At 44.0% G+C, this 72,089-nt stretch overlaps 1 protein-coding gene across 1 annotated transcript; it reads left to right on the top strand.

Annotated features, from left to right (window-relative positions):
* The first annotated feature begins 25,643 nt into the window (after positions 1–25,643).
* On the top strand, positions 25,644–71,221 carry NDUFA12 (NADH:ubiquinone oxidoreductase subunit A12). Its single transcript, XM_088453832.1, has 4 exons — positions 25,644–25,845; positions 27,761–27,843; positions 32,193–32,280; positions 71,001–71,221. Exons 1-4 carry the CDS (start codon positions 25,757–25,759, stop codon positions 71,179–71,181), a joined length of 441 nt encoding a protein of 146 aa, XP_088309958.1. The 5' UTR covers positions 25,644–25,756; the 3' UTR covers positions 71,182–71,221.
* The last annotated feature ends 868 nt before the right edge of the window (positions 71,222–72,089 follow it).

Genomic DNA, 72,089 nt, shown 5'->3' with positions numbered 1-72,089 from the left:
CACTCACGAGCGGCTGTCCGCTCGCAAGTGGGTCGATGTTATGGACTGAGCATGCGCACGACGGAGGGAGCTCCGTCGTGCGCATGCGCCAGACACGACGAGCGAAGGAAAGTCCTTCGCTCGTTGTGTCCGATCAAAGGAGGCGTGCTGTCAATGTTGATTGACAGCACGCCCCCTTTGGTGGGCGTGCCGGGGGCGTGCCTCCCTGACGGGGGCGTTCCCACGGGAACGCCTCCCGTCAGAAGCCGGCCCACTGGCATCACTAGTGATGTCAGTGGGAGTGATTTTGGCTCTGATAGAGCCAAAATCACTCCGGAGCTTGCGGTTGAAAACCTCAACCGCAGGCTCCGGCTCGCAAATTCGATGGTCTCGACCATCGCGACCATCACAATGCACGCTCGTATAGCCTGTGGGTGGTGACCCACAGCTATACGAGCGTCCAGGAGGACGCTCCATGAAAATGGAGCCCGGCCCTCATTCAGAGCGTGCGCTCTGCTCAGAGCGTACGGCTCTGAATGAGGGCCCATATCCGTTAAAATAATATTAATGACAGCCTATAAGATTACCGGCGGATACATTACAGTATAATACTGTTGAATTGTATGACCTACTAAAGTATATATTTTACATCTTGCAGCAGTCACTGTTATTGGTTGACTTTGTATACTTTAGAATTTTATTATAAAACTCCTTAGTTTTACTTATTATATATTAAAAGTTAAGTTTTAACCAGTCATTCTTCCCATCAGTTTTCCCCCACACAGCATCCTATTTTTCTTTTCCTTTTGAGAAACCACAGTGACTATGTATGGCTTAGGGGAGCACCACTGACTAACCAGCATAACTTCCAACGTATCCACATAGGGTAGTTTGGAAATATATATTTTGCATCTTACTATAGGTCAGATTTGGGAGAATTGACTTACACTCACATTAAATATTGTATAAACCCCTTGTTTTTCCTCTGTGCGGATTTGCCACTAACATGCTTTTTTTGATCCTAGAAGTGTGTCAGGTAGGGCCTAGAGCTGATCTAAGCTATAACCATCTGTAACTGCTGCCTGTATGAATGCATTGTGATGTCACAATGCAGGTCAAAGCCCTACATAAAGGATGCCCAACTGCTGACAGCCATTTTGAGGTGACTTAGCTCCCGCAGCTATTCAATACACCGTGCTGTTTGGGCGAGCTAAGGATTTTTTTTCACACTCCCCTGTGGATGCGAGGAGAAATCCGACCAAAGTGCCGGGCGAGCAGCACTTTTTCTGCTTGGCGCGGTGCTAACAGCCGCGCTCCCGGAACTTTGGTCAGAGAATGCCGGTTAACGCGCCTTACAGCATTCTCTGACCACACAGCGCACAGAATTGAACTATTCAAGCAATGGTCTCGTCGCAGTCGCGATGGTCGCGACCATCATCTGGCCGCTCACAAAAGCTGTGGGTGGTCACCCACAGCTTAGCGAACGGCCAGGAGGCCGGCTCCAAAAAAAAACAAAAACGTCCTGATTCAGAGCTCCTCTACTGGTTGTATGATACAGATCTAGGATTCCTGTTTCTCATGAGCAGCAACAACTGCAGTCAATAAGAAAGAACGTGGGATGGAATGAGTTAATTCAGTTGCTAGGCTTTGACAGTGGCCTATAGGAGATAGACAAGGATTTCCGGGGAGGAGCTAGTTAGTTTTATTACAAAGCCATTTTGGGTATATGTCTCTTTGTCTGGAAAATTTCGGCCTGTCAAGTACTGTTACATGCATTGTGTGTTACTCTCTTGCTATCTATTTTTATGTTCTTTACCTTGCTCTCCCCTTCTATTTCTACCTTTTCTCCAATTTCTTTAATTCTATCATTGCATTTTTAGCTCTACCTTCCCTCTTGTTCTTAAATCTATAATTTTGTTTTCATTTCCTATCAGTGTGTCTTGTCTGTTTGTTTGCCCACGCAGAGCTGCTCTTTACATCGGGTTCATTGTCATACCGGTTGCACCCTGCTGGTTTATATTCAGAGCAGCGTTTGGTTAGTCAATTCCCTGCTGGTGGGTCCTCAATCAGGCTGTATTTGTTCATGGCTTAAGCTACTAACAGGGGTCATGATGTCCGCGAGGCGCCGGGGCTCAGACAGGGCCCCATCATCCATTTTATGACACTATCAGAGCAGCCCCCACACCATTTCCTCATAGTGGCACCTCCCCCCCCTTGCGGACGGGCCCCCCATTTGTACTTTTCCAGTACCAGCTCATTTGGCTAGTCAATTCCCTGTGGCGTGCTCCTGACAGGGCTGTACATTTTCATTGCTTAAGTTACTTACAGTTTATGGCGTCCACACGGCGCAGGGGCTTAGGCGGGACCCTGTCATCCATCTTATGACACTATCAGGTTTATCCCTGTGGGCTTAGTGCTCCACGGGCTACACCTGCTCGTAGCTTTTCCCTGTCGTTAGTTGGTTTGTTACACTATAGTAGTGCAAATTATAGACTGGGGTGCACTTTGTTATTTATTGTATCCTTTGGTCACAGTACATGCTAATGGTGATTTTCCTCTTATACAGCGGCAATATCAACGCTATTATAGGCAGCAGTTCTTTATTGCATAACTGACAATAGAGTTAGGGTGCTGGTAGTTTCATGTCTGTTCCTCACACACACAGTGCTTACAGTCAGGAGTTTTTCGTTATGTTTCCGCCTTGATATTAATGGGTTATGGTGAGCGGCTCCATCCTCAGGTTGTGACGCGTTGCAGGGTTAAAAATTTGCTTTACTTCTACCATAGGCTGAGGTTGTCAATTTTAAATGTCAGGTGTTGCAGTACTGTATTTACTTAGGCTCATGGCTTTGACGTGCGCTATTCAGGGTTGTGCCGTAGCTGCGCTACCCCGGGGCAAGTGGCCATGCTCCCCTCCCTGCTTCAGTCCTGTTTCTTTTGGGCGGATCCCTTGCAGGGTTCAAAATTCGCTGCAGTGTTGTAACAGTTTTCCCTTATGCCACTTACAGGCGCTATTAGTTATAGCTTGTTGCCGGTCCGCAGGGAAATGCAAGGTCATACTATCCGCGGACACCGGGCTGCCAGGTTGGTGGGTTAGTGTTGTTTACTTGTGATGGCGTTGTTTACTTTGTTCCAGTCCTCTCCATATGGTTGCGCGATGGCGACTGTTATTTGCTTAAATGTGTCTTAATGAATTTAGGGGTTTAGCTTTTGCAGTAATGGGTAGGTATCTGCGGATCTCCGCTCACGCGTCAACATGTTTAGTGTTCACAGTATTGGTTAGTATTCTTGTGGTGCTCCCCCTCCCCCACCCTTGTATAGATCTGCCCCTGTTCTGCCACTTATGTTTACTATTGGCTTGTGTTTTTTAACTTTAGTATGTTACTAGTCTTGTGTAGTATATTACTGGGCAGGGTGGCTGCAATGTAATTAGCCATTGTCACTCAGCTTAGTATGTTATGGATATTTTTGCATGTTAATGCTATGTCGGGCAGGCACTGAGCCAGTTTCGCCTCATGATTATACCCAGTTTTTGTTTTATTTTGTTGGAATCGGTATGAATTACCTTGTGTCCGGCGGTTCAAATCCCGACACCGGCTGGCTGACATGGCTGAAAATCCCGATCGTCCCAAGGTAAGTATTAACTAACCTAACCTCCCCCCTAACCCTAACCCTCCTTAGGGGTGCCTAACCCTAACCTTCCCCCCACTGCCTAACCCTAATCCCCCCTCTAAGTGCCTAAACCTAACCCCCCCTTCCACGCCGCCTAACCCTAAGTCCCCCAGGGGGGGTGCCTAACCCTAAGTCCCCCAGGGGGGGTACCTAACCCTAACCCTCCCTTCCCCAAGCCTAACCCTAACCTCCCAGGGGGGTGCCTAACCCTGTCCACCCCGGGACCCCTAAACCTAAACCCCCCCCCCCTGCGGCTGTCCGCAGCGGCGCCCGGCATCACTTCGATTAGGATGCCGAGCGCCGGTCTCCCGGCATCGGTAAAATGACAGGCGTCTAGATTTAGACACCTGTCATTTAAATCTCGCCGGGATAAAGCAGTCGGGAAGCCGGGTGTCGGGATTATGTCTACCGGCTTCCCGACTGCATACCGTTTTGTTGGTCTGTCCCTTGGTGTAGGTTGGAGCAGATTACCCATTAACAGATATTTATTTTTATGTGGTATGGTTTTGTTTGCCGTTTTCTTGGCATAGGCTGGGATCTGATTGCCCATTTCGTAGTTTTTCCTCTTTGATGTTTCGTTTGGTTTTTCACCCCTATTTTCCTTCGCATCTGTTACCTGGGGTGGATTTGTCACTTAATTTATGTTTTAAGTTAGACAATTATGTGTGTGTGTGGGGGGGTATAGGGCTGTTTTCCCTAGGGTTGCGTGCACTCGGGCAAGCTCAGGCCTTTGCTGCTCGTGTTAATCCTTGGTTCATTCCCGGGTTACATCAGACTTTTAAGTCAATTGATGTCCAGTGGGTGTTTGTAATGGGGAAAGGGGGTGGTGGGGGGGTTTGTGGCACTCATGGATCTGCTTATTGAAGACTATTGAAGATTTTCAACTGCTTATTATTACCTTATTTTGTTTGTGTACAGGGTTAATTGGGGTTGAGCTGCTAATGTATTGAGGGCCTGATTCAGAGCTGCTCGTAAGCGGCCGCTCGTTCGCTCCGAGCGGTGTTCCCACAACTGCGCATGCATATGGGTCGTAATGCGCATGCGCCAACCAGTCAGTGCGATCGGAAATCGAGCGCTCGCCAAATAGCGAGTGCCTGCTAATTTGAGTGACAGGATGAGGCGTTTGTGGGTGGTAACAGGGGAAGGTGCTTGAAAACGGGGAGCGAAGATCTGAACGCAGGCATGCCAAATGGTCAAAACGGGAGTTTTAAGGGTGTGCATAATTAACAAAGCAGCGTCATCGACCACGTCACTTGGTTGTTCCTTAGCCTGAACTGTTCGCATGATTGCGGTAGGAAAATCCAACCACAAGCACTGCGAGCAGTTCAGACGCCTTTCGATGTACTCGATTAATCAAATAAATAGCGGAGATGACGTAGGATGCGAGCGGCCAGGGGGCGCATGTTTCGTTCGCTCGCTCAGACATAGAGGCGTCAACAAACCGCAAAGAGCAAGCGCTCAATTTAAATAGCCAGCCCCTTTTTCTGAACGAGCGAGCGCAAATAGCGTCCGGCTCTGAATCAGGCCCTGAGTTTGTTGTTCTAGCTGGGTTGGAGTTTAACTATGGACAGAGGAATGTGTAGGGTAAACAGTACCCTCTTCTGCCTTGCAGGTAATTCGTCAAGCGGTGCGAACCTGGTCATGCGGTCGCTTACTCCATCCACTTTCAGGGCATATTCCTAGTCTCTGTGGGACTGGGAAAGATTTGCCAGTGGTTGTTATGGTCTCTAGCTATACCTTTAAGGTAGCCGTTAGAGTCCAGATATACAGAAAGTAGATGTCAGAACTGGAGTTCCTAAGAAGGCCAGTGGTGGAACAAATGATGCGGGGAGAGATGAGAATCTGGTTGTTGCAGTCTTTAAGAACCGATAATGCGGCTAATGCCGATGGTGCGCCCACTGGGCCGATGGTGTGGCTAATGAGCCTAGGTTGCGGCTGGTGAGCCGATGTTGTGACTGGTGGGTCAAAGTTGCGGCCAATGGGCCGATGATGCGGCGAATAAGCCGATGATGAAGACCAACATGCCTAAGTTGCGGCTGGTGAGCCAGTGTTGTGACCAGTGGGTCGATGTTGCTGCCAATGGGCCGATGATGCGGCTAATAAGCTGATGATGACTGCCACTGGACCGATGGTACGGCTGATGGTGCTGGAAACCGATGGGTACTGCAGTTTGAGGAGCCGATGACAGCACGAGGATGCAGGAGCTGTGATGATAGCCGATGTCCTGGAGGCACTACTGGTACTGCGGCGGCTGAGTGCCGATGATAGAACCGGGTTCAGATGGAGGCTGGAATGGCAACGCTGCAGGAGTTATCAGTGGAGCCGGTCAGGAAGCTGAGTACTCTCTCAGTGTCAGCCGACAGCAGACAACAACTGGTGCTGCGGCTAGGAGAGCTGGAGGCAGCACGAGGATGGCCGAAAGGAAGAGTATGTCCTGGAGCGGCCAAGCAGTCGGAGGAGATATGGAGGACTTTTAGCAAGTAAGTAATGCTGACCATGCAGCAGAGCCGAGCGCTGAAGTAAACGCTAAAGCCGGCCAGGCAGCAAGTTTAAATAGAGGAAGGACTCATCAGGTGACATGGGAGGAACCCAACCCCCAGATCTCCAGGGGGCAGGTCCAGTGGGAACAGGAGCAGGAGAATCTTGAGCCATGTACAAGTCCTGGACTGGACTTGTAACAGTACCCCCCCTTGACGCTGGGTTGAAGAACCCTTAGAGCCTGGTTTAAATGGGAAGTCCCGGAAGAGTGCCTTCTTCAGCCTGGGAGCATGTAAGGCATCTTCTGCCACCCATGACCGCTCTTCAGGTCCATAACCCTTCCAGTGCAGCAGAAACTGTAGGTGACCCCTAGAAACTCTAGAATCCAGGATTCTTTCAACAATGAATTCTTGTTGGCCTCGAACCTCCACTGGTACAGGTCTGGATACCTGAGGACTCCCAAACTTGGCAGAGTTGGCAACAGCCTTGAGAAGGGAGCAGTGGAAGGAGTTGTTAATCCTGAGAGAAGCTGGTAACTGAAGTCTGAAAGTCACTGGGTTGACCTGTGTGATGATCCGAAAAGGACCAATGAACTTGGGGCTGAGCTTCTTAGTGGGTTGACGAGGTCTGATGTCCCTGGTAGAAAGCCAGACCAGATCTCCTCTCTGAATGGTACATGGCCTTCTATGTTTGTCCATGATCCTCTTGGCCCGGGCTGAGGCTTTGGTCAAATTCGCATGGACCTTACACCAAATGTGCTGTAATTTGGAGACCACCGGTGGGTCCGTGGATGAAGAGAAGCTGACATCAAATGAATTAGCCGTAGGATGTTGACCCATAACGCAGAAGAATGGTGACACCGCGGAAGCAGAATGGCATGAGTTGTTATAGGCAAATTCAGCTAAAGGCAAATGTGACACCCAGTCATTTTGGCACTTGGAGATGTGGCACCACAGATATTGCTCTAGGGTCTGATTGGCTCTCTCTGTTTGCCCGTTGGATTGTGGGTGATATCCAGATGACAGGCTAAGATGTATCCCCAGGGCAGAACAGAAATGTTTACAGAAAACTGCAATGAATTGCGACCCTCGGTTGGAAACCACATCGACTGGTAACCCGTGCAATCGGAAGACATGTATGAACAAGCTCGCCAGTTCTTTAACAGATGGAAGCTTTCGGCAGCGGAATACAATGAACCATCTTGTTGAACCTGTCTACCACCGTCCAAATCACGGAACAACCTGCCGAAATGGGAAGATCCACAATAAAGTCCATGGCAGTGTGGGTCCAAGGTCTACTAGGTATAGAAAGTGGAAGTAACAGGCCTTAAGGAGCTGTTCGAGGAGTCTTATTCCGTGCGCAGACCTCGCATGCCAGGATGAATTCCCGCACATCCTGGGTCAACGACAGCCACCAAACAGAGCGAGAGAGCAATTCACATGTTTTATTGATGCCAGGGTGTCCAGAAGTTCTACTAGTATGGAAATTTAGTAAAACAGCTCTTCTGAACCTCTCTGGAACAAATAATTGATTAGAAGGCTTCTTCAAAGGTGATTCAGATTGGTAGGCTTGAATCAGGTCCACCAGATCTCGATTAAAGGCACAATGGAAGGAAGAATCTGGAAGGATAGCCTCATTGATCCCAACAGTCTGTTGAATAGGTTCAAAACTTCTGGACAGAGCATCAGCTTTGATGTTCTTTGACCCCGGCCAAAAGGAAATGAGAAAATTGAAGCGGGTAATAAATAATGCCCAACGTGCTTGTTGTGAGTTCAACCTCTTAGCGGATTGGATATAGGACAGATTTTTGTGGTCCGTAAGAACAGAAATCCGATGCTTGGCCCCCTCTGGCCAATGTCTCCAGTCCTCGAAAGCCCACTTGATTGCTAGCTACTCCCGATTACCCACATCATAGTTGCGTTCCGCAGAAGAAAATTTTGGGGAAAAAAAGCACATGGGTGTAGTTTATCATCAGAAGGTTTTCTTTGTGACAACACCGCTCCAGCTCCCACTTCAGAAGCATCAACCTCTACGACAAACGGAAGATCTGGATCGGGATGTCGAAGTACTGGTGCCTGGGTAAATGCAACGTTGAGGGTTTTGAAAGATTGGACTGCCTTGTCTGACCAGTTAAAGGTGTCTGCTCCTTTTTTAGTCAGGTCCACAATGGGTGCCACAATATCCGAAAATTATCTAATGAATCGATGGTAATAGTACGAAAAGCCAAGGAACCGCTGGATGGCTTTAAGAGAGGTATCCCTGAGACGAGATGGTATATCCCAAGAAGGAAACCTGCGAGACGTCGAAGTCACACTTTTCTAATTTGGCGTACAGATGATTCTCTCGCAGCTTTTGAAGAATCTGCTGTACGTGCTGATGATGCTGAACTGGTGATTGAGAAAAAATTAAAATGTCGTCCAGATATACAAAAACAAAGACCCCCAGGAACTCACAAAGGATGTCATTGATCAGGTCCTGAAAAACAGCCGGAGCATTGGATAATCCAAAGGGTATAACCAGGTAATCGTAATGCCCAGAATGAGTACTGAAAGACGTTTTCCATTCATCCCCTTCTTTGATACGAATTAGGTTGTACGCTCCATGAAGATTAATCTTGGAGAAGATACTAGCTTGACGTAGCTGATCAAATAGCACCGGAATCAGAGGTAAAGGATATTAATTTTTTACTGTGATATTATTGAGTCCTCAATAGTCAATGCAGGGATGTAGAGATCCATCTTTTTTCCTTACAAAGAAGAACCCAGCTCCTACAGATGATCTGGAAGGGCGTATAAAACCTTTAGCCAAAGTGTCTTCGATGTATTCTCTCATCGCTTTCTCCTCGGGTACTGAAAGGGAGTACAACCATCCTTTGGGTAGTTTAGTATTTGGCACGAAGTTGATCGCACAGTCATAGGACCTATGTGGAGTAAGAACGTCTGCAAGTTTTTTGGAAAAGACATCAGCATAATCTTGGTATTGAGACAGAATAGCTGGATGATCTTCCGTAACTGTAGAAAGAACAGACTGAAATGGAATGGTCAAGCAGCGATTCTGACAGGTCTGATTCCATTTAATAATTTCCCCGGATTGCCAATCATTAGTAGGATTGTGATCCCTTAGCCATGGGAACCCAAGCAGAACTGGAGCTTAAGGGACAATGGAGGAGGTAAAATGACAAAGTCTCGGAGTGCAAAATCCCAACAGAAAAACGGAGAGGGGGTGTTTTAAATTTGACATGTCTTGGAGAGATTAAACCTCCATCTAAACCGCAGATAGAAATCTTTTGTTCCAGAGGAATAGCTGGAACACCCAAAGTGCGGAAGAAGAGAATATCCATGAAATTTCCGGCTGCCCCGCTATCCAGAAAAGCCGAAGTAGTGAGGATGGAATCAGCAAGTTGAATGGTAGCTGGAACTAAAATTGAATGTTTGGAGGAAATGGACGCTAGGCCTAAGTGCAGATTCTCCCGAACACCTAGGCCTTGTTTTTTACTGGTTTGAGTGGACAACAGTTAACCGAGTGCTTCTTGTCACCGCAGTACATACAAAGGCCTAAGGACATTCTTCTGCGTCTCTCTTCTGATGACAGGCAAGAAGCCCCGATCTGCATGGGTTCTTCTGTATCTGAAGGTGGAATCCACGAAAGAGCACGAGGTGACTTGGTCGGAAGGTTCTGTTCACGCCTACGTTCCCGTAGATGCCGATCAATCCTAATGGCTTGCTGCATTAGATCGTCCAAAGATTCAGAAGGTGAATGTTGGACAAGGATGTCCTTGATGGCGTCCGAAAGACCAAGGCGGTATTGGCTGCATAGAGCTGGATCGTTCCAGCCTGAGTCGGTGGCCCATCTGCAGAATTCTGAGGAATAATCCTCCGCTGCTTTCTCACCCTGTTTGAGGGCACGCAATTTAGACTCCGCCAAAGCAGGGCGGTCCGGGTCATCATATCATAGGCCTAAAGCCGTTAAACCATCCATGGTCTTTAATGCAGCATGTGTTGAGGGCAATCCGAAAGCCCAAGTCTGTGGATCCCCCTGAAGGAGAGAGATGACTAATCCCACTCGTTATAACTGCATGCCAGAAAGTTTAAAAATTGCCAACGATCACCAGAAAATCGATCCGGTAAATTCATCTTTGGTTCTTGAGGAGGAACCAGATGTACTGGTGAACGATTCTCTTCAAACCGTATTGTAAGTTCCTGCACCTTCTGGTTAAGAATTTGGATTTGTGCAGCCAGCATTTGGGTAGGATTCTGTCCTTGCTCCATAGTGAAGGATGGGTACGGCCGATGACAAGCCCCAGGTTCTTCCTACAATGTATTTAGGGCTGGCTATAATGTTACGGTCTCTAGCTATACCTTTAAGGTAGCCGTTAGAGTCCAGATAGACAGAAAGTAGATGTCAGAACTGGAGTTCCTAAGAAGGCCGGTGGTGGAACAAATGATGCGGGGAGAGATGAGAATCTGGTTGTTGCAGTCTTTAAGAACCGATAATGCGGCTAATGCCGATGGTGTGGCCACTGGGCCGATGGTGTGGCTAATGAGCCAATGAAAGTGGCCAATTGGCTGATGGTGTGGCCAATGAGCCTAGGTTGCAGCTGGTGAGCCGATCTGGTAACCGGTGGGTCGATGTTGCGGCCAATGGGCCGATGATGCAGCTAATAAGCCGATGATGAAGGCCAATGGGCCTATGTTGCGGCTGGTGAGCCGATGTTGTGACCAGTGGGTCGATGTTGTGGCCAGTGGGCCGATGATGCGGCTAACAAGCCGATGATGAAGGCCAACGGGCCTAAGTTGCAGCTGGTGAGCCGATGTTGTGACTAGTCGGTCGATGGTGCAGCCAATGGGCCGATGATGCGGCTAATAAGCCGATGATGACTGCCACTGGACCGATAGTATGGCTGATGGTGCTGGAAAGTGATGGGTGCTGCAGTTTGAGGAGCCAATGACAGCACGAGGATGCAGGAGCTGTGATGATAGCCGATGTCCTGGAGGCGCTGCTGGTACTGCGGCAGCTAAGTGCCGATGATAGAACCGGGTTCAGATGGAGGTTGGAATGGCAGCGCTGCAGAAGTTGCTGGGGGAGCCGGTCAGGAAGCTGAGTACTCCCTCAGTGTCAGCCGACAGCAGACAACAGCTGGTGCTGCGGCTAGGAGAGCCGGAGGCAGCACGAGGACGGCCGAGAGGAAGTATGTCCTGGAGGGGCCGAGCAGTCGGAGGAGATATGGAGGACTTGTAGCAGGTAAGTAATGCTGACCATGCAGCAGAGTCGAGCGCTGAAGTAAACGCTATAGCCGGCGAGGCAGCAAAAGTTCAGTGTGTTTAAATAGAGGAAGGACTCATCAGGTGACATGGGAGGAACCCAGCCCAGGTCTCAGACGTCCGGATCTCCTGGGGGCAGGTCCAGTGGGAACAGGATCAGGAGAATCTTGAGCCATGTACAAGTCCTGGACTGCACTTGTAACAGTGGCAGAGTCAGCCAAGGTAAGGGTCAGATCGCCCCTTCTCAAATATATAAATATAGAATTTAATGACGTTTATTGACATGGAAGGTGCAGCATTCAAGGATGGATTTGGCAGGTGTAAAGGGTGGGTTGACTTTACCAGCTGCCCTGGCGTGGGTGTGTTAGTGGGAGCTCTCTGTTATTTGTGAGTTATCCCAGTTTTGTGCTTGGAGGCTGGGGATTCATTTTGAGTGGATCTCCGGTCCCCAGGTAAATGCATTAATTCCTTGTTGAACGTTGCATCTTCTATCGGGTTGGTCATTGGCAGATTTTGGACACTTGTTCTAAATCGACCTGACCTAGGCGGCGTTCGAGTATGGGGGTTAGGTTCGGTATTTGCGCTTTGGTTAGCCGGAGTTGCGGTGTATAAGTTGGTACATTGCATCTCTGTTTGTTCTTTGTTCTCTTTTGCACTCCTGACTTGAGGATTACCTACTCACCATCTTTGATGGGGGTCTTAAGCAATGTTTGTTTCCTGGCGAGTGCTTTAAGCCACGGTTTTATACCCGCCTGGCCAGGTTTTTGTGTTTTTACCTCTCATCAAGTCTGGATTCACTTACATTTTCACAGGACATTATGTGCACGCTCTCATCTGCATGCATCATTTTGTCTGTGGTATTGTTTTTTATCTGTCTTAAGGGCTTGTCTTATGGGTTATGGTTTGTATATTTCTAGGGCCTTCTGTTGACTCAAGCTTTATATGTTATTGGGCATTCGTTTGTTCATTGGGCATGGATCAATCCCAGGTCGGCAGACTTCACGGTGTACCCAGAGTTTTGTTTTGTTTGATGAATTGGAATTCGAGGCATGCGCTGGGAGTCCTTTTTGGAATACAGTGGGTTCATATGGGAACCCCCCTCTTTGTGATAGTGCACTTGGGGGGGCAATGACTTGACCTCAATGACCTGTTTAGATCTCAGGATGGCCATAAGTGGGGATCTGGTCCAGCTGGCTCGAGGGCTCCCCTTCTGCTGGCTGGGTTGGTCTTACATATTACCTCGTCTTTATTGGGAGGGGCCTTAAGCCCGTCTGCAATTGAGGCCTCCAGAAGGAGTGTTAATTCAGTTGCAGGGAAGGCCCTCCTTCGGGAAAGGGCTTTTATTATATAGCATAGGTCAATTGTTTTTCAGATTAGTGATTTATACAGAGCAGACGGGGTTCATTTGAACGAGGCTGGCATGAATCTGTTCATAGCCGACTTCGTGCAAGCCATTAGAATGCTGGATGTGGTTCACGGGGGTCATGACGATTTTTAGATTGAGTTAAGGGTTCAGGTTGGTTAGTTTTTTGATGAGTATGGTGGCGGTAGTTTTGAGGAACCATTTGGCAGTGGGATGGGCTTCTTTTCTGGGTAAGATTTTGGTGGATGCTCCCGGGGTGTGGCTGATGTAGTGGGGATTGGGGAGGAGGTGAGGTGCCTTCTGTGGGAGGAGGAGTACCGTCAATCCAGTGGGCTCCCTTTCTCATGGGGGGTTACCTCAGAAGGCTGCATCCTGGGAGGTTATTGGGATGGGGTTGGTAGAAGGCCTCCATCCTGGGAGGTGATTGGGATGGGGTAGGCAGAAGGCCACCATCCTTGGAATGGTTGTCCCCGAAAGGGGGGGTGTTAGTTGATCCTCCCCCATTTTTAGTTGCATTGGGGAATGGGCTGAGGTTGGGCCAATTCCTTTCGTGGTTTGAATTTCTGGTTTGAGTTTTTATGTTTCATTGTACATTTAAATTTGTTTCACAAACACAGTATTCACATTCAGGCTGTCCCATTGGCCTCCATCCTCATATTTCAGTAATTTGATTGAATAAAAGCTGACCATTATTTAGTGGCAATCTTGGTGTCTGTGTCATTATTTTATATAAGAATACAGTAAGAGTTGTGGGTGACCAGGATGACGTGTGGACGATAGAAGTTTTAAGCACCATCTTCACAAACATTTACTGATGTTATAAATGTAGGGCCCAGAGCTGATCTAAGCTACAACCATGTCTAACTGCTGTCTGCGTGCATGCATTGTGATGTCACAATGCAGGCCAAAGCCCTACATGAAGGATGCCCAGCTGCTGGCAGCCATTTTGAGGTGACATTTTGTCCTACATTGATAATATCTAAATAGTTCCTGATTTATTAAAGCAACTTTGGATAACAATTGCTAAAAATAAATTTGTATTACATCTTCCAATAAGTTATTGAACAATATCTTCAGAAAATAATCTGAATAACATCTACAGGTAAGGACTATATAATAACTTTTGGCCTGCCACCCTTGCCTGTTTAGACACCTCCCACCATGTGTTCTGTAGTTATTAATGTAGAAACAATGGATAAAGCAAATTATTCATCTGATGTGATGCTGCATGACTTAGGATGGGTACACACTTGTCACAGACTGTTGATCCTAAAAGTGTGTCACGTACGGCCCAGAGCTGATCTAAACTGACACCATCTCTAGCTGCTGCCTGCATGAATGCATTGTGATGTCACAATGGAAGTCAAAGCCCTACATAAAGGATGCCCAGCTGCTAGCAGCCATTTTGAGGTGACATTTTGCCTACATTGATACTATCTAAGTAGTTCCTGATCTATTTAAGCAACTTTGGATAACAATTACTGAAGGAATTTGGATTACATCTACCAATAAGGTCCTGAACAACATCTTAAAAAAAAGAATCTGAATAACATCTACAGGTAAGGACTATATAACAACTTTTTGGCCTGTCATCCTTACCTCTTTAGACACCTCCCACCATTTTATCTGCAGTTAATGTAGAAACAATGGATAGAGCAAATTATTCATCTGATGTGACGCTGCATGACTTAAGATTGGTACACACTTGTCACAGACAGCTGATCCTAATGGGTATGATATAATGTGGTCATAATCCAATTCTGCCCCTAATGTTTAACTGGTGTCTTTGCTACACCTCTGGCCATTCTTCCTCCCAGCATTAACAAGGAGATATAGAGCTGGCTGGACATATGACAGCAGATATGCTGCCCTGCAGCAGGGCAGGGGGCTGTGGATAAATTGTGCTATTGGGCCCTCATAGGTCTTGCTGCGCCCCTGATCCTGAGCATAGGTCCTGCTATCAGGCTACAGAGTCAATAATACTATATTAGAATCCCTACCTTTGGATGTCCAATAATCTAAAAAACAAGCTTTAATCAGAAGTTTATATTTGTATACTTTATCTGTAATATGCTGACATACTACATAGTGCTCAACACTGAAGGGATTATGACATAAACAAATTAAATTCAATGACATGAAGCAAAAAGTGAATCTGGCCCTGCTCCATTGAGTTTACAGTCTAATTATAGTATTTTATGGGTTAATAATTGTTAAAACTAATAAAAGAATTGACGACCAGACTTCCTCCCTAGCAAAGGCTGAGATTAATTATATTTATACATATAAAACTTTGAATCCAACGGCCTAAATAAGGATTGTGAGCTGAATTGGTTAGTGTGATGATTTATTAGATTTTACTTGGATCTTGTATTTTTATATTTTTTATATTTTTGATACTAATTGGATTTCTGTTTTAGGTCAATATTTTAAAATATTTGGACATTGAAATTTTTATTCATGGTGGTTCATGTAAGAACTGGACAATTGTTGAAAGGTGACCATGAAGTATTTAATCTCATGAGAGCCACAGAAGAAGATTCACGGTATAATCGGTATATGAAGTGTACACAGGACATAGTCACCGTTCTATTTGCGGCATTAATATATTATGTACCTGAATATCTAAATGTTTTTATATATGCTTGGGCGACATGTTTTTTGTATCCAGAGTTTGTATGGTAACCATGGAGAGATGAGATCCTCGTCGTCCTGGTTACTGTGGACGTCAGTTCCAATTCCGGTCAGTGACCCACATGTGTCACTCCTGGGCGCGGGGGTTTCAGCCGCTCCATCATTATCGGCTGCTAAGTCATAAAGTTAATGCCTTTTTCCACCCTGGCGGTTTAGTTTAGTTGTTTTAATAAGCTCTTTGGGATCATTACAGAATTTCCTATAGGTAAGATTTTTTTTTTTTATACTCGTTTATTGGATAAAATTGAGAGTACATTGAGAAAATACAATAGACGGTAATATGAAATTATTATAAAACGTTCTAAATCAGCAAAAAAAACTGTAGCCAATTGTATACAATATAATTAGAAATAGCTAACAGAATTAACCGGAGTGGGTATAATTGTAAGTAAAAATAAGATAATAAATAAAAAAAGGTAAAACAAGTAAAAAGGGAATAAAATTAAAAATAAAGTAGAGTAGAGGAAAAGGTGAGGGGGGAGTGAGTCGGAGGAGGATTTGTAATTAAAAATTATAGTGGAAGTGGTCACCGCAGCATTAGCCAAGACCAGGGAGGGGTACATTTTGATGGGAATACCAAGGATTCCATGTAGATTGGAATTTCTGGATGGTATTGTTCCTCAAACTAGTAATATATTGCATTTTTGCTACAAACCAAATTCTGTTCACAAGTTCTTGTCGGCTGGGAGTGTTCGGAAACTTCCAGTTATGGGCTATTTGATATCTAGCAGCTGAGGATATGTGAAGAACTAGTTTATTGGAAGTATTGGGGATATTATCGATCGGGGCGCAAAGTAGAAGATTAACAGGAGTGGGGAAAATGCGGGTTCTGAGGAGTTGGGCGAGTAAGGTGCGAACCATGTTCCAAAATGGGACGATAAGTGGACAAGTCCACCATGTGTGGAAAAATGTACCTACATGACCGCAACCTCTCCAACATAAGTTAGAAAAGTTATGATACATCTGGTGTAGACGTTCTGGTACTAAGTACCACCTGGTGAACACTTTGTAAGAGTTTTCTCTTATGGCAACACTGATGGAACACTTTGAGATAGCTAAACGGATATTATCCCAGGTCTCCTCTCCGAGGGACAAACCTAAATCTGATTCCCAGGCCCGTTCGTGTGTTTCAAGTGGGGGAGACTCCAACGCCAAAATAGTGTGGTATATAGATGAGATAGCTACTTTGTTGTTAAATTTATAAATACATAGTCTTTCAAAGGGTGAGGGATTGAGTGTGGGGTGGGTAGAGTAAGATGAGGTCACGAAATGGCGGATTTGTAAGTATAGGTAGTATTAGGGATTCCGTGTTTTTGTTGAATATCTGCGAAGGGCAGAGGGGAAAATGCCCCGACTATATGGTGGAACCTTGTAATGCCCGCCGAGATCCATGAGCGAGCCATGCCAGTGGAGAGGCCTGGGGGAAATGCGGGGTTATTCCAGATGGGTTTAACCCCCTATAGGGGGTGTTAAAGGGGAAGGGTTTAGTTTAGTTTTTTATTTACTGAATCCCAGTTACTAATTATTATCATTATTGATTGATCTGATAAGGGAGGGATAATTGGTTTTATAGAGTGAGTCATAGGATTTTGTTATGGAGACCCCAAGGTACTTCAGGAATTTCCTCTTCCAAATTAAATTAAAATTTGATTGTAACAATCTCTTCTTGTTTCCAAGGAGGTGGAGAGGCAGGGGGGCCCCAGATTTATCATGATTGATTTTGTAGCCTGATAAAGAGCCATAGAGAGAGTGTTCCTGAAACAGATTGGGAAGTGACGTGAGTGGTCTTGTGAGCATGAGGAGTATGTCATCTGCAAATAAGGAGAGGGTATATTGAGATTGTTTGATTTTGACACCAGCTATGTTAGGGTTCTCCCTTATACGACTAGCGAGTGGTTATATGATAAGGGCAAATATCAGGGGTGATAAGGGACAACCCTGTCTGGTGATAGAAAATGAGTCTGATAATAAACCTCCTGCGTAGACTGAGGCGGATGGGTTGTAATAGAGGGCTTGAATGGCCTGTAGAAACTTCCCATAAAACCCGAAGCTGCGCAGTGTTTGGAACATAAACAGCCTAGAGACCCTGTCAAAAGCTTTCTACACGTCACTAGGCAAGCACCAGAAAAGGAAGCTTGTGGGCATTGATATAATGAATTACATCAATAGTGCGTCTAGTATTGTCTAGTGCCTGCCTGGACGGGACAAAGCCCACTTGGTCTGGGTGAATCAGAGTAGGGAGAAGTGGGTTCAACCTATTCGCGAGCACTTTGGCAAAAAGTTTTAAGTCTGTATTAAGCAGTGAGATGGGGCGGTAATTAGACGTTAATAATGGGTCCTTATTGGGTTTTGGGAGGACGGTAATAGTAGCCTTGGTCGTATCTGGGTGAAATGATGCTCCTTCCAGGATTTGGTTAAAGACTGTAGTTAGATGGGGTATCAAAGAGGATTGGAAGGTTTTATAATAAGACATTGGAAATCCGTCGGGACCTGGGGCTTTAGAGGGTTTTTGCATTTTAAGGGCTGTAAGGATTTCATCGGCAGAAATGGGATCATCGAGAGCAGTGGAAGTCGTGGTATTTATGTGGGGAAGATTACAAGAAGCTAAGTAATCTGTAATTGAAGTGTCAGCTGGAGAGGGAGGAGGGGAATACTCAGAGATATTGTAAAAGTGTTTGTAGAATGTTTTGAATATCGAGTTGATAGTAGTAGGGTTATATTGGAGGGTGCCATGGTCGTCTTTTAATACTGGGATCACGGTCCTAGCCTTCCGGGCTTTCAACCTATTAGCTAGTAGGGAATCTGCTTTGTTACTTTTTTCGTAGAATTTTTGGTTAAGCCAGTGTAAGGACTGTTCTGTTTTTTCGGCTAGAAGGGCATTGAGGGATGCTTTTGCAGAAATTAGTTGGTTATAAAGAGAGCGGGAATGGAGACATTTTTGAGAGGTTTCCAGACGGTGGACCTCTTCTGTTGGGGAAGTAATTTGGGATCTACGCTCTTTGTTTCTAAAGGATGCATAGCTAATGATGTGTCCCCGAATGACTGCTTTATGTGCTTCCCAAGCCAATGGTGTGCACGCTGAGTCTGTAGTGTTCAGGGAAAAATAATCTGAAGAGCAAGTTTAAGTTTCTCCTGAAATTTTGGAATCTTCAAAAGGGTTTCGTTTAGACGCCAAGGAGGTCGAGATGTGGGTGTGTCAAAAAAATCAAATGATGTAGCAACTATGGAATGGTCAGACCAGTGATTAGTGACTATAGATGAATCAGAGAGGTGTTTAGATGCTGAAGTGCAACAGAAAAAAATATCAATCCTTGAATAAGATTGATGGGGAATTGAGAAAAAAGTAAAGTCACGAGATGTAAGATGTAGAGCGCGCCATGTAGCAAAAATACCTGATTCACGAAGATGTGAGTTCAAAGAGCTGGTCAAAGGGCAGGGTCGTAAAATAGTAGGGGCAGGAGATTTGTCGAGTTCATAATTGAGAAGGGCATTAAAGTCTCCTCCCACAAGAAGGTAGCCCTTCCTATATTTATTTAATTTAGAAAAAAAGGAGTTAAAGAATGATACCTGGCCATTGTTAGGAGCATATACATTAGCTATTGTGCATTCTAGGTTACCCAGTTTACCAGTTAATATAATAAATCTTCCATCAGAATCGGTGTGTACTGAATTTTGGACAAAGGGCACTTTATTACTGATTAGTATCGCGACACCATTATGTTTCGATTGACTGGAGGAGTAATAGGAGGTAGGGAAGTTCTTGGAATGTAGAGAAAGGTGCATATTAGCTTTAAAATGAGTCTCTTGTATTAGAACAATCCCGGCTTTGAGACTTCGGACAGATCGAAAAAGCGAAGAACGCTTTTGAGGGGTGTTCAAACCCTTGGCAATTAAAGAAATAAAAGTTAGTGACATAGTTATTGGGTGCGTAAAGGGAAAGAGAAAAAAAAAAGTAATATTAATTTATAATAAGAATGAGAAAAATCTGACTCACTGAGGGGGGAAGTAAAATCAAAGTAAAAGGGATAATGGGGAAGGATCCGAATGGGAATTCCTCGTGTCCTGCAGAGTAAGACACACATGGTAATTGGGACTATAAAGTCCAAAAAGGCAGCAAGGAGAATAGTCCGAGCTACCTTGGGAAATTCAAAGAATATAAACTGTAAAATAAAGTATCATTCAATAGGAGGGAGCGTGTGGAGGTAGTCAAAAATAGATGGCTAGGGTATCTAAAAGTCGTAGCCCTCCAGTGGTAGTCATTTAATAAAAAAGAGAAAAATATAGAAAGGCGTAGTAAAATTTTTGTGAATATGTAACTGTAGGTGATAAAGGGGGGAGAGTCCGAATGTAGAAAGCAAAACGGTCGGTAAGAGGTTAGATATGCAATATGCAGAAGTAAACATTAAGATCAAAAGTAACAGAATACCCAATATATAAGCTTAGATTAACATTCGACTGGAGTTCTCCAAGGGATCACCACAATCGAATTATCAATACACATATGGAGATTGAGCTAAACTGCTGAAAAATTATAAAATTGGCTGAGTTTAAACAAACTTTTATAAATACGACTCCATTAATTGGAGACATAGCCAAACAATGGACCATTGAAAATAGTTAATATATATAACAGAATATCGAATAATATTATTGTTGATAATGATATGAAATGGTCGTTGAAGAAGAACCTAAGATGTAGGTTGAGTAACCATTGGAAAAACGGGGGCAATTATTTATGGTGAAGGCAAATCTCAGATTTATAAAATCCTGACATGTATTAAGGACTGCTAAATAAAGGAACAGTCAACTTCTTCAGGTAGCAGATGATGTGGTAGGAGGAGGGCCAGAATCCTCTAGATGAGTGAGAAAGTCTTTGCCCTCTCTGGGATCTCTAATGACGACGGTTTTCCCATTGAAGTCGATCAGCAGTTTAAAGGGGAAGCCCCAACGATAGCGGATACCTCTTGAACATTGGGCCTGATTCAGACCCACTCGCGAGCGGCTATCCGCTCGCAAGTGGGTCGATGTTATGGACTGAGCATGCGCACGACGGAGGGAGCTCCATCGTGCGCATGCGCCAGACGCGACGAGCGAAGGAAAGTCCTTTGCTCGTTGTGTCCGATCAAAGGGGGCGTGCTGTCAATGTTGATTGACAGCACGCCCCCTTTGGTGGGCGTGCCGGGGGCGTGCCTCCCTGACGGGGGCGTTCCCATGGGAACGCCTCCCGTCAAAAGCCGGCCCACTGACATCACTAGTGATGTCAGTGGGAGTGATTTTGGCTCTGATAGAGCCAAAATCACTCCGGAGCTAGCGGTTGAAAACCTCAACCGCAGGCTCCGGCTCGCAATTTCGATGGTCGCGATGGTCACGACCATCGCGGCCATCACAATGCACGATCATATAGCCTGTGGGTGGTCACCCACAGCTATACGAGCGTCCAGGAGGACGCTCCATTTTCATGGAGCCCGGCCCTCATTCAGAGCGTGCGCTCTGCTCAGAGCGTACGGCTCTGAATGAGGGCCATAATGCGTTAGTTAGATCTCTGAGTTCCCGACGTTTGATGATTGTGAGAGGGGCCAGGTCTTGGAAGAACTGGAGCTTAATGTTGTCGTATAGGATATGAGATTTATTGCGCGTTGGAGCAAGGACTCTTTCCTTATCCTTGAAACTGAGGAAGCACATGATTACGTCCCTTGGGGGTTCACCATCTCGGGGCCTGGGTCTAAGGGCTCGGTGTGCTCTTTCTAATGGTAGTTGTTGAGGACCCAGGTCGGGGATAAGAAAGATGAATATTTTGTGCAGGTAGTTTTCCAGGTTATCTGGGGTTATAGATTCTGGGATATTCCGGATACGTAAATTATTTCTTCTTTCTCGGTTCTCTAAATCCTCATTTTTAGTGCGAAGATCAGCAAGATCTTGAATAATGTGATCAATGTCTCTGTGGGTTCGTTTTGGGATTTTTAAAGAGCGTCTTGATGGGATTCCAGCTTAGAGGTTCTGGAGGACAGTGTTGACAGGTCGGATTTAATAGATGAGACCGCTTTATCCAATTTAGATTCCAGAGAGTCCTTGAGGTCTGTGATAAGGGATTTTAATGCCATGATGTCCTCTTTAGTGGACAGAGCCAGAGGGGGAGAATCATCATCGTCTGTCTGGTAAGAACGCGGTGATGGAGGGTTGCCAGCCGTTGAGGACTTATCACCTTTGGAAAAGTGTTGGGCTATGTCACCGCTAACCCGTTTCCTGGTATTTGCGTTAGATCTATTCATAATGATATCGTAGGAGCAGTAGTTAGGGGAAGATCGATAGGTAAGGTTTGTATATGAAATAATTTGAACAGTGACAGTTATCCTGGTATAACAGTGAAATGGAGAAAGGTGCTGTATTGAAATATATAGCCTAATATAGTACCACCAGAGTGTGCAACATCGGTGAGCTCAGGGACTCATTGATACAAATTAATGTAGCAATCAAAAAATGTTGTAATGGCAATGGGTTGCTGACGGGAGGTGAACAGTTCTGACAGGAGAGTTCAAAACGTTACGGAACAGTAGACAGTGATTGAGGACTGAGGACGGACACTGCCCCGGCAAATAATAAATCCAAGTGGGAGGATTTGTATAATAAAGATTCCAGTGAGGACTGAACCTTATGTTTGCTTGGTGTCACAGTAGTGGCTATTTGCAGGGTGGCACTTTTATATGATGGTGTTTCCACAATGTGAGTTAACCTCTCTCTGAGCTATCAAGGGTTTCTCTGCAAGGGACTCGCAGGGATTTTAGGTGCTCAGTGACTGTGACATGCGGGGGGAGAGCAGGTTTCACCACAAGATGGCGCCAGTGATCTTTTGGCTCAGTGCCCAGGATTGTATAGTGCTGTGCTGGAGTTTAGGGGTGATGGCGGCAGGTTACTGCACCCCCGGGCAGTGACTTCAGCAGGCAGTGTAAGGGTGAGTAGGCATAACTCTCACCTCTGAGCGATGCCAGCCTTTTCGTCCAGTCTCCCGCAAGTCGCGGTCAGGAGGGCAGCTCCGGACCTCAGGTTAGTGCCGTCGGTCTTACCGCCAGTGCAGCAAGTGGTGGAGGGCAGTCGGGGGTCTCTTGGGGGTCAGTGTGCTAACGGAGGAGGTCTCCCTGGAGCTCCGCTGCTGTTTGGGTTGCGGCGGGTGTGCGAGCAGGCGGCGCCCGAAATCGAGGCCGCGGCTTCTAGCTCGGAGTAGGCCCCAAAGCTCCAAGAACCCAGAGCAGACCTCCGAGCCACAGTTGTCTCTGCAGATGGGTCCCCTGGGCACAGTGGGTTAGGGGGTGGGTTTTAGGAGGAGCAGGTGCCCCAGTCCAGGGTAGAAAGGGGTTTTTATTAGTATATACAGTGAACCCAGCTACCCAGCTCTGTAGTCAGGCCACGCCCCTAGGTAAGACTTTTTAATATATGCTAACATGACCGCGACAGATGATCTCATTTCCGGTATCCTTTGATTGGCACCCAGCAGTATAAATACTTAATCAGTTCACACTCTCCTTTTGTCTTGGCAAAGGCTCCTGAGAGAGTTGTGTCCAGAAGTATGTCATTGGTAACCCTATTTTGATGATCCGGATATTATTTGTGAAAGGTTACTCTGTCTACCTCTTGGAATTGTTATAACATGTTTTTTAAACTTGTGTTATTTTGTATTTAAAATCATTTTAACCCTATGTGTGTGTTTTTTATTATAATATATTGATATATCCTTTTGGAATACCAACCTGTGCTTGTTGAATACTTCTGGAGATTTTCCTAAGGGGCATTTTGGAAAAGATACCTTTATGGGAACAATCTGCAATTACTTTCTGTGAGTTCGATATGCCATTATGCTAATGAATGTTAAAGATACCTTTTATGTGCTTCTTTCTTACACATTACGTGTGAGTAATGGTACGCAATACCTGACTCTTAATTTCTTGCTTGGGGGGATAATTAAAAGAAACCTTTATGTGAACAGACACGGTGTCCTTTCTGTAAGTGAGGTACGCTCCATTTGCTGGTGTGGGCAATCACCTACATTGGAAGTATATGGATGGGACTGCACTAGCTTTTTGTTTTATTGATACATGCATAATTGTTTTATTTCAAACATATACATTCTAATGAGGACAGAATCTGCATAACTATGCCAGAAAGAAAACACCACGCCATTTGAAGCTGAACTTCGCATTTAAGAGACATGTATGACCTATTGTTACCCCTTTTTTTGTGTACAAATTACCAGCTGTTACTTTGTATATGTATTTTCGCTTTGGAGCGCCTGTGTGGATAACCCTTTACCTATTTAATTTTTGTAGCATCTGTGTTGAATGTGCTGACATTCCTTTTGGTTAGGGTTCTCATGGGGCTGCTTCTGCACAATTGGTTGAAACCCACCACACCTGTATTCTGATTATATAGTACAGTTGTTTTGTTTTGAGTGATGGTTTTCAGTAGTGAAACTGCCGTTGGCTTTCTGTACAGCTGTTGCTTTAATTATGAACCTTATCTGTGCTTGAAATATACTGCTACATTGTGTCCCATATACTGTGTACTGTTACTATATTCGAAAACATAGATTGATACAATCTTACCACCTGTAGCCTAACTGCTGTGAGACTGAATAAACAAACAAACTGACAAAGCAAGGAGACTGTTATAGGTTTCCCGATCACTGCATCAGCTGGCTATTATAGCCATGGCTGTGAGATACTGTTCAGTGTGTTCACTATAGACAAAAATGGCCTACTATTAATACGTGATAGTATCATCTCAGTCTCCCGGTTATTGTCATGGGCGACTGTATTTGCCGCAATCCTACGAGTTAACATGTTAGGAGGAAACTGTTCCTAGGGAATACTGTGTCAGGAGGAGGAAATTATTCTTCCAATAAATGTAATAGAAACATAAGCAGTTATACACCATATACCACACGCAGCATATGGTTACATTTCATGTTCTCTAGTCCACATCAAAATCATGTTGTGTATATAAAGTCTGTCCATAATATATCTGACTTTAGATATTATAAATAAAGACAAGTACACTGTATGGATACAATATATACAAACAACGTATTTAATGATTGGTAGAATTTCAGTTAAAGTCTGATAATCGATATCAGCACAGCCTTAACTACATAATATAAGCAATATACAGTAGCTGTTCTATTGAAGGAGGTAAACAGGTTAATATATATTGAGACAGCAGCCGTAAAAGTTTAATAATTATTTTAATACACTATTTCTTTACTGCTACACATCTATATATTTTAATACTTCACCAACATTTTGAAATTATACAATATTTTAATAGATAACAATAAAAGTATAAGTTTTAATATATTTTTTGGTTCAGAGTGCACCCTACTAGATGTTTACTTTTTTCTTCTTCTTTCAATTATTTGGTCTAAATACCGACATCACTAGCCACACTTCAAAAATCCCGACACCCGGCATACCGAACGTAGGTTAGCCGGGCATCGCGACGTGTTAGCCATGGGGGAGAGAGTTAGGCACTCCCGGGGAGACTTAGGGTTAGGCTAGGGGAAAGGGGGGTTAGGCACCCACCTGGGAGGGAGGGTGCCCAACCCAGGGAGGGTTAGGTATAGGGTGCAGGGAGGGAGGGTTAGGCACCACGGGGGGGACTTATGGTTAGGCACCCCCCCTCCCCCGAGTCTTAGGGTTAGGCACAACCACAGGAGGCTAGGGTAGGGTTAAAGATACTGACGAGTCGGCGTCAGGATTTTCATCTGTCGGGCTTCTTTCATAGGGATTTGAACCGGCGGCTTGTAAGCCGTCGATATTTCATTCATACCCAACCCGTTTGAAACATGGCAGTTAGGAGATGATTGGTTGGGACTTTATCTCCGTTCACTTTACCTACATCCAAGGCTTAGTAAATAGACCCCAGACCAGACTGTAAAATGACAGGAGCTGATTGGTTGGTACTTTAACTCTCTCCACTTTATCTTTCTCTCTCCTAAGGTTGATACATTTGTGTGTACAAATTGTTCAATGAAACGATCATATGAGGACATTTTTTCAATTAAAATCTATGAAATGATTGAAAGTGTGGTTATGAGCATTTACATTTTGTTTTAAAAGACAAGTGGGTTGCTCATCATCAAATGTTCCCGTCAACTAGTCTTTTTTTTTTTTTTTTTTTAAAGCGTTTGTACGGTGGCTGCACCAGCATTCACCAAGCGATATGCCGGAACTGTCAGTGTAACGTTCTTGTTTTCACCCGGAGCGCTTTCCGAGGCGGACACTGTCACTGGCAGTGGCTGGCTTCTACAGCCACACAGAAGATGGCGGAATATCTGCAGCTGGTCCGGAGGGCGCTGCAGCAGGTCCGGGCACACGGGGGACTCTGGGGTTCTATGTGGCAACTTCTCAGGTTAGTCTCGGAAACTAAGCGGACCCCATACCTGGCGGGCAGCAGTGTAAATGGGTGCTGTAGTCATGTCTATCCCTGTTCCACCTTGGCTGTCACCTTGCACCAGAGAGGAAGCTAACTGTCCTCTGATAAACATGCACAATGCTGGGGTTAGTGAGGGTGCGTGTCAGGCTGTAGCCTGAGCTTCCTCATGTGACACAGGTTTATTATTATTATTCCAACGTTATTAATTATGTAGAATGCATGTTACTAGTAAGAGTATGGCATTGCTGTATAAAGTGGTAGTCTCCCCAGGATATATATATATATTGAGAATTATAATTACATACATGCGAAGTGATACAAACAAATATTTTCTTTATATTATTCACATTTTTCCCAATATCTTAGTAACATTATTCAGGTTTTCGGCACCTCCTATTAGATGGTTTCCCCATTGTTCCTGAGTCAGATAAAATACGTTCCAGACCTGAGATTATGGTGGCAGTAGCTGTATAATCTCAGTAACGCTGCAAGTCATGTCATATATTGTCTTGGTGTCACTTGACATGTTTTGAACATAGCAATCTTTTCATGAGTGAAAATGGTCCTATAAAATATCATCTCCCCCTGTCTGCCCTGCGGGGTAATTTTAAACATATTGTGAAAATACAATTTGCATGCCAAAACCAGACATTGGATGTTTCCACATGCATGTTGTTTACTGCTTAGTCCAGAGGTTCCCAAACTCTGTGCTCAAGGCACCCTAACAGTCCAGGTTTTAATTATATCCATGCTTGACCACAGATGACTTAATTAAATCAAATTTACTGAGGTACTAATTATCTGTGCTCAACCATAGATATCTGCCTTGAGGACTGCGTTTGGGAACCTCTAGCTAAAGGCCCCCATACATCTGCTAATGATCGCCGCGATGCCGGGTCGGAGGATCGGTGAAATCATGTTGGATTTCACAGATTTGCTGATCATAATCAAAATATGATCGTGATTGGCACATTAGTGAAATTTAACATGGAGAATGCTGACTGATCGCGCACGGTACATCGATGGCCGCCGATCGGCGTTTCCGATCCCATTGCAGGATCCCGTGATCTGTCAGTAGATGTATGGGGTCCATTAGTTTATGTTGGCTTTTTGTATCACCAAGCTTACACAAATTTAAAGTTGGATGTGCATTAGAGATATCCATCTGCGCAGATTTCTGGCAATTATGGCAGGTCAACATTACACTTTTTTCTTCTCCAACGGTAAAATGTGCGATGTTGGTGGCTGCGACGTACATGCATTCAAGCCTTTTATATGGCTCTTCATGGACGTTGCTTTGAATAGATTCACTTCCAAGAAGAAAAAAATACTTTCAAGTTTCAGGGTGTTTCTTGTTGTCAAGAAATTAACATTAATGAAAACAAGTTTTTACCCCGGAGCTAAAACCCGGGTAATTGCAGGGTTAACCCGGGCAGTTCCCTGGTGTAAAAGGGGAGAAAGATGGATCGCCGGGTAACCCAGGTAAATAGCAGGGTTTAACACGGGGATAGCCCGTGAAACCCTGCTGTGAGAACAGCGCACTCCGGGTCACGATGACCTGGAGTGTGCTGCAAGCCGGCTGATTGCGCCGTCAGTGGCGTTTGGAGATGACGTTATCTCCAAGCGACCACTTTCATGCCGGGAACGCTGGGTCTATGCAGACCCGACTCCGGTGTGGGCGTCGCCAACTCGGGAATATCCCTAGTCGCCGCCCGCTAAATTCCGGGTCTGATCCAGATAGGAACTCTGTTCCAACTCCGGGTCAGACCCGGAATTTTGGTGGAAAAGGGGTATTAGTTACAACATTAACATTGAAGTTGAGGTGCTACTGTGCAATTACATGCTTTTTTTTAAATGTGAATTTATTTTACAATTTGTGACTCTCTTGCAGAGTTAATGACCTAAAAACTGGCGCACTTGTTGGTGTAGACAAGTATGGCAACAAGTATTTTGAAGACAAGCGTAACTTTTTTGGTAAGACCAGTTTCTAGTTATGCTAGATATTTTGTGAATGATTATTATTTTGATATTCTCCAATCAATTCATAACATTACAATTTCTAAATGTCCTTTTACTGATCTCACTACATACAGTGTATTACATTTACTTCAGCAATTGGGGGTTAGACTTAGAATTTTCTAGCTTATTGCTGATGTGTCTTTACAATTTCATAATTCAACATCTGACATTGTATTGAAACATATTTTTTGTTAAATGGTTCTAAGTATTCCATATAAAGAGAATGGTAAAAAATGTCCCAGGTATAGTCCCTACCCAGACAGAGAAAGCCATGCACTTTGCAACCCCTGATGTTGGTACAGGGATATTACATTTTGGGCCTTTCCAGATAGTTCCACAAAACTCCATAGATTATGTTGATGGAAGGGGATCCACATAGTCACTCCAATAATAAGTACACTCTATGATGCTTACAGCTGTTTTTTAACATGGCATGCTAGATTTCTGGTGGTATGTTCAGCTTTTTTCTTCTCTCCTAATAAGTCTCTAGACCTGTGCTGTCCATACTCCTCACCTGGGGAGGTTCCCAATAGGAAAATATTCATAAGATTATTATGCAAGCCAGGTTATGTATTACATTGTAGAAAAAAATATTATTTGCTATTAGTTAATTTTAGTTATACACACTAAAGACCGAAATCAGTTAACTTTGTAGGGCTAATTATCCAAGATGCAGTACCCAGGGCTATTCAATTACAGCTTGCGGCAACGGGTTTCTGTTCACCTCCTCCTGAGGCTTGAACAGAAATCCTTGTTAAATAGAGCTTTCTCCCTTATTGCGGCATATTTAGTGCACATGGAAAAGGGCTTTTAATTGAATAGCCTTAGGCGTAAAATTCCAAGACAACCCTTTTCCTCGTGTAGTAAATAAACAAAGCTAATTGAATCCGGCCCTAAATGGGTTATACTTTTTTTGTTTTTTTTTAATAAGTAGCTACAATTTCATTCTAAGATGGGTAGGGTGTAGATTAAAATATCTACAGTATTTAGATAGACAGTCTAAAAGATTGACACCAACTGGTAGACAGGCAATAGTTTGACATGGATGAAAATCGACAGGTACAAAAGGTCGACATTGAAATGGTTGACCTAAAAATGGTAGACATTTTTTTTTTCTTTCTAGCTCTAATCGTCACCCTAACCCTCACTTTGGTGCCTAACCATCCCTCCTAGTGCTTAAAGGGGCCCAAACACTACCGACGGATCGTGTTGTGATCCTGCAACACGGCATTGCAGGATCGGTGAAATCCAACATGTTGGATTTCACTGATTTGCCAATCATGATCCGCCGATGGATCGATTGTCTTTGAGACAAAATATATGAGGGTGAGTCAAAAATTATCCGCACTCTGGCTGTAGAATTTATTTTGATCAACTTTCTGAAAAGACAAATACATTATTTTTCGACATAATCTCCTTGCTTTTCATACACTTTGTCCATCTGTCAACAAGCTTTCGTATTCCCTCATTAAAAAATGTTTTAGGCTAAGCTGCGAGCCATGAATGCACCGCTCTCGTCACCTCTTCATCAGACGTGAATCTTCATCCTCTTAGGGCTTCTTTCAGGGGACCAAACAGGTGATAGTCCGATGGGGCAATATCAGGACTATAGAGAGGATGCTTTAAAACCTCAAAATTATGTTTTTGGAGAGTGTGAACAGTGGTGTGCGGATGTGTATTGTCATACAACAACACAACACTCTTGGATAGCAGTCATCTGCGTTTTGTCTGGATTTTGAGCTTCAGCTCTTCAGGGAGTATCTCACTGTAATGAGCACTGTTGATTGTTGAACCTTATCCTGATAATGTTCCAATACTGGCCCTTGAGAATCCCAGAAAACTGTAAGCATCAATTTCCCAGCTGATGGTTGACTTTTGAAGTTTTTCTTGCTCGGCGATTGAGGATGTTTCCATTACATACTCTGCCGTTTACAATCAGGCTCATAGTGATGAATCCATATCTCGTCACCAGTAATTATTATTTTTAAGAAACTTTCATCTTCTTTAGAGTATCTGACCAAATTTTGGTTTGCAGATGTCCAAACGCTTCTGTTTTTGCTGTTCCATGAGTTATTTTTATTACCCATCTTGCTGGGGCCAACAGAAGTTTTAATATAACTGGAATGTGGATAATATTTGACTCACCCTCGTAAAAACAGTACTTAGTACACTATTTGCTAGTTAGAGCACTGTTAGTGAATTAAGACGAAAAATTCTTGAGAAAGTACTCAAGCAATCGTTACTCGCTGTGGAGTATCTACAGTCAGGTCCATAAATATTGAGGCATTGACAGAATTTTCATATTTTGTCCTCTATTCACCACTACAATGGCTTTGAAATGAAACAAACAAGATGTGATTTAACTGCAGACTTTCAGATTTAATTTGAGGGTAATTACATCCAAATCAGGTGAACGGTATAGGAATTACAACGGTTTCTATATGTGCCTCCCTCTTTTTAAGGGGCCAAAAGTAATGGGACAAACTAAACAATCCTAAATCTAACTTTCACTTTTTAATACTTTGTTGCAAATCCTTTGCAGACAATTACAGCCTGAAGTCTGGAACACATAGACATCACCAGACACTGGGTTTCATCCCTGGTGATGCTCTGCCAGGCCTCTACTGCAAATGTCTTCAGTTCCTGCTTGTTCTTGGGGCATTTTCCCTTCAGTTTTGTCTTCATCAAGTGAAATGCCTGCTCAATCGGATTCAGGTCAGGGGATTGACTTGGCCATTGCATAACATTCCACTTTTTAGCCTTACAAAACTCTTTGGTTGCTTTTGCAGTATGCTTTGGGTCATTGTCCATCTGCACTGTGAAGCGCTGTCCAATGAGTTATGAAGCATTTGACTGAATATGAGCATATAATATTGCCCGAAACACTTCAGAATTCATTCTGCTGCTTTTGTCAGCAGTCACATCATCAATAAATACAAGGGAACCAGTTCCATTGGCAGCCATACATGCCCACGCCATGACACTACCACCACCATGCTTCACTGATGAGGTGGTATGTTTTGGATCATGAGCAGTTCCTTTCCTTCTCTTCTCTTCCCATCACTCTGGTACAAGTTGATCTTTGTCTCATCTGTCAATAGGATGTTGTTCCAGAACTGTAATGGCTTTTTTAGATGTTGTTTGGCAAACTCTAATCTGGTCTTCCTGTTTTTGTGGCTCACCAATGGTTTGCATCTTGTGGTGAACCCTCTATATTCACTCTTGTGAAGTCTTCTCTTGATTGTTGACTTTGACACATATACATCTACCTCCTGGAGAGTGTTCTTGATTTGGCCAACTGTTGTGAAGGGGTTTTTCTTCACCAGGGAAATAATTCTTTTGTCATCCACCACAGTTGTTTTCCGTGGTCTTCCGGGTCTTTTGCTGTTGCTGAGCTCTCCGGTGCGTTCTTTCTTTTTAAGAATGTTCCAAACAGTTGATTTGGCCACACCTAATGTTTTTGCTATCTCTCTGATGGGTTTGTTTTGATTTTTCGGCCTAATGATGGCTTGCTTCACTGAACAGCTCTTTGGATCTCATATTGAGAGTCGGCAGCAATTGATTCCAAATGCAAATGTCACACCTAGAATCAACCCCAGACCTTTTACCTACTTAATTGATAATGAAATAATGAGGGACTGGCCCACACCTGTCCATGAAATAGCTTTTGAGTTGATAGTCCCATTACTTTTGGCCCCTTAAAAAGTGGGAGGCACATATTGAAACTGTTGTAATTCCTACACCGTTCACCTGATTTGGATGTAATTACCCTCAAATTAAATCTGAAAGTCTGCAGCTAAAGCACATCTTGTTTGTTTCATTTCAAAACCATTGTGGTGGTGAATAGAGGCCAAAACATGAAAATTCTGTCAATGTCCAAATTTTTATGGACCTGACTGTAAGTCGCGCCTTGCGCCATATACTGTAGTACAAAAAGGATAAGTGTATGAGTACAAATCTGTAGGTATTATGATCATTATGTAAACTATTAGACATGAATGCCAATGTGTGGCTTACGCTGACAAAATACAGGGACTGCAATGCATGCAAAATGGAATTGTTATAAACAACAATTGTCACCATCACTTACAAATAGGAACTGTTAAAATATATAATTTAATAATTTCAGGATTATATAAAGAAATCTTAGCACTGACAATGTCCAATATTTTAAAATCACTTAAAAATCATCTTCCTGTCTGGTGCCCTGTAACTTGTATATAGTATATAACTCTGTCATTGGCCATATTCTCTCCCATAGTCTATAGGTGCTCCCTTACACTTCTCTTTTGCTATTCTTTCAGGACGTCACCGATGGGTAGAGTACACAAGTGAGATGAATGGGAAACCAACGTACTGGGATGTGGATGGTAGTATGGTGCCCCCTGAATGGTGAGTTCATGTCTGTTTCGTAAACAGTGCCAAAGGGTTGCTTATGAACATTTATAATGTATAAACTGCCTTCATACATGCAAAATGGACATGATGAGGAAATAGAACCTAATAAAAATAACCATTATCCTTCTTTTTCTTTTTTTATTATTGCTGTGCCTGTTATTAATCTGTTACACATATATCAGGAGTATGTGTTAGAAATTGTCACTTGTGGTAATACCGCATAATGGAAATAAAATCTGTTGCTGTAATGTTTGTGCACATGTCACAATTTCAGCCATTGTTCAGTAACAATGAATAGAAAGACTTTATTCATATTGTACCAGCAGATTCCACAACTATTGGCTTCATTTGTTTCAAAATTATGGGATTATCTGCTGCTCTTGTAAATGTTGGTAGCCAGAAATGCTTCATAATTGGCACTGGTAGTCCGTTTTCTGTCTACATATGTATTTTGAGAATATGGCAATGGGACACTTTCCAGGACAATATGTTGCTGCTTTAGATCCATTCTACGCAGTTAGACGTGGCAACTAAGCAATGCTGGTCATACTATTGATATCACTATCACGTTATGCATCACACCTGCACATTGTCAACTGAAAAGTATACCTTATGAAGGGGGGAATTCAATTGCACACAATATTTTTTTTTTATGCAGTAAAAACAGTACTTTACTATGATTTTATTTTTTAGACAATTCAATTACCCCCTATTTTTCTCGCACAAAAATATTCCCCTTTTCGGGCGAAAGCACAGGATCTGGGATAAGTTCCCCGAACCATGTGTTTTCATGATCATGGCCGCTAAAAAAGTCACTTATTGGGGATTTTGTTTCACTTGCCTCCGGGCAGGTGAAAAAAAATCCCCAGTAGTGCCAGCTTCCTGTCAGCAGCCCAGTACACGCTGCTGGGTACTGGGCTGCAGTACGACCAGGGAAACTGCTGCCGCTGAGCAGCAGCAGCAGTCTACTTTCCTCTGCGGGGGTGTGCGATCACACTGATTGCGGCCCCTCTGATTTGCCCTTGGCTGAGGGGCTCACAGAGGCCAGGCCTCCCACGATTAAGTCACGCCCCCAATAAATTCCGACTTTGGGGCTAAATGAATTAGGCTGGGGGATCAATTACCAGGAGGTAAAGTACCGTGGCTAATTGAATTCCCCCCTAAGTGTCTATAGTGTTCACTTCAGGACATCAACAATTATCAGTCAAGTATCCATGTCTCACAAATGCCTTGCTATGACTGACGAGTGATGAGGGGTAACTCCTGAGGACCTCCCAAGGTACCAGAAAAAGTGTGATGCATAATGATGTGCATTTTTTCCACATCATACACCAGTCATTTGTACGTTAAAAATAGTTATATATTTTAACAGAAGGCACTAGTCATGGTGAAAATATACACATATGCTTTTTAGATGTTGTGGTGGGTGAAATGGAATGTATTATACAATATGGTACTAGACATTACTGAGTTTTCCACCATTTAAAATGCATTTTAAATCCTTTATACTGAATGAAAGTACAGGACAAATCACTGCTCACATCCATACCTCTAACAAGTCAGAATGCTGAGTGATGTTTGATATTGTGTTCTTTACCACATGTTACATGCATCAATTTTGATTTTTTTATTTTCAATTTAAATGATTAAGGGATCTTTGTTTCCACTATGTAAATTGAACTTTCTTTATACTGTTGGGGATGTAGTTAGTATGTCGGCAATTGAAATCCCGACCCTAGACTAAAGATAGGCGTCGAAATCCCGACGCCAGTCTATATCCCGACTATATCCCGACTCTGGCATCTCGGCAGCGGCCATCTCAAACGAAGGTACATTGGGGCGTCTTGGCTGTTAGACACGGGTGTGTGTGTGTTAGGTTTAGGCACCACTAGGGGAGGGTTAGGTATCACTGGGGGGGGACGTTAGAGTTAGGCACCAAGGGGGGAGAGTTAGGTTTTGGCGCTAACGGGTAGTGTTAGGGTGCAAGAAGGGAGAGTTGGGGGGAAAAGGGGGGAAGGGATCCCGACTGCCAGTATTGCATACCCAACCCATACTGACGCTAGTCGGAAAACAGCTCATTTCCAATTTTTTGCAAGTCTAATATATCTAAAAATAGATGTATGTTTAACACCTGCTCTCCTGTTGTTGAAATAGATGAAAGGGTTACACCAGAGGTTCCCAAAGTCCGCCATTGCAGTCCACGTTTTAGGGATACCCATGCTTGAGCACAGGTGACTTAATTAGTACCTCAATCAATTTGATTTAACCATCTGGACTCAAGCTTGGATATCCCTAAAACGTGGACTGTAATGGCGGACTTTGGGAACCTCTGGGTTACACAATAAAATACTTGCTTCTTTTCTGTATTTCTTGTCTCTGCAGTGCCTCCACCCAAGTCTCTTGATATTAGAGAGGTGTCCACCAGATGTTGTCTCGGGGAAACCTTTTATGATCTGTTACTATAGATTTGATGGACACCTACCTATCCACTTTAGGCTTTTTTCATTATGTACTAGTTAAAGTAAATAAACTCTCAAGAAGATTTATTAGAATGAGGATAGTAGGTAAAGGCAAGTCAACAACAAAATTATACTGTCATGATTATTAAAGGATATTTATACTATGAAATTACCTTTAAACTTATAGTTCCAATATCTACAATAACTGCCCCTATAATTGTCTTTCACTCTCGTAGGGGAAGGCGGGGCTAGTTGTTAGAGGCATGAATCTAAAACCAGCCCCACGTCGTGCCATGGCTTGTGCGACTGGGAACAATTTTAAACATGTTACCATCAGTGCTCAGCGAAACAATGCTAATGCAGATGTGTTTATGTAATAGGTACCTAAACAAACTTATGTTTCTTGTTCCAAAGTAATATATTTCGCCTAGAAGTCGTATATTGGCTGGTTTGGTAAAGGTAAGGGTTTATCATTAATTTTGTTAGAATCACAGACTATTAGTGTATTTATTGTCATTGTCACAATTGTGAATTGAAGCACAGAAATCAAACTATGGCCATCTTGGTTGTCTGACTTCACTTGGGGCAAGTTGTTGCACAGTATCGGAGGCAAGTTGTTACTCTGACAATCACATTAAATACCAACTAGAACTAGAGGCAAATATAAGAAATGAAAAAAGAAACAAAACTACAGAAAGTTAAGAAATATTCACTGTGGAATGAAGGCAAAAATAAAAAGGCTAAAGGCCCCCATACACTGTGCGATATAGCAGCCGATCCGACGGATTGATACAATATCGCTGCTATATCGTACCGTGGGGTCGTACATCGCACCTAAAGATCTTACTGCAGGTACACTTGATCTGGGGATGCGATGTATGATCCCATGCAGCACTATGCGGGGTGGGGAGGGGGGTGACGGCATATCGGCGGCCGTCCACACGATCGCACAGTGTGTGGGGGACCGTCTGATATGTTGGCCGTTGGGTCCCCCGTCTCGTCGCAGGGTACATATCGCACCGTGTATGGGCGGCTTAAGAAGATGACCTCAAAATCTGAAGAAAAAAAAAAAGTAGCCAAAACATCGAGTTCTGAAGACGAGTGTTTCTTTATAATGTGTGCTAAGAGATGCAATCTGTTGAAGCCTGGCTAGGAGTGGGTCCAGTGTATTGCATGTAAAGAGTGGGCTCATATTGCTTACGTAACAGGTGATGCAGTAGCATTTACTTGCACTAATTGTGAATCAGAAATCGGCAGTGAAGACGATGAGTGATGTCTGTCATTGTCGGCAGACTATATACCAGATATATGCCAATGTGATTTTGTGATAAATGTACAAAGTTTTCTAATGAACGCTTTTTATATTAAGATTTTGTTTGGATTATTTTATTGGGAAAAATTTGCCCCAACCCCATAACAACCTACCCCTGTCGGGTGCAGATTGTTACGATTATTTTTGTTCCAAAAAATCTGTTTTATTATTGTTGATAATAATTATTGGATGTAACTTAAAGCCTCCATACACGGTGGGATATAGCAGCCGATCTGACGGATTGGTATGCTATCGCTGCTATATTGTACCGTGTGTGGGCATGATATCGGCCAGTGCGCGATCCTGTGTGATCGTACATCGCACCTCCAGATCTTACTGCATGTTCACTTGATCTGATGTACGATCCCATGCAGCGTTATGCGGGTGGGAGAGGGGAGTGACGGCATATCGGGAGGTCAGCCACCCAATCGCTCCGTGTGGGGACCGCCGGATATGTCGGCCATCGGATCACAAACTGCATATCGCAACGTGTATGGGGACCTTTACACCCAATATAAATAGAAGAAAGAATAAAAGTGCATACACACATAACGATTTTTTGAACAATTAACGATAACGTTCACTCTCTGAGTTAAAATGATCGATTATCGCTCATGCGTGTTCACGTTTGTAGTTCAGTCAGACTGACCAACTCAACGATTTTCAGTAAGGGAATATGCAAAAATCGTTTGTAGTTAAAAAAAAAATCGTTCATTACATTTAGTAAATTGACGATTTTAGTAAACGATTTTCGTTCATTTTTTCCTTGAAAAAATGAACGGAAATCATTTACTATATCGTTGCGTGTGTATGCAGCTTAAGGTTTTGTTTGTAAATATTTCTGTTTTGGTTGTGATTTAAAGATTTTTGCGATACTTGAATTTTTTAAATAATTTTTGTAACAACTATCCCCGCCTTCTCCTACTCTTCAGAGTTTATTATATAACCAAAAATATCCATGCGTAGAAATTCCTTTAATCTATTAGAATTTTTTAATTTGCTAATTTATGTAGTACGCCTCCCTTAACCCATTGTAATAATAATAAACAGTTAATCCTAAACCATAGCTCTTATTCTCCCCTAACACGCAACACTGCTCACACACAGCACAACAACCCAGCTATTACAGTTGTGTAGTATATTACAATATTAAGTCATATGTTGTAAAGTTGCATGCGATAATTGCTGTTAACTTTAAGTTACTTAGATGCTGAGTTGAGGTCTCCTGTCCAACACTTATTTATTAAATGCAAGAGAGTGTTTCAAATAATGGTGTGAATATAATGCAGTCCCATAGTGTTCACTCTAGGTCTGGCAGCAGGCAGGGCGCCGTACCTAGAGCTAGGGCACTTCTGCACGCGCCCGAACAGGGGGCGTGTCTTTATGACGCGTCCCCTTTTCGTCACTCCTGGGGGCGTGTGCGGTACTTACGGAGCCGGACAGCCCCCAAGCGGTGCGCCCGGCATCCATTCACCGGCTGTAACTGCTGCGCCGCCATTTTGACCACCCGCGGGACACTGTGACCCGCAGGTGGAGACAGAACCCACAGGCTGTCTCAGTGGAGGGCAGGGTGCTTTCTGCCTTTCAGAAATAGGGCAGGCCGCAGCGCCCCGCTAAAACAGCCTAGCGGGAACGCTATTCCCATACATCTGGTGATCATCCAGATTTTCAATTCATTGAGAGACCAGATAAAGAAGTACTGCTGTGACAGCAGTTATGAATAATCTCTCTAACTATTAGACAAGTCATCTTTTAGTAGTTAGAATAAGGGTCTCTCTCCCTTCTGACAGAAGTAATCAACACAATTATTCCAAGCAGTTGTGTTTATATTCAAAGATCTGTCAACTACGCCAACTCTCAGTATCCACTGGCTGAGACACCACCTGGATTATGCCCCGTATGGATGGCAACTTCCCCACTCTGCTCTGGGTTTAACATAAACGCTTTTACTGCTGTAATCCTCAGCACAATTTGTGCACATTTGTATTTACGCCCTCTTTCAAAGCTGTTTTTCCATTATGCCCTTATATGTAAGTCATTTAGTCCTCACCAATGCCAAAAATTGATAATCTAATCTTGTGTGACAAATCTAGACTCTTATTTTTTCCATCTTAGGAAAGTAGTTTTAGCACGGTACTGCTAATCAAGTGCACTTCATATGTCGACCATTAGGGAACACTAATGCCTCATGGCAGTTGGTGCTGGAGCAGGGCCGGCGCTAAGATGTTCGGGGCCCTCCTGCAAACTATAAATGTGCGCCCTCCTCACCTCCGTCAGGGATAGGTCTCTCCCTCTCTCCCTCTCTCCCTCTCTCCCTCTCTCCCTCTCTCCCTCTCTCCCTCTCTCCCTCTCTCCCTCTCTCCCTCTCTCCCTCTCTCCCTCTCTCCCTCTCTCCCTCTCTCCCTCTCTCCCTCTCTCCCTCTCTCCCTCTCTCCCTCTCTCCCTCTCTCCCTCTCTCCCTCTCTCCCTCTCTCCCTCTCTCCCTCTCTCCCTCTCTCCCTCTCTCCCTCTCTCCCTCTCTCTCTCTCTCTCTCTCTCTCTCTCTCTCCCCCTCTCTCTCTCTCTCTCTCTCTCTCTCTCTTCCCCCCCCCCTTGCGGGTCCTTCTCTTGGCGTTGCAGTGCGCAGCTGATGCATCTCTTCCGTTGCTCCTCTTCTTGGGCACAGCGTACCTTACACAGAGAGAGCGGCTGTGCGTGCACACCACGATGTCATTACGTACGTCACTGTAAACTGCCGGTCTGCATGCTATTGCCGGCAGCGGCGCTGCTTATCACAAGCATTATCCACCCGCTCTGAGGTGGACAATGCTGGGCAATGAAATCAGTTCCTGACTGGGCAGTCACGACATAAATTACATTTATGTTTAAATTCAGTCCAGACCATCCATTAGCCAGATTGCGCCTGATCATAGATTCGCCTGAATTTAATTGCAATTTATGTCTGTGGCGCCCGGACTACACCTTAATTTTGCCCTGCCAGGCCCGTCCATGACCCTACTGCACTTGCTGCCTCAACCTGCCTTTAAACTTTGCCACGGGAAACAGAAACATAGCATAGCCTCCATTTGCCTCCTCCTTCCCTCCCTGGCTTCATCCTATCCTCCATCAGCCACCTCCTTCCCTCCCTGGCTTCATTCTATCCTCCATCAGCCTCTGACTTTCCTCACTCTCTGGCTTCATCCTATCCTCCATCAGCCTCCTCCTTCCCTCACTCTCTGGCTTCATCCTATCCTCCATCAGCCTCCTCCTTCCCTCGCTCTCTGGCTTCATCCTATCCTCCATCAGCCTCCTCCTTCCCTCGCTCTCTGGCTTCATCCTATCCTCCATCAGCCTCCTCCTTCCCTCGCTCTCTGGCTTCATCCTATCCTCCATCAGCCTCCTCCTTCCCTCGCTCTCTGGCTTCATCCTATCCTCCATCAGCCTCCTCCTTCCCTCGCTCTCTGGCTTCATCCTATCCTCCATCAGCCTCCTCCTTCCCTCGCTCTCTGGCTTCATCCTATCCTCCATCAGCCTCCTCCTTCCCTCGCTCTCTGGCTTCATCCTATCCTCCATCAGCCTCCTCCTTCCCTCGCTCTCTGGCTTCATCCTATCCTCCATCAGCCTCCTCCTTCCCTCGCTCTCTGGCTTCATCCTATCCTCCATCAGCCTCCTCCTTCCCTCGCTCTCTGGCTTCATCCTATCCTCCATCAGCCTCCTCCTTCCCTCGCTCTCTGGCTTCATCCTATCCTCCATCAGCCTCCTCCTTCCCTCGCTCTCTGGCTTCATCCTATCCTCCATCACCCTCCTTTTTCCCTGGCTATATCCACTCCTCCGTCATCCTCCTCCATCCCTCACAGTCCAGTTCCATTCTTTCATCCATTCCCCTCCTCTTTCCCTCACGCCCTGAACACATCCTCTCATCCATTACCATATGTCTCCGGTATCTACATGATTCAGATGCATGGGAGCAGATTGGGTGATGCATTTAGTTGTGCCTGGTCTTTACTTTTGTTGCACATAGTTGTGTATAAATTACACATTGAGGATTACTTGCTGATTGCTTGCTATGGTTTTAGTGCAGATATACACCATTTAGCAATTTGTTACTGTCAGTCACTTCATTCAAAGTTTTGTTTGTCAAATTAACAAATTTAGAGGACTTTAAATGATTGGCTTATGTCAGCCCTCCTGCAGCTTTTACTAATTACAGTGCATTCTCCTTCTACCTACCCCCTTATGCTTTTTTCCATGTACAGTATTTATAGAATCAGGTAGAGCATATTGCCATTAACCTGGGATATAACACGTCACCTGTGTTCCCTTTTATCCAAACAACAGCAAACAGCTTTTTAATAAATGTGGAGCAGTGAAGCTGAATCACCACTGGGTTCATTAACTGACTTCTGCACATTTCACTTTAACAAAATCTTGCCTGCAGCATTAGGCTACTGGTAAATCCCACCAAAGTGCAGGGAAACCCCCGTGCATGATAAATAGCAGCATTAGAGCTTTCCAAATATAGTTGTCAGATGCCAACTACTCTTGTAGTTATTAAATCTAAAAAGAGTACAAGTGATGCCTAATTAAAAAAAACTATAAAAATATTTATTTCTATCTTAACATTTTGTACCTTGTTTTACTTGGTAACTCACCTTTTATGGGTGTCAGCTCAGCAGTGCACATCTCACTATAGTAGGAATCAGGACAAGCACAAGCAGCACTGTGAGCTCCAGCCAGGACTGTAACCGCCCGGTCTCCACAGACTCCGCCCTCACCGAACACTATCGCACAATGCAGGCACACTTTCTCCTGCTGCTCCGGAATCCTCTCACAGCGGCCCACTTCCTACTAGACTACTACTTCCTGCAAGGTCAGGTGGTGTTCTCACTCCAGTCTCTGCTGTATTCCCGGCAGCTGGCCCCACTGTCAGGCAGTATCAAGGGAGGAAGGGGGACCCAGCCAGGAGGAGGAACACGGCAAAGGATGAGACTGTGTGAAGAGCTGCCCAGGCTTAGCCGTGCTTCGCTGCAGCAGGCTTCCACTGCATGTCATACAGTGTGACAGACGCAGTGGCAGCCTGCAGCAGCAGCAACGGACTCCGCAACAGCTGCAGGAAGAGAGCGCCTCTCCAGCCTGGCGCCTCCCTGCAGTGCAGGCTCTGGTGAGTGGGTTGCGCCGGCCCTGTGCTGGAGTTCAGGTTTTTGTGTTAAAAAGACATTTGTATAGATCTTGGAGAGGTGATTGTTGCTTCTCATCAGGCTGGAAAGTGTTATAGGGCCATTTCTGAATCTGAAGTACATCATTCATTGTGGAGCATTAAAAGACAATCTTCCCAGTAGTTAGTGTCCCAGCAAAATCAGATTATGTGATCCTCTGAGAAATCGCAAAGATCTAATAATCTACATGCATCTGCCAACCTTATAAGTTAAGGGCCCCATACATCTGCGATGGATTGCCGCGATCCTGCGATGCTGCAACCCATCATCGCAGGATCGCTGAAATCTAACATTTTGGATTTTCCCGATTTGACGAACGCGTTCAAAAAATGATCGTGATTGTCTAGTCGGGGACATTTAACATGTCAAAAGACAGCGATCCTGCGACGGATCGATGATGGGCGGTCAGCGTTTCCACCCGGAAACGCCGGCATTTCCCATCGCATCGCTGGATCGCGACCATGCGTCGCAGATATATGGGCATACTGGGTACACACTGGCCAACATATTGGCTGTTTAATTGAACAGGTGATATATTGTGTGTACAGATGATATGTCTGTGAACGACGACGTTCACAGACACATCGAGTCGTCTGTTCAGCACAGCCGATGGCAGATATATCTGCACATTGTGCTGTGTGTATGGTCCGTCAGCCGACCGCTCGTACACTGGTTGCATAGGCCGCCGAGGAGGAGGCCGCGACGCAACCCCCGGCCAGATGGCAGTGATGGTGGTACGGTGTGTATGAACAATCATCATCTGCAGATATCTTTCAGGTGTGTACACCGCTTTAGTCCCACGAATCTGTCTATAGTTGGAGTCCAGTATAAATAATTGATATCCACCGCAATCAGCAATCCAGATGGGCTGTTTCTCTGTAGTGTTATGAATCTCTCTTTGGTCTGTTTTAGTAGCTCTGCCCATCATAGACAATGATCCAGATAGCAATGCCATACAAATGAGTTCAGTGGACTTGGTCCCTTGTAAATGCATACTGAAGATCTTGCCGGACACAATAATTCAGCACATGTTTATTAATAGTAAAATTGTACCGGTGGATGTTCGGAGGCTCGCCCCCCCCCCCCCCCCCCCCCCCCCCTTCATTATTATGACATTTTTTTGCTCAATGACTTTAAACTATTTTTTATGTAATTTAGTAACTCTTTCTCTTGGTGCAAGGCAATAGTTTGTTAAATTAATCTGCAACACCGATGAATTAACTGTTTGACTGCAAGTCTCACTGGTCTACATTATTTTCCATGTTTTATGATACATTGTTATATGTTTGCTCTATATGTTTTTTTGTATGCTTTTTACTATTATTTGTATTTGTTAAATTAGCAGTGAGTGTCACTTTAACAAATTGGGGTCCTACTCCACTGTTTCTGGGCCACATCACATATTATGGGGTGGTGAGGGCAGGCAGCAGTTGGGACAGTGCTGGGTGCAGGTAGCAGTTCGGTAGAGGGGGTTAAGCTCAAGCAGCAGTTGGGGTAGAGCTGGGGGTAAAGGCAGGAATAAATTGGAGTAGAGCTTGGGTTAAGAGAGGGGTAAGGGCAGGAAGTGCTGGGGATAGGGAGGGGGCAAGGGTAGATGGCAGTATGTGTGCAGTGGGCATCTGTGCAGTATGTATGCAGTGGACCCGAGGCTTATTAGGGCACTTTCATCTGCACAGTGCCCTTACACCAAGGAGCTGCACAGTGCCTCTATACCCAGGAGCTGTACAGTGCCCCACATCCCACGCAGACACCCACAAAGCGATGCTGCTGGCCGCAGTGATTGGTTGGGGACGCGGGGAGAAGCTGAAGATGTTATTCGCCGGCTGTAACAGCGCATCCTGCAGAACCCTCTCATTTTTAAAAAGTGAGTCCCTCGCTGCCTGTAGCACGTAAAAACATGCTATATCGTGTATTTTGCAATCACTGAATTAGATTCATTCTCACCTGATAGCGCTCCCAGCATTCTGTTTTTGTTTGTGTCCACATACCCCTTTTACACCAAAATCCCGGGTCCGACCCTGGAATTTGAACACTGGTCAATCCTGGGTCGAACTCTGCTTCAGACCCCGTTCACACTGCAACTCGACCCGGGTAATCCCTGCTTTTCTCTATAGAAGTCATTAAAAATGGTCTGTTTTAAGGTCTGACAAAGATGGTCACAAAAGGCAACAAAAGAGAGGGGTGGGGACTGCTTACAGCATTGCTACAGTTGCTGTTCTGGCTGGGGCAGGCTGTGTGCCTGCCTGCTTTTGTAGCTGCTGGTCAGGCTGCTGTGGTGCAGGAGGTTAGGCAGGCAAACGATGGCTTCATGTGCATCTCTCTGCAGGGCACTGACAAATTACATCATCTGCCAGTGCCCCAGAAGCTCCAATCAGCATCTTTCAGAGCTAGCCGGGTCAAATAAACAGGGTAGCACCCATTCACACTGCCACATGACACGGGATCAACCTGTGTTCAAACCTGCTCTCAACCCGAGTAAGATTCCCGGGTAAATCAACCCGGGAAATTTTTCTGGGAGCCGTTCACACAGAGCATCGACCCGGGTCGACCCGGCAATAACCCGGGTTATTCGGTTGGTGTAAAAGGGGTATTAATGTGCCAGCCTCTCATTTTTGGTAAGCTGCTTAGAGTGAGTTTAACTGAAGCGCCTTTACTTTCCCCCTCCCCCTCTTTTTTTTTTTCTTCATGCCTACTCTCTCCCTCCCTCTCAGTGTTTCTTTTTATTCTCTAGTGTCTGCACACTTGCTACATTATAACATATTTTAGATATATTCATAGACAAACTAGCTTTAGATTTCTGAGCAGATGCCTGACAGCAGCAAATAACCTAATCTAGAATTCTAAAGCTAGTGTTTTTCTCTTACCCTTGTCTTCTGGTGTTTCTGAGATAATAAACAAAAGTCACATAGAAAAAAAATATTATTTTGCTGTAGTAAAACAGTTATTAGTTTTTCAGTTTTATAGTACTTTTAATTTAACATTAAATAAAGTTAATCTGTAGCTGAGACAAATACAAATTTAATGCAGCGAATCAGTATTTCAAAGAGCTTAGTCCTACCTGTACTGGAAGTTCTACTTTAGTTTTCTGTTAATTAAGGTGTATGAATTTCCAATTTCAGCAGGGATGGCCAGACTTGGTGATCTACTTATAAAGCTAAAACCTTTTGTGATCTACTGAGCCCGAAAAAGGAGCTTTGCATGCAAAAAAGGGTTGTGACCTTGCCGAAATCGCACACAGTATCCACAATTCAAATTACACCACACAGTAGCATAATCTTATTCACATTACACCGCACATAGTGCCCCTGATTCAGATTGCACCACATGGTGTCCCTTATTCACATTATGACACACAGTAGTGCCCCTTATGCAATGCCCCCAGTAGTAGTTCCCCTTATGCCATGCCCCAGTAATAGTGCCATTTATGCAGTGCCCACTGTAGTAGTGCCTCTTATGCAGTGCCCCCAGTAGTAGTGCTGCTTCTATATAAAGACACAGACATACGCAACATGATACCTGAATCCCTGCTCCTGTGCCCGCCACCGTCCTACTGCTCCTCGCGCCCAGCATCAACACTATGGGCGAGACTCCATGACTGGAAGGCGGAGCTCAGTAGTGAGCTACAGCCTATGGCTGCTGCTGCATGGAAGGAGCTCCCGTGTGCCAACGGGCACCCTGCAAATGGAGTAGACGCAGGGCCGACTAAACGCAATGTGCTGGCCCTGGGTGCAGCAGCCAATAAGAATCTGCCTATTATTGGCTGCTGCTGGCTACTCCCAGACGTCTACCGCGATCGACCGTTCGTGTGGTCGAAGACGATTGACGTTTTGGCCACCCCTGAATTACAGCTTGTATAAAGATACTTATATTCCTGCTATTTTATCCAATATTAAAGCTTAATTTTATTTTCAGTGACTTTGGATAAATATGTGATTTGCCTTACGCACAATAAGACTTTCCTCTAGTCTCCAAACCTTCAAGCGTTCCCTGAAAACTCACCTCTTCAAACAAGCTTATCAGATTCCAGAACAGCCCACATAACATTCACAGCTTCCATAGCTAATTACATCTCCTTTCACAGTCCACACACAACCTCACACATTCTTTCTTTCACATACTCCTGACATTTGGCTGACATTCCTGTGTGACTGGATCATACAGGCCACCAAGAAACTCTGCATTCTGACTGGACCAAAATGCAATATATAGCACCTACCCTTGTGTATCAATGCCCAATTCCCTATAGATTGTAAGCTTACGAGCAGGGCCTTCCTACCTATATGTCTGTTATTACCCAGTTTTGTTCAATGTTTCCAATTGTAAAGCGCATCGGAATATGTTGCGCTATATAAGAAACTGTTAATAGAATAAAAAGTATTTTATTAGGTATTTATTTAACATTGCTGTAAATGCACCTATTTTACCACTAGAGGGAGCTCCATTATATTGGGATAAAAACAAACGTAATACACATATCTTGCTTGCACTTTGAAGTTATGTGTCTATACAAAATGATGTGTGTGATTTTCTGACACTTGCTCTGGCCAGTTGAAAGAGAAATGATTATGCTGTTCATCAATCCTATTTGTGCGAAACGCTTTTAGAAAATTTGTTGATGTGAGTTCCGTTGTGCAGGAGCTGAAAAACTCTATAATGGAATACATAAATGCTATTGCTATGCTTGGCACACACACATGATCAGTGAGCTCCGTGTTCTAAAGTCATTGTTACACATACTAATGGGATGGGGAATGTCAGGAGTCCTCTTTATTTTATTTTTTTTATCAATATTTTATTCCAAAACAATCATTAACAGTATTTTACATTTGTGAACCAAATACAAGATAAAACAACAAACAAATTGAGAACATTATTATATTAATCTTGAATTACAAAATTGTATAATGATAATTAGGGATAGGTGGGAAATTTAAAATACACAAGAAGTAAAGAAAATTAAGATACTAACGGGTATTCAATATGAAAGGTTAACTTCACTGTCGAAGTTAACGTTTCATATCGGAGTTTTTACCTGCGTTAAAGTATCGGGCGTTCTCCCGCTTATCCCCGTATTCAATGTAAAATTAACGAAAACGGGAAACTCCGAAGTTGGATTTGCGTAAAGTTAAGAATTTTTCCTTCAAAAAATTGTAAGACCCCCCTAAAGTTGTAAAAACATGGGGGATCACTATGGGTACCTCCGTTTTTAGCCTTTAATTGAAAGTCGGGGATTTAAATAGCCGCAGCAGGTGTTTTTTTCCCGACATTGAAGAAGTGTTGCAGAAGAGCACTTAGGTTATTTTTTTCGTTTTTTTTAAGTGGTCCCATCAAATTTGGGGTACATGAAAATGGGTACTAGCATATTTTTAAGTCCCTAAAGTAAATTTTAAAAAATTCTGCATTTGTGCACCTGCCGCTATAATTCTATTCTTCAAAACACCTGCCGCATACTTGCAGAATAGCCCTGAACCTATTTCCCTATTGTTATACAATTTTTTTCAAATTTTTTTTTTTTCACCCCAATTTTTAAATTCATTTTTTGGGGTGTCCCTATTTTTTTTTTTTTAAACTTTTTTTGACACAGTTCTTTTTTAAATGTCATTCCCAGGGGTGCAGGCTATTTTTTTTAAGCCTGCACCCCTAAACCCCAATTCTGCACTTTTTTTCGACACCTATTCAATGGTAAAAAGTTATCCCCGTTTTTTATCAAAGACTTTTCAAAACTGCGATGAGTCTTTGAAATTGAATACGGTGTGAAAGTAAAACCTGCGATAATGACGTCATACCTCCGATATTAATGCAAAAACGATGTTTTCGCTCCCATATTGAATACCCCTGTCTATGGGAAAGGGTAATGTAGGGGATATTTGGGAAGTTACTTATAACTTTGTACAATATACCCTGAACACATTTAAGTTTAATATAAGTGTAATATTATAAATGTAATTCATCAATAAAAATATTAGTAAGACGGTCTTTGTAAGTTATTCTCCAGTGTTTTGTGATTATTAAACACTTGTATCTTAGGAAATACAAGTAAATAACTGTTCCCATATCTGGCCAAATGTATCTCCTTTTTGTAATATGTATTTTTTTTGCATGGTTTTTGACCATATGGAGAGAAGGTGGTAATGAATAATCCAAGGATCTGACAAACAGGTTAATAGAATCATTGCTAATTCAAGCTCGTTTAGTATTTTTTGCTGTTTTAAAATATTGGTCAAAGTCGTCAATGATCAGTTGCTTTTCACAAACTGGTTTGACAAAGAATAAAAAATAAAATACAGCAAATCAGTGCAAGAGTTAAATCACGATGTGGCCTCTTGAAGTTCATATTTGGCATGGGCAAACTGTATGTTTTTGAAATAATGCAAAGTGCACAATAATAGTTATGTTCCTATGCCCAGAATCTTGTATAGGACATTACAGCAAGTTTTGAACAAGGTTCTGTGATTCACAAAACTGCAGATATTGGAATTATGGCACCACCACTTTGTGAACCTGGTGGTCCTTTTTTTTTTTTTTTTTATTATTTTTATGTCTTTGCAGATATAAACTTGGTTTATTTATATCAGATAGGATTTAAGATGAACTGAGCAAAGTTGCAACACTAGCAGCTATAAACAATTTTTTTTTTTGCAGACTACTTTGATGTGTTACAAAAGGCCATGTCCATTGCTACCAAATGACAGGTCCTCCCCTACTGTTCCTTTTGTTAAGTAGAAGCTGTGAACTATTTTGCTGGTCAGAACTGTATATGCAGTGAAAAAGGGGTTCGGTATCAACTACCGGCAATTGGGATGCCTGCTGTCAAAATGACGACCGCGGCATTGATGCTCAGTATCCTGACAGGGGTCGGGTAAGTATACTAACCCTCCCCGTTCTCCCCCTAACACTCCCTTCTTGCAACCTAACCCTCCCCCCTTGGTGCCTAAACCTAACTCTCCCCCCTGGTGCTTAACCCTCCGCGGCTAACAGCTAAGATGCCCCGGGGTACCTTCGATCGGGATGGCGGCTGTCAGGATTTAGATAGGCGTCAGGATTTCAACGGCTATCTTTGCTCCCTGGTTGGGCTTCTGACTTCGGGATTTTGGTGGCCAGCATCCCGTCCGCTGGCATACTAACTACCTATCCTGCAAAACTGATTTATTGGTCAAGTGTGAAATGAATCTCCTAATTGGGAGTACATTTTGCACTTGTATTGTTAGAACAATGTGCCATTTTTTGTATATCACAATACTGCTTGGACATTTCTGTACAATTTATTTTTTGATAAAATATTGTGTTATGCCTACATTCCACATTATAGGTGTCCTGTCCTTAATTATATCATGTTGCTTTAAATGGTCTAATACAAGAAAAAAAAAATCTTATACCACTTGGACCCGGGTCACAGCTCCTACACCTTGGTTTCGCCGGGTTATTCCCGGGTCGACCCCTAGAAAACAGCACTACAGAACAAGTGTCTCATAAGATATTGACTTTTTTGGGCACACAAAGTTGAGGCAATGAAAATTTGGTGGTGACTGCTCCACAGCCGCCAATAAGCTCATTATAGACTTGATCCAGGTCAAATGACCTGGGTCGCATCTTTCACAACGCAGACTGCCTGGGTCAGTCCCGGGAATAACCCTGGTAGCGACCAGGGTCAAGGCCATGGCAATTTGGACCGAGGTAGACCCTTTAACACAGAGAGGGGACCAGGGTTGATCCGGTTTGCCCCAGCAATATTCCGGGTTCAAATCTCTGTGTGAAAGAGGTAAAGGGGCATAATTTTCACAATTCTTAGATGAGGATGGGATGTGATCATATTAGTCAAATTCACAAAACGTCTGTCCCTGTGAGTCCTCTCCCCATCCATGCACCATCTGCTACTGCGATTGCCCCCTTAGCTAACACTTGCACGGTGATCGGTGAGCTCCTCTGTGACTTTGGTCAGCTGGTCGCCGCAGTCGTGCTCTATGACCCCAGTCACGTGCTCTGAGCTGTGGACCAGCATCTCCATTTACAACACAGATTAGCTGACCAGGGCATCACTGAACGGGAGCCCAGCGATCGGCTGACTGGAGTCACAGAGGCGCTCACAATCACCAGCCCCTGCTGCAGGTAAGTGTTGTGTTTGTTTTTTTTTTTAGAATTCTCATTTTTTTTAATCTTCCTCTTTGTAATCAGCCTGTGGTCTATCAGAGACCTAGGCTGATCACAGAAGCCTACTCCAGGCTCTGCTTTCCCTGTTCCTTAAAGGGAGGGTTAGGGGTTAGTGTAGGGTTACTTACCTTTGGGCGTCTGGATTCTATGGGGATGCTGCTGTTAGACTCCTGCGAAAAGTCCTGTGCCTGTTCCTCCTCGGAGGAGGCACTCGAGTACTCACCCATGTAAGGCGGTACATGGCGCCTAGATTTAGGCTGCTTTGGCTTGACAGCCTGAGGCTGAAAAACCCCCGAGGATGATGCCATAACCTTACTAGCACCAGGGTCCATCCAAGGCGGCCACATCATGGGCATAGGATGCATCCAGCCGTTCCGCCACCTGAGCCGTAACCTGAGAAAATGATGCCCAAGGAGGCTCAGGGCCTGAAACAGGCAAACTTAATTGGTGTGGTGGATGTCTGAAACAGTTCCCACAAAGCCCATTTTGTAGAAAATCCTGTGGGGACAGACCTGCCTTGCAGGCTACACAGGATATCAGCAACGGGGCTCCCGCCACCTGACCCTCAGACTCCTTAGACATAACACTATGCCACTGGTTCTGAGTGTATATGTGCTGCTTTCTACTCTCAACCCACACACCTGTAGCAAGGGAAGGGGAGAGACAGTGACAGTATACAGGAATTACAGTTCTTTTACAGAAGAAACAGTATCCATAAACATCAATCAATGTCATGCATAAATACTCTGTGAGCCATATGCATATAAGCTCTCACTACCATAATCAGCCTCAGCTTAGGTAGGATAGAGCCCTGTAAAAACCTAGACCAGCAGTAGGCAAGGTATACAGGGAGACTGCCCAGCGTCCCTCTTGTAGGAGCAGCGTTCAGAGAGCAACTGACATACACTCTGGTTGCCCTATATGGAGGCTGGGAGGAACAATCCACAATCAACTGTGCCAGAGGACTGAACTAGCGTGTGGATTGGGGGAGGGCCTGCCCGGTAAACTGACCTGGCCGCCGCAACAAGCCCTGGCTGGTCATGAACATCAAATGCCGGCGGTCTAGGCTAGGAGAACAAGCCGTATGCCTCCTGACTGCAGCGCGCCTCCGGCCAGTCTCACCACCGAAGGCCGGACCGCCACGTGGTCCCGGCATCAGCGGCCGCCGCGACCACCTGCTTACTTGCCATCCCCTTGATCCGGTTGCGGTCCAGGGCCCGAAAGCCCCTGCCGACTCCCCTGCCGAGGCTAGCGGTGCGGCGCCGGAGGAGGTAGTAGCAGCATGTGGCCGGTGCGCCTCCAATCAGGCGCGAGGCTGCTTCCAGGACAGCTCAGACCACCCGCTGAGATAGAGAGTAAAACTCTCTCTTTTTTTTTTTTTTAGTACTCGTCTGCAGGACTGCTCCAGCAGTCCCACTGTCTATGTGGTGAACACACCAAACAGGAAGAACTGGCTACCTGAGCAGGAGGTGGGGTATATGAGGAGGAAACCCAGTGAATCCTGGGAGCAGAGAGCCCATTTGTATTAACTGTTTGGTGACCGGGATTCATACCCAACGTAATGGCTGTGGACCCCATGGACCCCGAAGAAGAAAGCTGATTTATTTAATCTTGAGTGCCAGTCCATTTGCTCCGCGCTATACACACACACTTTTTTTTTTACAGTATAGTCAATTTACCTCCACTTTTCAGAGTTCGTCCCAATAAATTAAAATTACTGGGTTTGTACTGATCAGCTGTGGGCATACATTACAATGACTTTGTGATGCTAAAATCTGCACCACATAATTGTCATTTAAAACCTTATTCAGTAAAATTACTCAAAATTAACACAGCTGTTACGTCTGAATCTACAACTCAGCATTAAACCATGTAATTTGTAAGCAGTTTCCTAGGATTTTAAGCCATCAAGGTTAATTGTGATTGATTTTCTTTCGGGCTACAAGCACTGTTCAGCCTCTGTACATAGTTAAGCACTCAATTTAAATGAAGAATGCAGAATTCACAAAGACCTGACTATGGCTAAGTTTAAAGTCAGGGTAGGTGAACACTTCACTTACATTAGAAAAATAAATGTGGTTTCCAAAATACTGCCTGAAAACAAGTAGGACAATTACAGAATTAGGGGCATATGTATCAAAGCTTAATGCGAGATAAATTGTGAGATATATATCACCAACCAATCAGCTCTTAACTATCATTTTTTTTAAACACAGCCTGCAAATTGGTTGGTGATATATATATCTCACAATTTTATCTCACATCAAGCTATGATACATATGCCCCTTAGTGTCCCGAGTATAATGTTATGCAACTCACAGAAAACAACCATAAAAGTAGTACTTTTTAAAAAAAATTAAAAAAAACTGCTATTAAAGTAAGACACAGAACCCTTTGTGTTCGGGATCCCGGCAGTCGGGATGCCATCATTTCCCAGTAGCCGATGTCCCTTTTCTGATAAGGGCTGTAAAATCAGTGTTAAATATCAAGGAAGGGGATCTTCCGCTTAGGAAAGCCCCCCTGTTCAAGCGCCAAAAAGTGGTTAAGGCAGAATTCCCAAAGTCTGAACATTTATCAGAACTTATGGAGGAAGCCTGGGTCAGTCCGGATAAGATGAGCCATTCTTCTAAAAGAATGGCGCTTCTATATCCTTTTCCAGCAGAGGACTGTGCCAAGTGGGAGAATCCACCATCAGTTGATGCGCATGTGGCACAGCTGATTAAACGTACCACTTTGCTAATCCCAGCAGTTTCGCTGAAGGAAACCACGGATAGGAGACTGGAGTCTTGTCTCAAATCAATTTTTTCGCTGGCAGGAACGGCCACCCGCCCAGCTATGGCCACTGCCTGGGTAGCAAGAGCTATTGAGGAGTGGGCCAAAACTCTAACGGAGTCTTTACCAGATGCCTCTAAGGAGCAACTGGATATGATCTCCTTTATTAGAGAAGGGGCCTCTTATTTGGGTGATGCCGCCTTGGATGCAGGGATCCTTTCCTCTAAAGTTTCAGACGTGTCCGTGGTGGCACGTAGGATCCTCTGGTTGAAGGATTGGAGGGCAGATGTCGGGTCCAAAAAGGCCCTAGAATTCTTTCCATTCACAGGAGGTGTGCTCTTTGGTCCAGAACTGGACAAAATTGTATCCTCCATGGCAGCCTTAAAGATGGCAGGTTTACCATCAGCAACCTCGTCTAAATTGAGGAGGGCGTCTTTTCGGTGGTTTTGGCCGCAGGGCAAGGCCAAAGGTCAGCCCTCAGCGAGATTTCCACCAAGAAAGGCAGGACCCAGGAAGCCCTGGCAGAACAAACGTCCAGGATAAACCAGTGGCCTGATGGGACGGGCCTCCCCCCGGGGATCCCAGGGTGGGGGGCCAACTGCTTCGGTTCTCAGAGCCCTGGCACCTCACAACGGAGGATGCCTGGGTTCGGGGAGTTGTTTCCCGAGGGTACGCCCTGACGTTTTGGAGGACTCCTCCTCCAAAGGTTCTTTTGTGTAAACCCGCAGGTGGGTTCAGAAAGAGCTTTGGCCCTTCAGAAGGCTATTCTTGCCTTACTAGCATCAGAAGTAGTGATTTCGGTGCCAGAGAACCAGTTCCGAGAGGGGTTTTACTCCAATCTGTTCTTGGTTCTGAAACCGAATGGGTCATACCAGCCTATTCTAAATCTGAGAGAGCTCAACAAATTTGTTCGAGCCCCCGGGTTCAGGATGGAAACATTGCGATTGATTGTGTTGGCAATGGAACAGGGGGACTATATGGTGTCCCTAGACATACAAGATGCCTACCTTCACATCCCAATCACACAGGCTCATCAAAAATGTCTTCGTTTTGCGGTAGGGGAGGAACATTTTCAGTTCCAGGCCCTGCCGTTTGGCCTGTCCACAGCCCCTCGGGGATTCACCAAGGTGATGGCAGTGATGATGGCATGCCTCAGGCGCCAAGGCGTCAGGATTTTGCCTTACTTGGATGATCTCCTGTTGCTGGGGCAGTCCCCACAGCAGTTACAGGATCATTTGAGGCTGACAGTATCATGTCTGTACAGTCACGGCTGGATCATAAACTGGCAAAAGTCGTCACCCTGTCCGGTACAACAGATGTGTCATTTGGGAGCGATATTGAACTCCGTGGTGCAGAGAATATATCTGCCGGAGGAGAAGATCCTTGCTCTACAATCACGAATATGCAGGTTGCTTCGCAACAGACAAATATCCGTTCTAGTAGCCATGCAGGTCCTGGGGTTGATGGTGGCCACCTTCAGGATGGTGGAATACGCTCAATTCCACTCCAGACCACTGCAGCAATTCATTCTGTCTCGCTGGAACAAGGATCATCGCATGATCAGGTCCCAGCTGTTGCATCTCTCTCCAGAGGTACGGTTGTCCCTGACCTGGTGGTTGCAGACAAAGTATCTCAGGCAGGGTCGCCCCTTTTGGGTGTCGGATTGGACATTAGTCAAAACCGACGCCAGTCTTCAAGGTTGGGGGGCGATGACGGGGTCACACACTTTCCAAGGAAAGTGGTCAGTGACGGAAAGCCGGCTACCGATAAATATCCTGCAGATACAGTCGGACAATCGCACCGCGGTCGCCTACCTAAATCATCAAGGGGGCACGAGGATTCGGGTCGCCTTGGCAGAGGTATCAAGAATCCTGGTATGGGCAGAGACTCATCTGCCCACGATATCTGCCGTGTTCATTCCAGGAATCCTGAATTGGGAGGCCGATTTTCTCAGTCGGCAAGAGATAAATGCAGGGGAATGGGCCCTACATCCACAGGTTTTTCGGAACCTTGTGGACAGGTGGGGTCTACCAGAAATAGATCTGATGGCATCAAGAAGGAACAACAAGGTTCCCAGGTACGGATCCTGGACAAGAGATCCGAGAGCCGAGTTTGTAGACGCACTGACAGTAAAGTGGCGTTACAAGCTGGTATATCTGTTTCCCCCGTTTGCTCTTCTGCCCAGAGTGGTCAGAAAGATCAAACAAGAGGGCAGCACCGTCATATTAATAGCTCTGGCGTGGCCGAGACGGCACTGGTTCACAGATCTACGGTCTCTCTCCATAGACACTCCATGGCCTCTGCCATTGAGACCGGATCTGTTGCTACAGGGTCCCTGCTGGTACCCGGATCTCCATCGGCTATCTTTGACGGCATGGCTCTTGAGGCCTCCGCCTTGAGGGAAAAGGGATTTTCCGAGTCTGTTATACGGACGATGCTGAAGGCACGGAAACCATCCTCAGCCCGTATATATTATAGGGTTTGGCATACTTTCTTTCAGTGGTGTGAACTGAAAGGGTATGATCCACATAAATTCCTGATATCCAGAGTGCTGGATTTTCTTCAAAGCGGTCTGGAAAAAGGGCTACGCCTGGCCTCTTTAAGGGTACAGGTGTCAGCTCTTTCAGTCTGGTTCCAACATAAAATTGCTCTGAGACCGGATATAAAGACCTTTTTTCAGGGGGTGTTGAGGATTCAGCCTCCCTTCGTTTCCCCGGTTGTTCCGTGGGACTTGACTCTAGTTCTGAAGGTTTTACAGGCTCCTCCGTTCGAGCCTTTAAATTCAATAGACATCAAGTGGCTAACAGCAAAGACGGTATTCCTCCTTGCTATAGCATCTGCACGTAGAGTGTCGGATTTAGCTGCGCTTTCCTTCCGGGAGCCGTTCTTGATATTTCATCAAGATAGAGCAGTACTACGTACTAGGAAGGGTTACCTTCCGAAAGTGGTGTCTAAATTTCATATTAATGAAGAAATAGTAGTTCCAGCATTTCAGGGCACAAGTGTCTCACAAGGTGAGTCTTCCCTGGATGTGGTCCGTGTGTTGAGAATTTATGTTAAACGCACGAGCAAATGGAGGAAGTCCGATTCACTTTTTGTGCTTTATGGTTGTCATAAGCGTGGCTGGCAAGCCAATAAACAGACACTGGCCAGGTGGATTCGCATGGCAATTTCATTGGCTTATACACAGGCTGGTATGCGTGTGCCGGATTCAGTGATGGCACATTCTACTAGGGCGGTAGGTCCATCATGGGCGGCCCGCCGGGGTGCTTCTGCTGAGCAATTATGTAAAGCAGCCACATGGTCTTCCATCCATACCTTTTGTCAAATTTTATGCCTTTGACACTTTTGCCTCTCAGGATGCCTCCTTCGGGCGTAGGATTCTCCTCTCTTCAGAGAGTCAGGAGCGTCCCCGTCCGTAGGGTTAGTACTTTGGGATATCCCCAACGTAATGACTGTGGACCCCATGGACCCCGAAGAAGAAAATAAGAGTTATGGTATAACATACCTTTTGTTAACTCTCTTTCTTCGAGGTCCATGGGGTCCACAGGACACCCACCCAGACGCACCTGTAGTTCTGGGGGAGGTTTTCCGTAGTTTCTTCTCTTGAGAGTCTGGACTCGTAAGTATGGGTCTTTTCTTTCTTACCCTTTGTTTGTCTCTGCCTGCTTGAGCTTGGTAACGAACTGGCTACCTGAGGCAGGAGGTGGGGTATATGAGGAGGAAACCCGGTGCATCCTGGGAGCAGAGAGCTCGTTTGTATTAACTGTTTGGTGACCGGGATTCATACCCAACGTAATGGCTGTGGACCCCATGGACCACGAAGAAAAAGTTAACAAAGGTATGTTATACCATAACTCTTATTTTACCGGGTGCCCCCACAATATAGTAAACAGAATCCCGGAAAGTGGATGTTTCTTCCGTGAGTGCCGCACCTTCCGGGATATTATATATATATATATATATATATATATATATATATATATATATATGTATGTATGTATGTATGTATGTATGTGTAGGTGAAGATGGGATGGCGCCAATAACAGATTACACCCCATCACGGTCTGTGTAGTTCCTCCTCCCTACCTCTGGTGTCGCTCTTGCCTGAGGCCTTGTCTTGCCTATTCCATTCTGGCTAGTCTTGATTACCCTAATCAAGCAGCAGTGTGTTGCACCTGGGAACTATGTTTATATATCCTCAGAACTGTGTATTCAGTGCCAGGTCATCTAGTCCATCTCTGTGACTGTGTTCCAATGTTACCATTTCCAAAGTTGGATCCTGGCTCACTGCAACCAAGGTTTTCAGCCGTCTCAGACGAAATACGTTGGTCAGTGATCCCTCTTGCCTCATGAACTTTATGCTGATACTTGATCTCAGATAAGAATAGTCTTTTTATTGCTAAATTGTTCTTATATATTTATCTATTTATTTATATAAGAATCTTTCTTTTAACTGAGCCAACTCTTTTTAAAACTCCATGAAAAGTGATTCTATGAACTCCTGTTTCTTATTTACTTGCTTCTATATTGTCCCCACTGTTTTCATTACATATACCCCAATTGGTTTATACCGTATTAGATCTCTTAATATTATCACTCAATATTATCTCTTGTATTAAATACACATCATTGTTTTAATTCCATATATTGTATAAATTAAATTATATTTTATATATATTCACCACCTTATTGTGTACTCATTAACCTCATTGATTTATTTATTCACTTGCACTTTATGTAATGAACTAAATGCGAATACTAATTAGTTGATATCACACGGTTTGCTTATATAGATTAGAAACTTGACAGTCGCTGAATAGTACATATATATACATATACACACACAAACAATATGGAGAACGCAGTCGTGAGAATAGTATAAAAAATCTTTTTTACTTTTAATAATGCTCACGTACATCAAGGTAAAAGACTTTGCACATTTAGCCCAGTAGTCAGCCCTTGTCAGCTAATAGATCTCTTAGCCGTTGTAGGAGCCTCTGGAACAATGCTGCTGGTGGTAGCAGATGTCCTAACGTCTCACATTAGCTTGGCCACTCCCAATGCGTTTCGTCGATGACTTCGTCAGGGGGTGTGGCTAACCCTCCTATCTGCTCCCTTTATATACTAGCCGCTTCCTATGTCTCCTAATACAATTTACAATTCATAAAAGTGTACATTACCTTCAAATGAGCAGTACTCAATTTGTCAGATAAGACAATGAAGGTGGAATAAATAGGATGACAGAACATTCTTGGTATCCCTGATAACTCCTCACCAAGCGCTGCCTGGAAAGTTCTTTGTCCTGGCTGTCAGTTTGCATTGCCCACTACAGAGAACGTTTTTGCGTGCTTGTTTTTGTGCCAATTTTGTCATGGGTAAGTGTCTAGTAAACTGTAGTTTGCAGAGGAAACAGTAAGAGAATATGTCCGATCATAGTGAAGAAACCGCGGAGGTACAAGAGAGCAGCAACAATCCTGCAATGTCTTTAGTTAAGGTACCATTAACTTGTAGCCCAGCTTTGGAGGGGTATGGATATAGACATGTAGGGGTTCCATAAGTTTTCTGTAACTTTATTAGGGTTCTGTGTGTTAAAATATATTGAGAGCCACCAGTGGAGAGCATAAGATGCCTATGAAGTTAGTGCATTAAAGTGTTGCCATTGTTGTTCTTTGAGGTTCTTGTTTTTTTATTTTCAAATTAAATACATTAATTTCTGACCATCAATAGTCTATGTACATCTGTGTGGTAAGCTGGCCTAGAAAACTGCAGTATGTTCGAGCACATAATGGCAATTAGAGAATTACACAAATCTGCGTTGGAGGAATTGTTTAAAAATGTTTCTCACTTTTACATTTTGTGGGTGCTGATTTCAGATTTTTTTTTTTTTTTTAAACTCCATGTACCATTTCACACACAATTTTAAATGTTCTTTTGTTATCCAATTAAAAAACCTATTTAGTTTTAGCCTCTTTGTTTAAAGAATTTAGTATAATTTGCCAAAGCTACAGCAAAAGGAAGATCTTTGCAGTAATAAGATGATCTGGGGGTTTCTGTAAGTGACACGCTGCATATGTCAAAAGCCATCCTACCACCTCATAATTGAAAGAAGGCATTTTAGCTGGACCAGATATTCGCAAGAAGTTCTTGGGGAACTTCGAAGATACCAACTACAAACAAATATTAGAAAAAATACAAAGCATTCCATTTTTCGATGAGCTTGAAAGTGCACTTTCTGACCGATCACTTAGAAAACTCAGAATGCTCCTGAAAACCTTGGAGCTGTGAAGCTAGCCATACATCACACCAACTTTCCTTAACCATCCAGCTGACCAACTGTCCAACTTGCCTTTCCAACTAAAATCCTGCCCCACACTCCTAACCAAGTTATTCATCAGACCAGCCATCTTCTCTCCAACTTCTGATGTCACAGAAGTAGGCGGACAGTGTCTGCCTACTTCTGCATGTTTTAAATAAATAAATTGTTTGTTAAAAAGGTGACTTGAGGATAGAGTTTGGGAAAAACATAAAGCTTACCATTTGCTTACACACTAGACTGTGGCCAGGACCAATTTTAGGCCCATCAATTCATTATTAATCATGTACATGTGGGGGGGGGAAATATTTGTGGCTGTTTGTTGTAATCCTCCCACATTAGAGATTGGTCTGGGCTAATTTATAATATAGGTGAGACGTTCCAGCCTCCTGGGTGAGATTTGTTTATAGATCAGTATACGTGACAGTGGGACACGGATGCCGGCATCGGGTAACAGAAAACCCTGCAGTGAGATGCTCAGTGGGGCCAATATTCTGTACTTATGCAATATTAAGTCCGTTATCTGAGACGTAATCTAGCTGCGTCTATGAGATGTGATAAAGTGCTCAAATCGCTACTATCCACTGTGGTCATAGGGCCTGATGCAAAGATGGATGGTATTGACTGTGCAATACCGTCCAACTGAAATGCAGCATTTGATGTTTGTATGAAATAGACACCTCTTTGCTGGGTTTGGGTACTGGATGCCAGCGCTCGGGATCCGGCGGTCAGAATCCCGACAGGGTTAGGATACCGACACCTGATGGTAAGTATCCTAACCCTATCACCAACCCTCCCTCCCCAGTGCCTAAACCTAACCTTTGCCCCCCCAGAGACTAATTCCTCCCCCTCCCACAGTGCCTATCCCTAACCCACCCCCTAACCCCACCACTTACCGTCTGGATGCCGGGGCCGGGATTCTGACAGGTGTCGGCATTCTAAGTGCCAGCATCCCAACTGGCTGGTTTCTGGCAGCTTGTGAGGACAGGAAATCTGCCTCCACCGCTGCAGACCCTGGCCTCGTCACTCCCAGAAAATGGAATGCTGGCCAGGAACGCCCAAGCTCTGCCCCACAAACACCGCAGCCTGTCAATCAGGCTGCGCCTGGGAGAAACTGCGAGCGAGATCGCAGATGGGGGGCTGCGCATGCGCAGTCCTCCCACCATCGGAGATGTGCTCTAAGCATCAGGTTAGTGTACATCTCTGAATCGGGCCCATAATATAGAAATTATTAGTGAATGCTTTACTGTGTGAAGTGAAAAAGAGAATAGGCTAATTGAAAATCAATAGGAGAATGCTGCATCAGTAGTGTAATGTAGTGAGGACTGATACAAATACATAAACAGGAGACTGATTTGATACAAAGTTGTTTCATTCACTGAAAGCACTCGGAAGGTCATACGACGGTCTGTATGATAGATCAGGCGGTTTGTACACACTGCACCATCTGGTGCATGACCGTCCGATATATTGTTTCCCTGCCACATCCAGAAGCATGGTGTCAGCAGCAGGATCTTCTGATCTACATACACAGCAGATCAGAAGATGCAAAAAATGGTGCACGAGAGTGCACAGTCAACTGTACACACTGAGCGATATGGCCGATATATCGATCTGATATGCATTGGAACGATATATCGTCTGATATATCGCTTAGTATGTACCTAGCTTAAGAGACCTATTTTTGCAAGGTTTTCTAAATCAGGAAAATTAAATGAATAACGAAAATCTAATTCATAAAACTATTTGGGCTTTAGAAGTATATAAGTGTGAGGATAAATACTAATTGCCTAATTATAAATAAAGTTGGTGAAAGGAAAATAAGAAATAACACACTACGATTATTGGCCCATAAATAAGTTATGATAAAAGAGCAGAGTTTAAGCATGTGTGGGAATAAGTGCATAATTATATAGGGATTGGCAGTGATTTTAAAACGCATAGAAGATCAGCCTTAAAAGCAAGAGATGAGCTTCAGCAGGATGCCATTCAGCCGGTCCACCAGGTTGGCATCGTCCTAGTCTGCCTCCCAGGGGATGCTTTTCACACTGGAAGAGGTCCAGATTGGGCTGGAGGTAAACTACAGGTCCCAGCATGGTACAGCTGCCAGGACAAGCTGGTCCTGCGCTCCCTCTACCTGGCCCGTCTAGCTGCACCTACAGGGTGCCCTGGACCTGGTGCAGGGGGGCATGCAGTCGAAAATCTCCAGCCCCTGATACACAATGGAGTTCAGGCTGTCGAGTTCCGGGGCAGAATCATGCCGCTACCCTCCCTTCCTGGAGTATCCAAGCTAAGGCCCCTGCTGGGTACCTACCCAAACTTCCCACCGGAGAGCATCTGCATCTCCTCTCTGTCCCCGCTGGAGGCAGGCTCAGAATTGGGACCAGCAGGGTCCTCTCACCCACTACACAGTAACCACTCACTTTATGCCAGGAGTCTGCGCGGTCAGTTGCCAGCATACAGTTCTCATCACCGGGCGCTGATCTACTTGGCATGTCTATCCTAGCACCGCTAGTCCAGACTGTGGGAGCGTACAACACTGACCCTCTGTCCGTCCTAGTGGTGCCCGGGCCAAGACTCAGACTGGCAGCAGCAGTACCGGCTCTCTGAGGGACTGTCATAAGAGATGACTGTGACAGTGTCTATAAGATGGTGGTTATTGTCCACCTACTTATTGTTCAGTTGGAGGGATAGTTGGAAACTTTCCCGCTACACTAGAACGATAAGTTGGGAAAAATTCCCTACTAGATGTAATGACTATTTTTGGCATAATAGAGCAAGCAAATGATTGTTTGCTCCCATGCCCTGCCCTAGCTATCATTCTAACCATCCAACTAGTTGGCTGGATAGAACAATATTGTTTTGATGTATGGCCAGCTTAATTGAGAGAGATTCCACCAAGACTTAAAGGAGATGGAACTCAACATGGAGGGAGACTACTGGTGGATACTGCACAAGGAAGACCCGAAAACAGTGTATAAAATAAAAAGTACTAGACAAAGCTTTGAAGGGAAATGAAAAAAACAGTATAAGGACTTGTAAGTAACATTGGGCCTGATTCAGAGCCGTTCGCTATTTGTGGTCGTTTGTTTAAAAACAAGGGGTGGCTATTCAAATGATCCGTACGCACATTGCAGTCTGTTCACACCTCTAAGTCTGAACGAGCGTGCAAAACATACGCTCGTTTATTTGTTAAAAACGCCCCCTGGCCGCTCGCACCATACGTCATGTCCGCTATTTATTAGATTAATCGAGTACATCGACCAGCGTATGAACTGCTCGCTATTCTTGTGGTTGGTGTTTGCTACCACAAATTTGCGAGCAGTTCTGGCTATAAAATAACCCAGTGACGTGGTCAATGACGCTGCTGTTTTAAATATACACACCCATAAAACGCCCGTTTTGACCTTTAAGCACGCCTGCGTTCGGATCTCCACTCCCCATTTTCAAGCTCCTTCCCCTGTTACCACCCACATACGCCTCATTCTGTCACTCAAAATAGCAGGCCCTCGCTATATTGCGTACCAACGATTTTCGGCCGCACTGACTGGTTCGCGCATGCGTACTAAAAACCGTACGCATGCGCAGATGTGCAAACATCGCTCGGAACGAGCGTACTGCCGCTAACGAGCGGCTCTGAATGAGGGCCATTGTACTATAGTTCTTTATTATGTTTTGTACATCAGAATATTTTTTTAACTTTTTGTAATAAAATTTCCATTTTTACCAGAATACATGTGAATAGGCTATTTTCCTGGTACAGAAATGTAAGATCTACTGTGACTAGATAGACAATTGGTCATATATTTATAATGTTTCACAATTTTTGAGGGCTAGGTGCTTGGAGGTTTTAAGGTTAGGCCATGGAAGGGTAGGGTTAGGCACCAGAGGGAGGGTTAGTGTTATCTGTGTTGCCCATTTGGGTATCAACCTTTTGATCTTGTCAACCTTAAGGTGCCTATCCACAAGACAATTAAAATGAGCTTTTGAACAATAACGATATCGATCGATAATTGTTTGAACATCGTTTGAAAATTTGGGCTTTTAGACATGTATCTTCGCGCAAACATGCTGGTCAACCTGACGATATCATCAGGTTCAGCATGTTTGCAGATGATTGATTGTGCCTAAACTGAACGACATATCATTCAGTGTGGGCACCCTGCAGTGTAGTTAATGATATCGATATCGTTCAGTCTTTTCACTGTCGGATAGTGGATACCACCTGCCTTTAGTCCATGACAAACTTTTAACGGTCAACCATTTGACCCTGTCTACCTCTTCCCTGTCGACCTATTGACTGTCTATCTAAATCTATGCAGTTCTTTCAATTCACACCCATTTTAAGAAATATCGTCTTAGAGAAAAATAATTAGCTATAACTGAAAACAGTAAACCAATTTCCTTTGGAATCAGCCAGAGAATTCTAGGCACTTTTTTTAGTGGATCAAATTTTGCAGGCCTGTGTAATTATTGAAAGCCCAAACATCCAGTTAGTTAGTAGAAACTGTTTTGATTTGGTTTCTACACAGATCTCAATGTCTGAGCACTTGCGTACTCAGGGCCTAATTCAGACCCGCTCGCAAGTGGGTCGATGTTGGCTCACTGCGCATGCGCACGACGGACCCGGCTCCGTCGTGCGCATGCGCGAGACCCGGATAGCGACGGGCAAGCAGTCACTATGGGTCTCGCTACAAAGGGGGCGTGCTGTCGATGGTGAGTGACAGCACACCCCTTTTGGTGGGTGTGCCGGGGGCGTGGCTGGCCAGACAGAGGCGCTCCCATGGGAATGCCTGCCGTCTGGGGCCGGCCCCACTGACATCACAAGTGATGTCAGTGGGAGTGCTTTCGGCTCTGATGGAGCCAAAAGCACTCCAGGGCTTGTGGCAACGAGACCCTACCACAAGTGTCTCTTCGCAAGCCCGATGGTCTTGACCATCAACCTGGCCGCTCGCTATAGCTGTGGGTGGTCACCCACAGCTATACGAGCGGCCAGGAGGCCGCTCTAAAAATGAAGGACAGCCCTGATTCAGAGCGTCCGGCTCTGAATCAGAGGCTCAGTGCAAGGAGGTTGCTAGGAAACCTGGTAACATTACAGTGACATAATATGTATTGTTTCTAGTGTGGAGGCATTCATTAGAATAGTAGGGGAGGACCGGATAGGTATTCCCTTGGAACCAATCTTATTAGATTGAGTGTTATATAGCTCTAATAAGCGCTTACATTTAAGCTGTTATATACAGTGCATCCGGAAAGTATTCACAGCGCTTCACTTTTTCCACATTTTGTTATGCTACAGCCTTATTCCAAAATGAAATAAATAAATTTTTGTCCTCAAAATTCTACACACAATACCCCATAATGACAACATGTAAAGTTTTTTTTGAGGTTGTTTGCAAATTTAATAAAAAAAAACAACAAAGAAATCACATGTACATAAGTATTCACAGCCTTTGTCATGAAGCTCAATATTTAGCTCAGGTGCATCCTGTTTCCACTGATGATCCTTGAGATGTTCCTACAACTTAATTGGAGTACACCTGTGGTAAATTCAGTTGTTTGGACATGATTTTGAAAGGCATACACCTGTCTCTATAAGGTCCCACACTTGACAGTGCATATCAGAGCACAAACCAAGCATCAAGTCCAAGGAATTGTCTGTAGACATCCGAGACAGGATTGTCTCGAGGCACAAATCTGGGGAAGGGTACAGAAAAATATCTGCTGCTTTGAAGGTCCCTATGAGCACAGCGGCCTCCATCATCTGTAAATGGAAGAAGTTCGGAACCACCAGGACTCTTCCAAGAGTTGGCCGGCCATCTAAACTGAGCGATTGGGGGAGAAGGGCCCTAGTCAGGGAGGTGACCAAGAACTTGATGGTCACTCTGTCAGAGCTACAGCATTCCTCTGTGGAGAGAGGAGAACCTTCCAGAAGGACAACCATCTCTGCAGCAATCCACCAATCAGCCCTGTATGGTAGAGTGGCCAGACAGTAGCCACTCCTTAGTAAAAAGCACAGTTTGCCAAAATGCACCTGAAGGACTCTCAGACTATGAGAAACAAAATTCTCTGGTCTGATGAGACGAAGATTGAACTCTTTGGCGTCAATGCCAGGCATTGCGTTCGGAGGAAAGCAGGCACCGCTCATCACCAGGCCAATACCATCCCTACAGTGAAGCATGGTGGTGGCAGCATCATGCTGTGGGAATGTTTTTCAGCGGCAGGAACTGGGAGATTAGTCAGGATAGAGGGAAAGATGAATGCAGCAATGTACAGAGACATCTTGGATGAAAACCTGCTCCAGAGTGCTCTTGACCTCAGACTGGGGCGACGGTTCATCTTTCAGCAGGACAACGACCCTAAGCACACAGCCAAGATTTCAAAGGAGTGGCTTCAGGACAACTCTGTGAATGTCCTTGAGTGGCCCAGCCAGAGCCTAGACTTGAATCCAATTGAACATCTCTGGAGAGATCTGAAAATGGCTGTGCACTGAAGCTTCCCATCCAACCTGATGGAGCTTGAGAGGTGCTGCAAAGAGGAATGTGTGAAACTGCCCAAAGATAGGTGTGCCAAGCTTGTGGCATCATATTCAAAAAGACTTGAGGCTGTAATTGCTGCCAAAGGTGCATCAACAAAACAACTCAAAACAACTTTTTACACGTTGTCATTATGGGGTATTGTGTGTAGAATTTTGAGGACAAAATGAATTTATTCCATTTTGGAATAAGGCTGTAACATAACAAAATGTGGAAAAAGTGAAGCGCTGTGAATACTTTCCGGATGAACTGTAACACTAGGCAAACTCATAAGGGCTCATATCTTCTGGTTTTTTATTAGCATTTTTAATGTATTGTTTTCTTGCATCTTTGAAAAGCAGAGCTTGTGTTACATTTTGAGGGCACCAAAGCAAACCACAAATAATAAAATATACATATGAAATTAAAAGAAAAGCATTATTCTATTTTGCTATTAACCATTTTAACTGATTTTAATTCTACTGATTTTTTTGTCAAAAACATCTATGTATGTCACACTTTTAAATGTGAAATCCAATGAAAAATTAGTTAATTACTTTTTATAGACAGTTAAGAGATAACAGTTTGCATGCTGTGATGCTTGTAATTGTGATCGTATATGGTTTCCTGCAGTGTACTAAATCTGTGCAGTTGCATTTATGTCTAGATCGGATTTCATTGTAACTGGCTTCAGGTAATATTTCCCTACCAGTTTCTCTTCTGTAGAAATTAATTAGAAATAGAAAATCAAATATCAGCAACACTGTATCCTATGTGACTTTATCAGTGGTTCCCAAACTTTTTCTCAGTTCGAGGCACCCTTAGGGTCTCCATAATTTTTTTTTTCAAGTCACCCTTAATCCAAAATAATTACCGGGCAGTCCCGTTTTTTAAGTAGTTGGGTCAAAATTAACTAATAAGTGCTGTGTGTCTCCCTTTGCCCCCCTCTGTATGTGTCTCCCTTTGCCCCCCTCTGTATGTGTCTCCCTTTTCCCCCCTCTGTGTGTGTCTCCCTCTGCCCCCCTCTGTGTGTGTCTCCCTCTGCCCCCCCTGTGTCCCTCCCCTTGCTTACCTTTAGTTGTGATTGTCAGCGCCGTTCTGCAGCATGACACTTCCTGTCTGATCTCCCACAACGCACTGCATTGTAGGACCCCATTCAGCAACAGGCAGCCTCAGAATTCACTGCCTATTGCTTTACAGTGACAGCTCACCCCCTGCTCATCGCAATCGCCACTCTACTACACACTGCCAACCCCCCCCATGCAAAAAATATATATATTTGACACAAAAAAACCCACACTGGCCGCCGCAACTTCACAGGGAGCCACAGCGCACAGTATGGGAACCACTGGCTTATGTGTAGAACTCTTCTTGTAGATGGGTATATATAGCCAGTGCTTAAAAAGAGCAACTATATTGTACTCTCGGGAGTGGCTATAGTATGCTTTGTTTATCTAGTTGCGTTCTATAGTAAAATGTTTTAGTCTATTTAAATTGGTTGGGTGTGATATGTAGACATGTTGGCATGAGAATATCGACATGGTGATAATGTCAATGTTGCCCATGTCGACATTCTTAATGTAGAACGTGATGAATTGCAGGGAACAGCAGTCATGTGGCCATTACTTCCGGGGGTGAACCCTGATGCTGCAGCGTGCTGGCGAGTATTTCTCTCCTAACCCTAATCCTCCCTCTAGTGCCCAACCCTAAAGTTCCCCCACCCACAGTCTAACCGTAATGTTTACTTTTTGACAATGTTGACGGCATATCTGTCTACACTGTAGTGTCGCCATTATGTATGTCGACCTAGTCATTGTAGACCTTTTGACTACATACCATTTAAGAGCAGTTAACCTTAAAAATGACCCAAGATTTGTAGTCCGCCATAAATTGTTGACTCCATTTATAAATTCCAAATTTGGACCATTTTACCTTGTTCACTGGTTTGTTTGTTTTTGGATCAAGATTTATAAAAGTCACCATTATGTGTTTCAATGTAAATTAATTTAGTTTCCAAAATGTAACATGTTTTCTGTTGATTGCAGTGGACATTAACATTTATACAATTGATCAGGACTCATTTTTATTACAGGCAGCATAACAATGATGGTTTATATAAGGAAACTTTGTAATATGTGTTAATGGCCTGTGGCTGCAAGGTTCATATATAAGCTATTGCACCACTTTCTTAAAAGTGGAATGATTTTCGTATCCTCCTTGACTGTTCACAACATAGCAGAATCTAGATTGAAATTGCTTTGAAATCTATTTACTGAAAGTGTCGCCTAAATAGGAACGTTGTTTTCTTACACCATGCTGTCAGCTCTGCATATAAATTCAGGTTAGTGGCTGGGATCATGAAGTAGTGACCCGTGTCTGTAAATGTGATATACAGATTGGAACACAGCAGTATGTACAACTCTGTCATGTTCTAGCTACTTTTATGAAGTGACAAATCCCAGAATAACATTCTCAAGTGCTTCAAAACTATTGGTATCACCTAAGGCTGTCAAATTACATGTGCATATGTAAATGCTCTGTTCTTTATACACTATGGAATTGTACAATCTTTGATAGATTTTTTTTCAAATTCCTTCAGGAAGTAAGAACTCCTGTTATCTTTGATGCAGAGGATATTATCTCTGTTCATTTGCTAACAACTTCTCTGCCTTATCTTTCTTCTAATATTTTGGTTAAATCTCCATAGATATTACTTGAATGTATAAGATTATTTATCATTTATTTCCTTTTTGGTCACTTAAAAATGGTTATTTTATTTCTAAATAAAGCTAACTCTTCACAAGCAAAGCCAACTTACAATTTACATATCTTGGGACATGGCCACCAAATATGGCATAAATAGCCACACCACATCCAACAGTAAGCAGAGGCATATGTAATGTAGTAAGAACCAGATATTATCTACAGTAAATAAAGTTCTGCTTGAGTAGTGTCGATTATAGTGTATAACGCTCCCTGATCTCTTTCCGCAAAGCCTCATCTGGATGAGGTCCCCCTCCACGGAGGTGGGGGTCCTTCCTCTTGTTTTGGTATGGGAGTGTTTCAAATTATAATAAAAGGTTGTACACTATTGATATCAGCCCTCTTGTTGGGAGTAAACACATACATTGAGAAGAGATTTGAAAAGTATTTCAGTTGTACATATTCACAATTTCAAATACATTAAAATGGGCCCTTCCATGTCTCCACCCCTTGAAATGCTCAAGAGTATAATACTAGTGGAAAGTTTGGGTTATCGCAGTAAAAGTGGTGTGGGGCTTTACATTCTCCCGTAGCTGACAGTAGTGAATAATCTGGTGGGGCTCAGTGGAGTTAATCCTATGTGTGTTAAGGCGGCCAAACACTCTGCAATTATATGCACAATCAGCGGATTATTGGCTGATAATTGTACAGCGTATGGCTGCGACCGAGCATGAGAAATCTCTCAGTATGTCCGACAGATGCAACAATTGCTGCTCGGATTTCAGAGCGCATATACTTCCCGTCGACACATAGATCAATTATCTGACTGTGGATGGAAATGTTATATAATTGGTTGGTCTGTCTGTCTGATGGTACAAGGTGTATGGCCAGCATAAGAGATGCTTACTAAGGAGGTAATGGAAACCCATTCTGCTATGTCGCTGACAGGGATATCACCAAATATATTTAGATATCTAGTAAGCCACGTCCAGTACTGTTAATCATTTTGTCTCCTCAAGGTATTAAATTGGGTTCTAAATTGTATTCTGCTGCACACAATTCACAAAGTATTTTCCTACAACTTTCAGGATCTTTGATTGGACTTGTATTGGTAAGCTTTTAAAGAGAGATAATATCTTTAAGAGAACATTCATCTTTATATTGCACAACCATGAGATTGTGTTTTCACCTGGCTAAATATCCTTTAATTTGTAATATTTTTATGAGGATTGTTTGTAGAGCTTTATGAAAGTTTAATTCTTTTTAGTGATGTAAACAGCTATGGGGCATATCCAAAACCCTGCAGCTAAGTGAGAGCCCTGACCTGTTCAGTTAGGTCCTGCATCCCCATGTGAAAAATCAGCGTTATATGCAACCCTTGGGGTCTCACGCGGATTCTATGGGTTACCACGCTGGGAAAATGCAGAATAATTGAATGAGTTACCCACGCTGTAAACCCTGCACCTTATTGAATATGCTTCTAAATATTTTTAGGTTTTCGGTAACTTAAAATGTGTGTTTGATATCTAAATGGTCAGAGCTTTTCTTAGGGATGTCTGCATGTTGCAGCAGAAATTAAATATTATCAGGTCAGGCAACATTTTTCCAATCTCCAACTGGATTAGTGCGTCTTTGCTTTGTGTAGCCTCAGTTTACTGCTCCTAGCTGAATGGATTTAAACCCATCATGTTGTTCTGCTGCTTTATCCCATCCTCTTCAAGATCTGACATTCTGGGCCTGATTCTGAGTTGCACGCAGGTTTGAATGCATTCTGAACGTGGCTGGAATGCTAACGCATGTTGTAACGCCCCACTCTTTACTATAGACGAGAGCAGCTATCGATATTATCATCGGCACTTGCACCTATCCCATGCTAGGTGCAGGAGATCCATCTAATTTTGATGTCCAGAATGCATATGCATGACTCAGTATAATGAGTGACTGGCTACATGTCCGCAGCACACCCTGACACACCAATGGGACAGTTTGCATTGTTGCCACCCAGAAATGCCCATTTGGCAGTCACATGGAAATGGAGTGACTGCTTTGTGCGTTTGCCTGCAGCGATGCATATGCAGCTCAGAACGCATGCACAGTTGTGACAACATACAAGGTTGCATGTGACTTAGAAGCAACCCCACTGTGTGTTCAGAGATGCTCATCTGCATACCAGACCCTGTTACCTTCCTGTGTGCTTGGTTCAGGCTATTTCTCTCATTAACAACTGGCTGATTAGATATTTGCATTAATGAGCCTCTGTACAGGGGTAGCTAATAAGGTAGCCCCTGAGTGTATCATTTCTTTGTATTCACTGAATATATAACTGTGTCCTGCAGAGGATAGATTATATAAGGTCTCTCACCTGGAGGAATCCTGACGTCAACTCTCTTTACAACTGAGCCACTAAAATAACTGCTTACACGCAGAGTAAGCATACTACATTGACTCCTCCGGCTACCAATGACTGTGTGAGGGCAGTGACTGTCCTAAAAGTACTAACCATGGGTATAGGAGCTTGCTAGTGGTTAGTGAGGTTTATAAAAATCAGTGAGAGGAGCAATAAAGACAAAAATAAATGCTTGACACCCGGCATGTGAAGGCTGCTCAAACCAAAAATTACTAGATGTATGTATATGTGTGTTTGTGTGTGTGTGTATATATATATATATATATATATATATATATATATATATATGACATTGTGGACTGGAGGAGCCTGTGTAAATTCCGATAAAAAAAAAAATGTCTCCATAGTTCATAAATAGTCCCTGAAAAGAATATTTGTCTAAAAAAAATTATATATACATATATTGCACACCCTGAACGCAAACAGTTATATATGCATATAGAAATGCACACTAACTGTGCGGAGTTTGTATATTCTCCCTGTGCTTGCGTGGGTTTTATCCGGGTACTCCGGTTTCCTCCCACACTCCAATAATATACTGGCAGGTTAATTGGCTCCAAAAAAAATTAACTGCTAGTTTACCCCCTTTAGAGTAAGGACTTATTGACTGGAATTCTTCTTTCAAGTAAAATGGATATCTGTGTAGTAAACGGTTGGCCAAAACCTAAAAGAAATGTAGCTAATGAGCCTAAAATATATTTTTGGAGCGTAACACATGGAGTCAGTTCTGTTGATGTAAGTGAATGCTCATCTTTTCTGGCTCCTCGAAAATTCCTACTGGTTCTGAGATGTGATTGTTTGGCTCATGAATCTTTGATTATTTTGTACAACCCCCGGTGTGACATTTTATCTTTGTTCTAAATGAGAAATGTGTTATCTTTTTCTAGGCATCGCTGGCTGCATTGCATGACAGAGGAGTCTCCAGTCACTCACCCTCCTACTACTCATAAATACATATGGGAGAATCACAAATTCAACTTGAGTGCCACTCCTGGACAATATGTTCCATATTCTACCACTCGCAAGAAGATAGAGGAGTGGGTCCCTCCTACATCATCGAAGCTGTAAAAATTGCATATATATTTAATAAACTTCTTTCAACACTCAAGTTATTATATTCCCTTTTAATTTATTTGATTTTTTTAAATTTTGGATTTAGTCAACAAATATCTTTTGAATATGCCTTTCCTCTAAATGAGGGGATTTATGTTGTAAAGATCTGTTTCTCTGGCTAACCTTCTGCAGTGGATGCCTCCTATAGAGATGTGGAGATATAATACAAGCAAATGTCCAGCTCATAGCAGTTAGGACAGCCTTTAACAAAGTGTCCCTGCCATGCTGTCCAACCCTTATTAACAACATTTATGTAGCATACACATTCACCTGGTGCATTACAACTGGGAAAGAATGCTCTCCATCACTGGTGACCTTAGTTTAATGCCTCCCTTCAACGGGGTCCATAAGAGAATGCCCCTTTATCTCCAGGCTCTAGAAGAATGCCTACCATTGCAAGGGTCCATATGAGAATTCTGTTTATTTAAAGTATAGGAGAATGAACCCCATCACAGGGGCTCATAGGAGATTAATCCCTGTTACATGAGTCCAAAAGAGAATGCCCCATTACAACGGTTCATGCGAAAATGCACCCGGTCACTACAGGTGTATATGAGAGAGCCCCCACCCACTTCAGGGGTCCATGGGAGAAAGCCTCCACCTCCCATTACAGGGGCCTGTCGAGAATGCCCCTCAGTATCTGAGCTTATTTGAGAGTGATCCCTGTTACATGAGCCAATAAGGGAATGTCTCCATTTATAGGGCTCTGTGAGAGAATTCCCCCTATCACCCCCCACCCTCAACCCTCCATTACAGGGGTAAATGGGAGGATTTCCCTCCCCGTTTTCAGGGCTCCATGGGAAAATATATTGGTCCTAAAGAGAATGTTCCCACTGCTCCCATCTCATGGGTCCTTAGAAGAA

This window comes from Taudactylus pleione, unplaced genomic scaffold, assembly GCF_031769625.1.
Source record: "Taudactylus pleione unplaced genomic scaffold, aTauple2 ptg000040l, whole genome shotgun sequence".
Classification (NCBI taxonomy): domain Eukaryota; kingdom Metazoa; phylum Chordata; class Amphibia; order Anura; family Myobatrachidae; genus Taudactylus; species Taudactylus pleione.
Note: the sequence above shows the minus strand (reverse complement) of the source record. Positions and strands in the feature narration are given on the sequence as shown.

Excerpts from the sequence above, each read along its gene's own strand:
- NDUFA12 (XM_088453832.1), top strand. The coding sequence starts at position 25,757 with ATGGCGGAATATCTGCAGCTGGTCCGGAGGGCGCTGCAGCAGGTCCGG. Across the intron at positions 25,846-27,760 it reads TCTATGTGGCAACTTCTCAG|AGTTAATGACCTAAAAACTG; the intron begins GTTAGTCTCGGA and ends ACTCTCTTGCAG. Across the intron at positions 32,281-71,000 it reads AGTATGGTGCCCCCTGAATG|GCATCGCTGGCTGCATTGCA; the intron begins GTGAGTTCATGT and ends ATCTTTTTCTAG.